This window comes from Uloborus diversus, chromosome 4 (genome assembly GCF_026930045.1).
Source record: "Uloborus diversus isolate 005 chromosome 4, Udiv.v.3.1, whole genome shotgun sequence".
Classification (NCBI taxonomy): domain Eukaryota; kingdom Metazoa; phylum Arthropoda; class Arachnida; order Araneae; family Uloboridae; genus Uloborus; species Uloborus diversus.
In genome coordinates this window covers 121,733,078-121,805,166 of record NC_072734.1, presented here as the reverse complement: position 1 = coordinate 121,805,166, position 72,089 = coordinate 121,733,078, and the positions used below count along the sequence as shown (strand labels likewise).

General features: G+C 33.5%; 2 protein-coding genes across 2 annotated transcripts; one reads left to right on the top strand and one right to left on the bottom strand.

Moving 5' to 3' along the window:
- Positions 1 to 39,995: 39,995 nt before the first annotated feature.
- LOC129220067 (ribosome quality control complex subunit NEMF-like) lies at positions 39,996 to 43,429 on the bottom strand. The gene has a single exon (XM_054854406.1). It carries the CDS (start codon positions 43,374 to 43,376, stop codon positions 40,209 to 40,211), a length of 3,168 nt encoding a protein of 1,055 aa, XP_054710381.1. The 5' UTR covers positions 43,377 to 43,429; the 3' UTR covers positions 39,996 to 40,208.
- Positions 43,430 to 43,694: 265 nt separating this feature from the next.
- On the top strand, positions 43,695 to 63,724 carry LOC129220351 (uncharacterized). Its single transcript, XM_054854756.1, has 10 exons — positions 43,695 to 43,949; positions 44,029 to 44,074; positions 47,048 to 47,123; positions 48,572 to 48,710; positions 51,222 to 51,266; positions 51,344 to 51,410; positions 52,634 to 52,765; positions 54,642 to 54,674; positions 56,990 to 57,291; positions 58,447 to 63,724. Exons 1-10 carry the CDS (start codon positions 43,845 to 43,847, stop codon positions 58,759 to 58,761), a joined length of 1,260 nt encoding a protein of 419 aa, XP_054710731.1. The 5' UTR covers positions 43,695 to 43,844; the 3' UTR covers positions 58,762 to 63,724.
- Positions 63,725 to 72,089: the final 8,365 nt, after the last annotated feature.

Genomic DNA, 72,089 nt, shown 5'->3' with positions numbered 1-72,089 from the left:
GGGGCCGCCAAAGTTTAAGGCCCCCATTTCGTCTCAAAGTTACATCATATGCAATAGAATTTGCATTTATGAATTGTTCTTTAAATGTAAAAATGAAAAAAGCAAAATTGTGAAAATGTTTTTTGTTTATTTAATTTTTTTATTACTCGTAGCTTAAATTAAACACCATTCAGTATTTTTGCATAGGAAATTATATACATATAGTGTTATATTAAAATTGTTTTGCAATTTGTATAAATAGAGAATTAATATTACATTTAAACAAGAAACACTTTTTTTGGGGCACTTTTAGTTGTATTCATATGTCATGCCACTACCTAATCTTTAAGTTTAGTATTTAAAGGGAAATCTGCTTTAGAGATTTCTGTTAGTTTCTTAAGGAGTTAGGTTGTTTAAATGATATCAGTGTCATGTTGCCAATTACCGTTGGAGTTATTCCTTATAATTTTTAAGTTTTTCTTTTCTTTTTTTTTTTTGTGAATTTTCAAAAAATTGACTAAGTAAGCTTTTGACTTTGCCATTTCGTTTTTAACTTGATTGACTTGATAGAAAGGATTTATTTACTAGGAGAGTGCTTTGAATTTCCGGAATTTATTTCCAAAACACTGCAGCTTCCGATAAAAGTGCAATTTTGTTATCAGGACGGCATCAATAACACTTGAGACTTTATTTTTGCCTCCCCGACCCCCTTCTTTCACATACATCTTGAGGAGTCGAAATTGCAGCAAATAATAAAAAAAGTATACTTTCTTTCAAAGTAAAAGGAATAACTTTAAAAGAAGCCAATGGAATAATGGGGTTGTTTCCTTCAGTCAAAAGTACTTACTTTTAGCCACAGAAAATGATAGAATAAGCAAAAAATAAATAAATAACATGGACCCAGAAAATACTTTCATTTTCACAACAGTTATTTTTTAATCAATTTTTTATAATGTCCGATTTTTCAAACAAGGCGTGGTCTTTATAACGTCACAAATGATGCATTTGCCGCATCTTTCTTCCGCGATTCCAAGTTATGATAATCAAGAAGCGAATTAAAATTGAGCTCTACGTTTGCTATCAACCATATCGTTCCCAGTACACGTGAGTAAAGATGCGAATTAAATATTGTGCTCTTCTGAATGGCAACAGTGAATGGCATTTCATCATTTGTGATGTCATCGATAGAAGCGTAAACAATGAAAGCTCATCGATTAAAGTTTTTTTTTTTTAATATTAAACATAGTCAAATCATTTAAAAAATGGTCAGATCCTATGTTTTTAAGCATGGTCTTTCAGAAAAAAATACTTTTAAAATTTTGGAAACAACCCCTTTTAAAAAATGTAATAAAATGGAAGGAGTTATTTAAAAAAAAAAAAAACAATAACGGATGGAATAATTCTTAAAAAGCGGTACCATGTTTTTATCGAAATTTCATTGAAATCATTTTTATAAAGCAATAACATAAATAAAATTGAAAAATACAAAAAATAAAATCAAACCTGCGTTTTTTACTTCAACTTTGTGAAAGATTAAATACGATTTTTCGTTTCAAATAGCAGGCATAAAGCAGCCAATTTAATAAAATCAATAGCAATACTTACAATTTTTTTGCCGATGATTAATTCCTTTTTTGTTATTCACAAGTTTCAAGCGTTGATTTTCACATTAGTGAACTATTTTTATTTCTCTCTAAAACACGAAACGCTGCGCGGTAAAGAGTAGAGACGATCCGTTAGCTCTCCTTTCTCAAACGTATTATTTCAATTTCTCAAACGTATATATTCAAACTTTTCTCAAACGTAAAAACAATCATTATCGGAATAAAATCGCTAGGAAGTTATGATCTTTTGAAGGTTTTACAAATAATCTTGATCTTTTATTTCTTTCAACATTGGACCTTAGATCTCGAAAGATATGAAAAGAGATTTGTCATTGTAAGGTTTGTAAATAGTGCTGCGTCAATTTTTTGTGCTCAACTCGATCTTATAATTTACCACGACATAACAAAACTAAAAAAAAAAAAAAAAAATCTAGAAATTTACTTAACTGTCATATGGATTTGTCGCATTTTGAAAAGTCTCATAATATTTTGTGCGACGTAATAACAAACTTCTCTATTTTTATTCGCTTTAACGTCGTATACATTGTTTCTCTTTTCTTTTTGGATGCATTGTTCAACTCTAGTTGTTTTTTATCAAAGAAATACGCAGAGCACAATTAAAATTAATTATACTTCCCTAAAATGTATTTTTAACTGAATTGTATATACGAAAAACGCAAAGCCTACAATTTAAAAAGGTGACCACCAAAATGGTTAGGTTTTGCGAAAAAGAAAATAAATAAATAAACAATAAGAATTACTATAAAAAGACTTGAATTTTTAAAATTTCATTTTGTCAGTATTAATTATTCTGAAATAATCTATTGAATAATGACCTTGGATGAATTTTCAGAATGTTTACTTCGAATTCTGATACATTGCTGCTCATTCAACTCAGAATAATAAGAGAAATGATGAGCACTGAGTTAAAGCATCTCCTCCTTAAACCTGGGAAATCGCGGACAGGGGTGCCCCATGGAAGGTCACGGGAGGTCACCGTAACTTTACAAAAAATTCCCTTTTCGACAAATTCTGAATGACGATTTGGCAAATTTGGAGAAAAAATGCAATATTGAAATTTCTGAATTCCCGAAAGTCACTTTTCATTTGGTGTACATTTCCGTAATTTATCATTTGGCAAAATTTGAAGTTCCCTTCTGTAAATTTAAGAATTCTCGCTCTCCGCAAAAATACGTTCTGTGCTCCCTAATCGTGGACTTTGATCCTCATAGAGTAGTGAAAGTTGGTTAGGTCTTCATCGGTCCCTTCATGTTTACATATGTCGCATTTAACACGTATACCAATGCCAACGCTTTACTGTTCAACTACCGAAATGTTGGTTTGTATAGATGGGGAATTCCAGCGGTAACGGAAGGACAGTTTCTACAAAAAAAGAAATTGCTGCATTTCTGTCTGTGAGCATATCAGAATACATATTTTTAAAAAAACTGATGCACATACTTTTATGCACATTATAGTTAGTTGCTAAAAAAGCCAAAGACAAGAATTTCGTTAGTAACTTTTTTTAAAATCAAATTTAAAAAACGGTAATGGATGGACATTTTTGCAACATGATTTTCAAGCTGTCGTGTTCTCGCCAAACGTTCAGATAAACTATAAAAGGAAAAATTCTTTAAAAATTAGAGTACATACGGTAGTGTTCAATCATTGAAATTTCACCTCCAATTTTAAATTGTAATTATTTTAAGCATATAAATTATGCATCTGTTAAGGGTAACGGAAGAACAGTAACGGAAGAAAAGTCCAAAATAATTAAATTTAGTAAATTTCAATTTGTATACATTTCTTCAGCTAATACAGCAGTCTGAAATAATGATATCTAATGCATGAGCCATGTGTAACAATTCTGAATTCTTTTAATACTCAATAATTTTATCATAATCCGTGGAACATTTATCTTCTTTCTCAGAAAACACAAAGATCATTCCCACATTATTATGCATTCTCAAACAAGCTATTTCTATTTCTTCTTCTTCTATATAAAGTACTTGTCCAACATTGCTCTTTCTTAATTGCTTTCACTCCCATCCAACTAACAAAACTTGTACAAACGTTAATGAATCCTTTAGCATATTCTTATGATTTGATGTGTTATTGATTCAGCTGTATCTTTATTTTTAACATTATTTATAACTGTCCTCAGTCTGTTGACTTTTAAATGTAATGTCCTTCGATTTTAAGTACTTACCGAGTTGAGGTACTTACTATATTCAAAAACATAACTTGTTACATGGTTCAAATAGTGCATATTTTGTGTGTCAAGATGAAAATGGATATTACTCCATCTTTTTGAAAGTTAATCTTTCAATTTACAGATATCTTCGTAGTACGTTTAACAGTTAAACCAATGCTCTCTACAATCCTATCCTGTGACTTGTGGCAACAAATCTGAAAGTAGTTTCAAAAAATATTGTATTGTTTCAATTTAAATTTCAAGATTTCAAGCAAATGTTTCTGCTTGAATTGGCTTGTCATATCACAAAAATGTCATACCAAAATGATTTTCACATACTTAACAGTATTTAAGAATAGTTTTCATGATTTTCATCACATACAATAGAAGAAATAAAACCACAAAGCATTTAAAAAAATAAATAAATAAAAGTTCATTTTTTAAATGAAAACACAGATAATTCTTGTACAAATATTACTTATATAAGTTTTAAATGTGACTACAAACTTTAGACGATAGTTTGTTTTTTATTAGCATGCTAAAATTTTACCTTGTATCAACTTGTAGGTAAATGTCCTTCCGTTACCGTATTCTTTTTCCTTCCGTTACCATTAAAAATCATAAATATTAAACATCCATTAAAATTATAACTATGCCTTCTTGACAAGGGACATAATTTTGATTTGCAAAAAAAAAAAAAAAAAAAACATTAGTTTATGTACCCAATAGGTTATTGGTGAACTAACTGAGATGTAGTATTTTTGGTAACGGAAGGACATCAAATTGCCACTTTAGTAATGGACCATTTCTTAGTTGAAAAAAAAAGAAAGAAATTTTAATTTACTTACCAAAACGTTTAACTAGACATTCAAAAGATAAAAGTTAACCAAAGTATTATATGCTAATAACAAGTTTATTAAAATACAGTATGTAACAAAAAAGATATTTTTTGCTCTGTAAAAACATAAAGAGACTTGATTTAGCACTTGATTTTCTGAAAGTCAAATTATTTGGGAAAAACAGGTTAAGATTCAAGAAATTCATTTATTTCTGAACAGAATGGTATATGGCAAGTGACAGAATATTAATTTTTAAAATTCAAGTGGTCGATTTTTTCCTGGACTTCAACAGATGTCAATTCGAAGCAGAGACATTTCGAAACATGCGAAATACTCGCCTCAAAATGTTCCTTTCCCTTGATAGACTCCTTCAGATGAAATCGTTTGAACGGTATTTTATTGTATTACATTGCATTATTTGTCCTTTTCATAAATACTCCAAGTTTAAGTGTAGAAAGATCATTGGGAGCAATATCAAAACAAACAAACAAGCAAAAAAGAATCACTTAAGGGTTACAGCCGTACTTTAGTTTCAAAAATTTTTCTTTGTGAAAATGAAAATAGTAATAATAATAAATAATTAAAATGAAGAACTCGCTCTTCTATCAAATTTATTTGTGAATTGAAGAAAATGAAAGCTATTCCTGGAGTAAAAACACTGGTACTTTTCTCTTTTAATTTGCAATGAACTTAAAGCAATTACCTGTCATATTTTAATCAAGTATTTTTTTTTAAATGCGTACTTTTAGAAAAGACTTAGAAAAGAATCCCCAAAATATTCCAAGATCTGTACCTCGCTTGTTCTTTATAAGGTCCTTACTTTAGATACCCCTACTGTACTGTACTAAGCCGGGACCACCGCGAAACTTAGAGAATCACCCTCCATTCTAAGATTCGCTGAGGTCCCGACTAAGCTCACGGGAAAGGGGGCGGGGGCGGGTATCGTAAACTTGGAACCATTGAACTGCGATAAAATGACCTTTTCGCTCTTTGTCTTCACCAGTAGACATGTCTGCGATTCGAAACAAAACCACTTTTATTATCAAAACTAAACGATATCTCTTCAATTCAGCAACAATATACATAAAGCCACTCTCTTCATTCGACAGCTCTTCTCATCCACCCCTTTACTGATGCATAAGAAAGTTGTTCATCATTTTCCCCCTTGTTGCAAATTATCCCTGCGTGACCGAACTAAAAAATAAAAAAAAACTCTTCACGCTCCTTGGCATCACTTCCGTCCGATTCAACGAACATTTCGAGGATCTTTCTCGTCTTTTGTGCACCCCTCTGCAGCCGATTTCAACATCCTCGAATGCGTCCTTTTCACGAAGTATAGTGGACTGCCGTCTCCTGTTTCTGCCGAGCAATTCTCAGGGCGGATGTCTTTTATACGAAGCGGGAAATTAGAATTGTATTTTTGTCCAATTAAAGTGATGCATGAAGATTGGGAAACCTGCTACCTCGAGCATTGTGTTTTGTTGGGTAGACAAATCTTGTTACTTCTCTTCGTTTGAACATCGTTTTACCAGTTCATGGAAGAGTTTTAAAGAATCATAAAATTTGCTAAGAACGCGCAGAAGAAATGGAAATTTTGTCATTTTTTAATGCCACAAAGGTTGATTTTAGTTTTATCTTTACTAATAATAAAGCTGAAAGTCCTTCTGTCTGTCGGGATCTCTGTCTGTCAGGATCTCTGTGCAGTGTTGCCAGATGGTCAAATCTAGATTTCCCCAATTTCCATCCAACTTTTCCCCAAAAAGCGATGTTTTTTATCAAAATTCCCCAAATTCAAAAATTATTTTTCCACTAATATTTTCTTAAAATGAATGAAATATTTTTGTCTCTTGAAACATTTTTTTCCCCCAATTAGCCAAATTTTCTTATAAAATTAACCAACTTTTTTTTCCCCCATTTTCGCTTTTTTTCTTTATCTTTATCTTTCTTTATCTTTATCTTTATCTTTACTAATAATAAAGCTGAAAGTCTCTCTGTCTGAATATCTCTCTGTCTGTCAGGATCTCTGTGATGCGCATAGTGCCTAGACCGTTCCGCCGATTCTCATGAAATTCGGCACAAAATTAGTTTGTAGCATAGGGGTGCGCACATCGAAGCGATTTTTCGAAAATTCGATTTTGTTCTTTTTCTGTTTCAATTTTAAGAACATTTTCCCGAGCAAAACTATCATACGATGGACGAGTAAATTATCAAGCTATCATAACGTAGAACCGTAATGTGGGCAAGCCAATTGGCGAGAAATTCATCATACATTATTTGTAAATATACAAGGGAACCAAATCACCTTTTAATCTTCTACTGCGGGTGAAAGCCGTGCGGGTACCGCTATTCATAAATACAAGCGCCTGACTGAAAGATAAGAAATAACCAAATGTTTATTTTTCTACTTGTATTTACTACTATGCTTCTGTATGTACATTTAAACTATGATTTTTGTATATATTTATCCAAGAACATTCTTCATCACACTTATTTGTACCTGTTTCACGTATCAACTAGTTACTCACGCAGATCATTAATGCGAATTCCGTAGCATAATATTCCACATAATGCAAAATGCGAATTCCATAAAGTTAAGCAAGGCTAAACCAACGATATTTGATACAATGTAACTACTACTTCTTGTCGTGAATCTAAACACGAAATAAATTCTGTTTTCCCCGAGGTTTTTTCTTTCCCCAGGTTTCCCCCCCCCCCCCCAAAAAAAAAATCCCCAAAGAATTCCCTTCAAAACTCATTTCCTCAAAATTTCCCCAGAGAGCACCAGATTTCCCCAAAATGGAAAAATTTTCCCCAATCTGGCAACACTGTCTCTGTGACGCGCATAGCGCCTAGACCGTTCGGCCGATTTTCATGAAATTTGGCGCGAAGTTAGTTTGTAGCATGGGGGTGTGCATCTCGAAGCGAATTTTTCGAAAAAGCGATCTGGTTTTTTTTCTATTCCAATTTTAAGAACAAAATTATCTTAAGATGGACGAGTAAATTACGAAATTATCATAACGTGGAACCGTAACATGGGCACAAGCCAATTGGCGAGAAAATTCTCCATACATTATTTGTAAATATACAGGCGAACCAAAAGACCTTTTAATTTTCTATTACGGGCAAAGCCGTGCGGGTACCACTAGTTTCAAATAAAACTACTAAAGGGGCCGTCCGACATAAATCAAACGCTTCTTTTTCGACAAATTTCACATCACTGTTCCCCTTTGTTATAAAGTGTTACATTTCACCTCCACGCCCCCCTTGTCACATGTCGTGCTATTTTTTTTCTTAAGCATATTGTTATTAAAAAAATGTGTGATATCACATTTCTTGCTACCACCTTCTCCGTCTTGTCACAATTTCAGTAAATCCCGTCCCCCCTCAAAGCATGACGTCATTTGTGGATGACACCTAAAGGAAAATAAAAAGTTTTTTTTTTAAATCTAGAATTTACTTTTATTAATAATGTTGCATCTAACTACTTTCTAACCATACGCCATGGCGATTTCCACCCCCTCCCCTTCTGTATTGGTCAAACTTCAAAAAAAAATTTTTTTTTAGTAAATATTTTATGTACAATTCAGCATTATTTAAAAAGTGGGAAACAGAGTTTACATCCTTTTCATTACACCTACGACTAATTTTTATTATATCAAACAACACTAAAAAATGTAGATTTTATACCAAGCTGTCCCACTAGTCTTTATTTCGTCTTTCTTGTTTGTTCTTTCGAATAGAAACATTCATTTGCTAAATGAAGTGATAGTGACAAATTCATCTGGCACTACCTTACAACAAATAGTAATGCAACTTTCCCCTCAATACTTAACATTGGTTGACCATTCGACATTGAATTTTTATTTCAGCATTTTTCAAACGTTATTTCATTAAGCTTCGAAAGGTTATGGGAGTCTTATAATTCTCGAAACTATTGAAGGTGGGGGAAAATTAACGATGCATTAACTCTAAAATTTAACTTAAAGTACATTTTAAGAAATTAATTTAACTACTTATTTTTTCAATGGGAGGGATTTCGCCCCTTAAACCATCCCTTAGATTTTAATATTTGCATCCATTTTAACACTTGCCTTGATTGACTTGACGTTACACCAGGCCCGCGGACAACGCAGTGCAGGGGGAGGTGCGGTCCACGTACTAAAAGGGCCCAATGGCCCAAGAAATTGAAGAAAAAAAAATAGCACTAAGACTTATACAACTTTGCAAATATACACTGCTGGTCTCTGGGGAGGGGCCCTACAGATTTTGCACGGGGGGGGGGGGGGCCTGAGCAAAATTTATAGACCCCGACCTGCTTTACACAATCCTTTCTACGCGAAAACAGTATCCAGAACACAACATCCAGCACATAACATCCATCCTCTAGCATTGATTTGAATTTTGAAGTCTTGAGTTCAAATAAGTAGTAGGAACAAAAAACCAAACGATTAGGATGCTGTCACAATTCGTGATTGCAAAAAACATGCTCTGAATTCAAGAAGTCAAAATTCACTTATTCTTTTTTAATTTGTATTCATTCCAAATCAAACATGGCGCAGCATAGCCTATCAAGGCTCTTGCGCTAAAAAAAACCCTAATAGAACCAGCCACACCAAAAACATTCACTAGTTCACAATCAAAAAATATTTTAATAACTATTTAATAACGGATTTAAAAAAAAAAAATTAATAACTAATTTATTTTGTTTTTAAACACTGAAACATTTAGCAGCGAGTTACCGCCCCTAAGCCAGGGCTAAGACAGAACTAGGAGCGCTTACCAACTAGCTCGCTTACAGTCTACAGCTACTGCAGTTTCGTGCTTATTAGCGAACATCAGTTTGGAATAGCCATAACCAAGCGAAAAGTAGTATATTTTACTCCCATTAAAGCTTAGTAAAGTTAATGTAATAGTTTTGATAATAAGCTGTAAATTGTCGTATCAAACCGTGTTTCAAGTAGAGCTACCACAGTGATGATCGATAATAAGGTGGAAATTACAGTATCTGATTGCCGTAAGGGAGTTTCTTGCTTGTAGTTCTACTCTAGCAACGGCTTGGGACGCTAACTTATAGCTTATTTTCAAAAACTATTTAAGTCTGTAAATTTATGTGGAATATTTTGATGCGTAACTTCATGTGTCACCTTTGTGATAAAATCTTCTGTTATCTTTAAAACCTAATAAATGAGCTTAACTACACAACATATATTTTTGGTTTCGCGAAAAATTATTCGTATAAAAATAAATGCTGAAATTACTCAATGCTGCTGATAAATTTTTAAAAAGTGTAAAGGAATTCGTAATTGAAAAAGTAGATATGCATGATTATGTTGAAGCGCCAAAAATGAGTAAGTACCAAAATATTTTTTATGCTTCTTTTTACGTTAGAAAAGAAACAATTAATTCTAGTATTTAAATAATGTAAATAGCAAACAGTAGGTACGTATAGTTTTTCTGAGAAGGCTAATTAATATTTTACATACAATTTCTTTATCATTGTTTAGGTGTTCCTGCACAATCGTTGTCAAGCATTAGGTAACGGCCTAACCTGAAGTGAAGAAACACACCAACAAATAGAAAATTTTTGAATTCGTATTTTGGTTGAACAGTTTGTATCAGTGCAGCAGGTTTATTGTACTTGATTTTTTTTTTTTTTTTTTTTTTTTTTTTTTGTAGACACGACACTACAAAAACAAGATTGGTTCTAAGTCAATTAAGAATGTGCCTTCATTTTGCCAAGTACTTGTTATAGTTGGGGCAAATCTAACCTGGCAGCTAGGTCCGAATCTGCACACAAGCAGACCCTGCAGTGCGGGGGGAGGCATGTCCTTAGGGGGACCAACGGCCCAAGAAATTGAAAAAAAAGAAAAAAAAGCACTAATTGTAAGATTTTTAACGTTACAAAAATACACTGCTATCCTCTGAGGAGGGCCCTAGAGAGTTTTTGCAGGGAAGTCCAAGATTTATAGATCCGGACCTGCTGGCAGCGTCGTAATGCTGTAATTAAGATGGTGCGTAGCTTTCTCAATGCTGCCAGGTTAGGTTTGCCCTGACTGCAGTTGTCAGCGTAGAGCAGATATCGACGTATTTTTGTTTCACAGTCACATGACAAACCACCGTGTAGGCGGATTTCAATTAAGTTTAAATGCTATTTATTACTTTGTTGATGAAAAATTCCTTGCACAACTGAAGTTAACGATAACAAATTGATCGTCAATAAGTTATGGCACAAAGAGAGATGTGTCCCGTGACAAGTGAATGAAGCCTGGCGGACTTTCTCGAATAGTTAGTCTCCCAACTCTGGTACACTTCCCCTCTTTTCTGTACTCTGTATATAGAACTCGTTTCATCAACAAAATATCATGGAAGAAATGAAGTAGCATAGTATATTGAAACACATCTCCTCTCTGAAGACCGTCTTTGAAACCTTCACATTTGTTTGATTTCGGTACTTTAAAATGTAACATTTGTTTAGTACTGAAAGTTAAATGTTAAGTTTTGAGAACAAAAGTTAAGTTTTAAGCCGTAAATCGGTGCGTTAGTCAAGATTGGTATTGTATTATGTGGAACTTCGTATTGCTGGTTTATTATCAAATTTAATGAATTGGTGATAAATAAATAATAATAATTCTATTTTTACCAGAAAAATATTGTTACAAAACTGAGGCAATAATATTTTTTATTTCTCTTTTTATGAAATGAAACCACTAAAGCTTTCCAATCACTATTTTTACCTTTTTTCACACTATAATTCGGCTACACTGCCCTTTCTATTTTTAGCGCCCTCATCAGAAATAGAGTTGATAAAAAGTTACACAGAACTAGACATTGTAACGCGACTAAAACTTGAATTTTAGTGTCGCCATCTCTTAACATTTTCTGTAAATAGAAATGTACTCCAGTTTTCTTACGGTCCCAATAACATGAATTCAGCATTACACTGTAGAGCAGCTGAAATCCTGTACAGTACAGCAACAAAATGGTTCGAGTTCTATCTCAAGATAAATTTCCCTATCGTTCTATAGTTTCGGGAACAAAGGACGTCAATACCCAGGTGTCGGGAGGCCCGTCCCCTCTCCCTCCAGCATTTTGACGAAAGTATTATTAAACGGATGAAAGTCTCATATTTAACTTCTATTCATTTTATTTTCTAGTAAGTATTTAAGCACAAGGCTCTTAAGACTGTGAGAGTTCTTTTACGGCACCAGACATTCTTTCTGTTTGGTGAATTATCTTTATTTTAAAAATACGTTTCTACGAGCAAATCAGAAGAATCTGGGAGAAAGTGAAATTTCTCATTTATCGCCATCAGTTTCCCAAAAAGTGTCCTGTTCCATTTTTTGCATTTAGAAGTGACGACCAAAATCACTGACGACAAGAACAGCGAGCAAGACCACTTGACAAAATGGACGATGTCGTACGGTTCAAGTGCAGCGATGTAGAGATTCTGTTGGATCATCTGCAAGACAGCCAGGCTGTAACTCAACTGTTCTTTTGTGAAAGTTTCAACATTCGTTAGCCATTTGCGTTCGAAGTACAAAATGGAAAATGCAACGCTGATCCACATCTTCCCAACAATCCAAAGTAGCATTGTTACCTAAAAAACAGAATATTCTTTTAAAACTACAGGGTAGTCACAATTAAAGTTAACCCGCTTGAACCTTAATAGCAGGGCCACCGAGAGCGAAGTTGGGGCCCTTGTCTGTTTGGTCACCGGGCCCTCTCCCCTCATGCCCCTCCCCCCTTTTTGAAAATATATACCACACCAATTACTATAGGACTCGACCGATGCGTCGGCGCGGATGGTTCAAAAGTTTAGCCATCGGCATTGAAAAACATCTAAATACCGATGAACCGCCGATGTTTTTCGGAAAAAAAAAGCTTACTTTTTTTTAAATCTATTTTTTACTGCATAATTAAAAGTAAGTACAGCATAAGGCTCGAAATCGGACAGAAACGGAATCAACATCAATTTTGGGCTTCGGAAATATGCCCAGTTTTGAATCACTATCGAAATTTTCACAACTTATCAAACACTCACTTTGATTATAGTTTTAAGAATTTTCTGCTTTTAAATTGAAATAATTACAGTACGTATTAGCATGTTAGTCGAACAATTTAGAGCAAAAAACGAGGTTCAAATTTGGGAGATCAACCAATGTCGCGGGACAAATTTTTCGAATTTTTTTCTTCCCGAATAGAAAATCAAAAACCTCGATATTTTCCTGATTTTAGCATACCCCTTCAAACTTAACACTAAACAAATAAATACTCGCATATTCTAACATACTGGCCCTTGATTGCATATTAAACTGCAGCAAAAGCTCAATAGGGCGGGAAAGGCCGATTTCAGGATCTGTATGGTGGTTAAGATCACTAAAAAGACATTTTTCTTTCTCGCTTTTAAGGTCAAAAAGGACAATTTTTTTTCACTGAAATCCTTATTTATAATTTTACGGCATGTCACCTTAGAAAAATGGTTGCATGCTGTAATTTTACTTTCACACGGTAGGTTTTTTTTTTTTTAATTTTTTTAGAACAAGAAATGAAAAAAATTAAAATAAAAAACAAAGTTTTTTTAATTCTACATTTAACTCCCCCCCCCCCGATTATATTGCGATGAAGTGATTAAAAAAATCATTTCTCCGCAGCTATTAAGGTGAGCGGCTACAGAAGGCGAAATCAAGAAATTTAATTTAAGGAATCCTAATATTGTAAAATTTTCAGAAAATACATAAATGCTTTAATTATTTCAAACCAATTATGTCTTTCAGGTAACTCTCACTCATTTAATCAAAAGATAATTATCCGCTATTAATGATCTTTATTAAATTTTCGCATACTCAGTTTATTCACGTTCAGTATACTTCAAAAAAAGCTCTGCACTTCTGTTATAGCTGTAGTGTTATAGGGTGTTATATAGAACTGGTTTTTGAGGGGTACTGTAATGAATATTAGTTATAGAGATATTCATAAGTGAAAGTTCTATTTGAACTTTTGATTTATTACTATTATTTTAATATAATACCCAGTTTGTCTTTAAAACACGACTGCAAACATCTTCGGAAGCGTTAAGGGGAAGGGATAGGATTTAGCTACTCTTCTGTGGCAATTTCCCGATATAGACCAAAAGCTGGATACACAAAAAAGTACTCATAAGGTACATTAAAAATTTCTGTATGGAATGAAAGTACATACATAGACTAGCATTTATCACTTGGTCTGCCAGGGCGGGTAAGGAACCGGGCGGATTGGCGGGGGATCAAAGATCACCAATTTTCAGCAGGAAAAATGCAGATTTCTGCATGAAAACTGCAATTTTTCTGAAAGTAAAGCCTTAAATCTTTAAAATATCTGCAGAATTCTTCAAAATTTCTGCAGGTGAACTTCTGCAGATTTTGTGAGGAAAACGCAGCACATTTGGCTATTCCCGTTTAAAATTAGGCATTCAGAAAAAACTGCAGTTTTCATGGAGAAATCTGCAGTTTTCCTGCTAAAAATTGGTGATCGTTGATCCCCGCCTACCCGCCCGGTCCTTTACCCGCCCTGGCAGAAAAAGCGAAAAATGCTCGGCTATGTATGTACTTTCATTCCATTACAGAAATTTTTAATGTATACCTTATGAGTAGGTACTTTTTTTGTGTAGCCAGCTCTTGGTCTAATAATAAACTTCCAAATATGCAATTTTAGGCGATTGTTGATGATATTCAACAATCGACAATGATATTAGCTATCAATCGATAGCTATCGATATTAGCTATCAATCGATAATGATATTAGGGGGAAGGGATTAAGGGACCCTTCAACAGAAATTTTAGATAAATTGAAGTCCTAAAAAAGTTAAGAAGACCTTTAGAGATGTTGGTGACGGGAGAAGTTCATGGGATGCTCCTCTCCCGAAAATCCTTCAGGATTTAGGTCTTAAAAATATGATTGTAGGTTCCAGCTTTGGCAGCAAAAGCAGAGAGGTGGAGTTCAGGGACTCGTCTGGAGCAATTTCTAAAAACTGAAATCCTAAAAACAATTTTAGAGGATCTTCGATGATATTAATATGGCTCACCTTTTATAGGAAGTTCTTTTTCAAAATAGAAGTTTTAAAACGCGATTGTAAACTATCTTGCCAACGTTGAAGGAAGGGATTGGTTTCAATATGATTCTCGCGTAGCAATCATATAGAATAGTTTCAAAATTGAAGCCTCAAAATCAGTGGTTGGAAGTAGCGCGCTACAAGTAGCGACGCTACTGTAGTAGCTACATTTTTCAGTAGTTTGTAGTGTAGCACACTACTTTTAAAAAAGAGTAGTGTAGTGAGTAGTTCGCTCCAAAAAAATAGTAGTTTGTAGCGATTTCGGAAAACTACTTTTTAATAAAGATTTTTTTTTTTTTTTTTTAAGAAACAATTCGGTTCAATCGAATTTGACTCGTGCAAATCTTACGCGAGTACATCAACGGATGCAATGAGAAATAAGACTTATAAAAATACGAGATGACCTCATATCATTTTGATGCCATAAGTTCTATCTGTTTGACGCCATTAGTTCGTTTGCAATTGTAATTTTTTATGTTTCGCGAAAATTTGTATTGAATAGAGCTTGACTTAAAAAAAAGAAAAGTATATATGAATTAGCGATAACCGCCAATTTAGTAACTCCTTTATTTTTTCTGACTGTCGGGAATGTCCCGTGGATGAACGTTTTAAACTTCAAAGAGATCCAACATTGTAAAAACATTTATTTTCGTGAAAATGAAGATATCAATGATTTTGCGAATTGAAAATTTCGTTAATTTTATATGAACAAACCTAAAGTTGAAAAGAAAAATATATATAATATATATATTTCGTGAAGCTTAAATTTTCAAGCTACTGTAAATGTTATAGATGAGGATGATATTGAATTGCCCTTGCCGGCTTACAATGAATACGAGAATTACAGTGTTATATAAGGGAAGAATAACGGACATTTTGGGGGGGGAAAATAAATAAAGATAATTCTTAGTAATATTCCATGTTCAAATGAGCTAATTTGTCAATCTAAACCTTTTTTCGTTCAATCCTCTTACCGTGTGTGTTTGCATTAGGGTGTCTGCCAAAAATCGAAAATTGATTTTTCAAGTCGCACACCCTTTAATATTTTCCCTCTTATATCAAAACAATTATAAAAAAGTTTCATATAATTTGAACAACTGCAACCAGTGCCAAATTAAAAAAAAAAATAGGAACTCGAAATTTCTGTTGATAAAACGTTGCCCCCCCTATACCCTGCATGCACCACAAAATTATTTATTCAAATTATAAAACATTAAGGTATCCCCTACACTTGGCCTAAAATTATAACTTTCTTCAAAAAATTGTTTTTTTTTTTCGATACATATTTTTTAAAATTTATGGTAAATTTTACGAAATTACTAAGCTGAAAAATATCAACAGTAAAGTAGGTAATAGACCAAGAGCTGACCCCCCAAAACACGATTTATCTCTTTTATGGCTTGTGACCGGTTAAAATAATAAAAAAATGCAATTTAAAACTTTGGCTCGAATCCCCCCCCACTAATTTTGGGTCACACGGCTGCGTGGGGGGATGAAAGGTCAAAAAAATGAAAAATATCAAAGTGATGAGTTAAATGGCTAAAAACTATATAATAGCATTAAATTAATAAGAAAAAACCCGTAGCTAATTTCCCCCCCCAGCTATGTTGGGGCGAACGTGGTGCCCCCCAGGGGTAAAGTATCGATTATTAAACTTAAAAAAAAATGATCACTTTCGTGGGGGGGAATTTTACAGGGTATAAGTTTCATTATTTTGATTGCCAAAAAAAAATTCCCCCCCAGTAACTATGGGTCAATTTGTCAAAAAAAATTTTTTTTGTTCCTCTTTATTTGGTTCAAGTCGAGTATTATTCGAACTTACGCATGACTGTTTAAGTTGCAAAAAAAACCCCCAAAGTTTGAACGTTTTTTCATTAAAAAAAACTCGTAGCAATCCCCCCCCCCCACACCTATGGAGGGGGTTGCTACGCGGTGCGCAGTTTTACAACGTGGTGCCCCCCCCCCCCAGGGGTGAATTGTCGATTGATTAAATTAAAAATAAATGATCACTTTCGTGGAGGGAATTTTACAGAGTATACATTTAATTGCAAAACAAAATATCTCCTCCCCAGCAATTATAAGTCTACTAGCTGCATTGTCAGGCGTTGCACGGTCTACCTCAAAAATGTACGTGTTTTCGGCGTTCCAAGCATTTTATACAATTATATAAATTTTCTCGCTTTCATTACATTTCTTATTGCTGCTCCACTCTTATTAGTCAAAGCGCAATGTTATATAGCCTATAGCCTTCTCAATAAATGGACTATTCAACACAAAATGAATTTTTCAGTTCGAACCCGTCGTCCCTGTAGACCAAGAGCTGAGCCCCCAAAACACGGTTTATCTGTTTTATGGCGGGTGGCCGGTTAAAATAATAAAAAAATGTGATTAAAAATTTTGGCTCTAATCCCCCCCCCCCTCCGCCCACTATTTTCGGGTCACACGCTGCATGAGTGGATGAAAAGTCAAAATAAAAGAAAAATATTAACATAAGTGAAATGGCTAAAAATTACATAATAACATTAAATTAATTAAAAAAAACCACGTAGCAAATCTCCCCTCCAGCTATGTTGGGGCGAATGTGGGAGCCCCCCCCCCTCCAGAAGTGAATATCGATTGTTAAAATTAAAAAAAAAATCACTTTCGTGGGGTTGGGGATGGGGAACTTTACAGGGTATTTGTTTCATTATTTTGATTTCCAAAAGATCTCCCCCCCCCAGTAACTATGGGTAAATTTGTCAAAAAAAAAGTTTTTTGTTTCTCTTTATTTGGTTCGAGTCCAGTACTATTCGAATTTTCCCATGACCTCTTAAATTGTAAAAAAACAATTGCAATTATTTATTCGGTAAAAAAAACACGTAGAAAATCCCCCCCCAGCTATGTTAGGGCGAACTTGTTGCCCCCCAGGAGTGAATTATCGATTGATTAAATAAAAAAAAAAAAAGATTACTTTCGTAGAGAGGAGGGATTTTCTCAGAGTTTACATTTGATTGTAGCAGGAAAAAAAATCCCCCCCTCCAAAAAAATGTTTTTAATTTAAATTAGAAATTTTGAAATATTTTTCAAAATGAAAGGAAGCAATACAGCGTCCGTACATCTGCTTCTACCATTGTGTGCTCAGCATGAAAAGAATGAAGGGGAAAGTATACGCCTGTGATGATTTCTTCTTGCTGTTTCGAGGGCAGTTTCGTCAGTGATCAACTGTAGCCAACACAGTGAAGTCGTTATAGCTGTTGGTTTTTCTTTTCGGAGCACGCTGTACCGAATCCTTAAACTGAAAACGTAAAAAAATCCTTTTTTCAAAAATATATTTTGATGTTTTTATATTATGAGTGTTTTAAAGGGTAATTTTAAGTGTAGCCAGCCACCAGATAAAAGATAATTTAGTATATTATCTCCAGAGTATACATTTAATTGTTTTAATTGCAAAAAAAAAAAAAAAAAATCTCCCCCTACCCCAGTAATTATGAGTTTATTTCACAAACAAAAGTGATTTTATGTTAAAATTGCAATAACGACGTTTTTACTTGTAAATGTTAATGCGTTAATCCGATGCGTTAAATGAATTTTTAAAATAATAATTTGGAAATTCATATAGATTTATTTACCTTCAGCATATTGGTTGTGATAGTGTCTATCTAGTTTGATAAAAATGTTCTTGCAATCTCGATGATATAAATCTGCTTCTGTTAAGAACTCGGAAAAATCTAAATCACGGAATTTCAGTTTTCAGTGTTTTCGAATCTTTGAAACTTTTATTCCTTCAAATAAAGTTTCTGTCAAAACATTATCTATTATCTGGTGGCTGGCTACACTTAAAATTACCCTTTAAAACACTCATAATATAAAAACATCAAAATATATTTTTGAAAAAAGGATTTTTTTACGTTTTCAGTTTAAGGATGCGGTACAGCGTGCTCCGAAAAGAAAAACCAACAGCTATAACGACTTCACTGTGTTGGCTACAGTTGATCACTGACGAAACTGCCCTCGAAACAGCAAGAAGAAATCATCACAGGCGTATACTTTCCCCTTCATTCTTTTCATGCTGAGCACACAGTGGTAGAAGCAGATGTACGGACGCTGAATTGCTTCCTTTCATTTTGAAAAATATTTCAAAATTTCTAATTTAAATTAAAAACATTTTTTTTTTTTGGGGGGGGGAGATATTTTTTCCTGCTACAATCAAATGTAAACTCTGAGAAAATCCCTCCTCTCTACGAAAGTAATCTTTTTTTTTTATTTAATCAATCGATAATTCACTCCTGGGGGGCAACAAGTTCGCCCTAACATAGCTGGGGGGGGGGATTTTCTACGTGTTTTTTTTTACCGAATAAATAATTGAAATTGTTTTTTTACAATTTAAGAGGTCATGGGAAAGTTCAAATAGTACTGGACTCGGACCAAATAAAGAGAAACAAAAACTTTTTTTTTGACAAATTTACCCATACTTACTGGGGGGGGGGGAGATTTTTTGGAAATCAAAATAATGAAACAAATACCCTGTAAAGTTCCCCATCCCCAACCCCACGAAAGTGATTTTTTTTTTAATTTTAACAATCGATATTCACTTCTGGGGGGGGGCTCCCACATTCGCCCCAACATAGCTGGAGGGGAGATTTGCTACGTGGTTTTTTTTAATTAATTTAATGTTATTATATAATTTTTAGCCATTTCACTTATGTTAATATTTTTCTTTTATTTTGACCTTTCATCCACCCATGCAGCGTGTGACCCGAAAATAGTGGGCGGAGGGGGGGGGGGATTAGAGCCAAAATTTTTAATCACATTTTTTTATTATTTTAACCGGCCACCCGCCATAAAACAGATAAACCGTGTTTTGGGGGCTCAGCTCTTGGTCTACAGGGACGACGGGTTCGAACTGAAAAATTCATTTTATGTTGAATAGTCCATTTATTGAGAAGGCTATAGGCTATATAACATTGCGCTTTGACTAATAAGAGTGGAGCAGCAATAAGAAATGTAATGAAAGCGAGAAAATTTATATAATTGTATAAAATGCTTGGAACGCCGAATATACGTACATTTTTGAGGTAGACCGTGCAACGCCTGGCAATGCAGCTAGTAGACTTATAATTGCTGGGGAGGAGATATTTTGTTTTGCAATTAAATGTATACTCTGTAAAATTTCCTCCACGAAAGTGATCATTTATTTTTAATTTAATCAATCGACAATTCACCCCTGGGGGGGGGGGGGCACCACGTTGTAAAACTGCGCACCGCGTAGCAACCCCCTCCATAGGTGTGGGGGGGGATTGCTACGAGTTTTTTTTAATGAAAAAACGTTCAAACTTTGGGGGTTTTTTTTTTGCAACTTAAACAGTCATGCGTAAGTTCGAATAATACTCGACTTGAACCAAATAAAGAGGAACAAAAAAAATTTTTTTTGACAAATTGACCCATAGTTACTGGGGGGAATTTTTTTTGGCAATCAAAATAATGAAACTAATACCCTGTAAAATTCCCCCCCACGAAAGTGATCATTTTTTTTTTAAGTTTAATAATCGATACTTTACCCCTGGGGGGCACCACGTTCGCCCCAACATAGCTGGGGGGGAAATTAGCTACGGGTTTTTTTCTTATTAATTTAATGCTATTATATAGTTTTTAGCCATTTAACTCATCACTTTGATATTTTTCATTTTTTTGACCTTTCATCCCCCCACGCAGCCGTGTGACCCAAAATTAGTGGGGGGGATTCGAGCCAAAGTTTTAAATTGCATTTTTTTATTATTTTAACCGGCCACAAGCCATAAAAGAGATAAATCGTGTTTTGGGGGGTCAGCTCTTGGTCTATAATTAGCGTTACATAGAAATTTTTGCTCTCCTGCAATATCGAAGTCTTTCACATAGTACTCAAAGATATGGATTTTTTCAAGGTTAAGTTGAATTTTTCATTTTAAATGTATTATTTTTTTGTTACTCATTTGAAAATGTTGATCCGAAAATGAGCTCGCTAATAATTTTTGAACTTGATTTTTTATTTAAATTCATGTGTAAATTTTTAAAAGATAAATAGGAAAAAAATCAATTATTTGAAGAAAATTATAATTTTTAGGCCAAGTGTGGGGTATCCAAATGATTTTTAATTTGAATAAATATTTTTTGTGGTACATGTGAGGAGTAGGGTTTAGGGGCAACGTTTTATCAACAGGAATTTCGAATTTTTAAAAAGTTTTTTTTTTTGGAGGGGGGGGGGGGAGGAGCTAGCATACAAGTGCTGGTTTACACTTTCAGACGCAAGTCGGCACGGGTTGCCGTTATTCAACAAATTATATGAAACATTTTTTCAAATTGTTTTGACATAACTGGAAAAATATAAGAGGGTATGACTTGAAAAATCGACTCATTTTTTGTGGGACACACTAAACCCACTTATTTTATTTTATTTATTTATTTATTTTATTTTTTTTTTGTTTATTTACTTATTTTTTGAAAAGTAGCGAAGTAGCGACTACATTTCAAAAGTAATTTGTAGTTGCTACTTTTTTTTAAAAAGTAGTTGTAGTTGTAGTTAACTACATTTGTAAGAAAGTAGCTGTAGTTGTAGTTCGCTACCAAAAAAATGTAGTTTTTTCCAACCACTGCTCAAAATACATTGTTTCAAAAATGTAATTTTAGGTTACGATTGGAGCCACCAGTGATGTTCCCATTATTTTTTTCTGAGGGTATACTCCCAGTAATCCACTTTGCACAATATGTGTATGCGATCATATACATAATATGCCTAAAAAATAATTCAGAGTATACGGCGTATATGGAGTATATATTGGATATATGCTGTTGGAGCATCCCTGCTCTAGGGGCCACTAAGGACAGGACTGAGTTCAAGAACCGCTTCCCTGGGCCTTTCTTGGCAGCGATCCTATTTTTATTTATTTTTGATAGTTTGTGAAAATTGCAACACCACGAAAGACTTACGCGAGTGAGCAGAAAATTGCAGGAAATGTAAAGTAGGGCATGATATGCAAATGATTAGAATTGCAGATCGGTAGCGTATGCGTATTTTGAGCAGCGTCCTCTGAACGGCGGATCGAACCGAATATAAATAGACGGCTGTAGCGAAGCGTGTATGATTATCGGTGGTTATATGCTACAGTAAACGTTAACTGAATCTTTACTATGCTTCTTCGACTAAAGAATGCGAAATTTGAGCAAATTTCGGAGTTTGAACGGGGCAGAATCGTCGGTCTTCGTGAAGCTGGATTGTCTTATCGTGCAGTAGCCGCTCGTGTGCAGCGTAACAGCAGCAGAATCATGCGTGTTTGGAAGCAGTGGACGGACGAGGGTCGGACAGCTTGGAAATCCGGGAGTGGACCCCGAAATGTGACGTCAGCTCGTAATGACAGACACCTGGTGCGTATGGTGCTGACGGACCGCACAGTTTGTTCTAGACAATTGGCAGCACAGTGGTCAACAGCTACAGGTGTTCCATTGTGTGCTTCATCAAATCGGAGACGTCTGCTGCAGCATGGGCTGCGCGCAAGGATTCCTTTATACAGGATTCCTCTCACGCAAAACCATCGCCGCATGCGGCTACAATGGGCCGATTTGCATAGGAGCTGGCGTGCTTATTGGCAGCAGATCGTCTTTTCTGACGAATCCCGCTTCAATTTGTGGCACCATGATGACCGAATTCGTGTCAGGCGCTATGCCGGTGAACGGCAAATTCCGAAGTGCATTATCGAACGCCACAGTGGACGAACACCCGGAGTTATGGTCTGGGGTGCCATAGCATATCATGGACGATCACAATTGCTACGAACTGTGGGCAATTTGAACGGTATCCGATACATAAACGAAGTTTTACAGCCCCAAGCTATTCCTTTCCTGCAAGGATTGTCAGGGGCTGTATTCCAGTAGGATAATGCCCGTTCACATTCGCCAGGACTGTCAAATCCTACCTTGATTCGCAGCAGGTACAGCTTCTTCCTTGGTCTGCATATTCCCCCGATATGTCACCGATTGAACATGTGTGGGATTTCGTCGGGCGGCGTCTCGCTCGTGATCCTCGTCCTGTTGCTTCGACAGGCGAACTTTGGTTGCGCATACAAAAAAACATGGAATACTCTTCTGCAGGCAGATATTCAAACTTTGTTTCACTCCATGCCGAATTGTGTAGCAGCTCTTATTGCGGCGCGTGGTGGCCACACAAAATACTAATTTCTGTCTCTTTTTATTGTTTGTTTGGTTTGAAAATGTAATCATTTATTTATACCATTACCACTCAACTGTGTATTAAATTTCATTCAACTATGATGCTTCCTTCATGGTGTTGCAATTTTCACAAACAGGAGTGTAAAAACATTTGAAAGGTTCTTTTTTCGATAGTAATATTTTAGTTTTCCATCCTTATTTTTTTATTCATTGAAATACATTAAATGTCCAGTTTAAAATTTTTTTTACTCCCATTTTAACCTTTTGAGCTTTTAACTACCAGTGTAATTGCGTGACAGTTACTCTTTATTACAATCCCTTAAATCCCACTCTTTCTCTTTTATCTTTTCTTCTGTTAGAAAAATCTCAGCAAAAAAGAAGAAACCCTGCTGTAAAAATTTTCCCGCCATGAGAACCTTTAACTCCTCCCCACAAAAAAGAAAGCCTTCATCCTAAACCCAAAAACCCATAGCCTTAAAAAGTCATGATATCTACTTTTCCCGCCAAGTATCTACCAAACTATCATCCTCCCTGTTCTCCTCTTTCATCACACCTATTTCCGTTAGAACCTCCTTCTACCTTCAACTTCTCAGAAATATGGATAGATCCTTTAAATTGTTTATCTTGTTTGGCGGGAAGCTTTTCTAAGTGAGGTGGTTGCTTGGTGAGCAAAAAGCTTCCCGCCAAATAATTTATGCATAAAAGAAAAAAAAAATCATTATGCTCTTTCGATTGCAGCCCATTCATTTTTTTTCTCCCCTATTGCACAATTCGAGCAATATTGTGCTGGGCAGTAGTCAATTCAATAAAATCATTCGTTATCATGATTTTGGAGAAGGAAGATCAAGTTTTACTGGTATAGTTCTTTTAACAAGATTCTCCCTCGAGTTTACCTCGACCAAATATCTGATTAATTTACAGTGCTCAAATTTTTCACGGAAGAAACATATGAGAAGAAACAGCTTAATTTATTCAAATAAATCTTTTATGGCCTGGTAATAAATTATTATTATTCCTGACCATCAAAAATCAAACCTTGCTCAGTTTTTGAAACTGAGTTTCTTACTTCCTTATACAAAGAAGAATTGTAATCACAATTTTTTTACTCTAACTTAAGATTCAAAATCTATTTCACTCTCCCGAGAAAGAGCTTTTTTGACACTTGATTATTGACACGCCTTGTTTGACCTTACATACACACACACACGCCTACACACATTAACGTCTACACACACACACACACACAGGCCAACATACAGGAGTAGAAATAGTCCTATATATCCTATATTTAAAAAAAAAAAAAACATCAAAGGGTCTTATATTTCCTATATTTTTAGCAATTATCTTATATTTCCTACATTTCCATAGATTGTTTATATATTTTTAGAAAATGACCTTAGAAAAACCTTTAGGTCATTTGATTCACTTTCTTTCAAAGCTTGACAAAAATAATTCAAGACTGTTTATAAACGAGATACTTGTTTGTAAAAAAAAAAAAAAAAAGAAATGTTTGGCGGCACCTATCTGTTTTAATTTTGTTATTGGTGTCGAGTATTTTTGACAATGTTTAAAATTGTTTTAAGAGCTTTTAATTGTTTTAAGCTTCAATGATCCATATTTTATAACAAGCTCTCCTAACTTTGATGAAGTACTTTGTCAATGAATCGGCACTAACACCAAAATGTGGGGGAGATTCATCCGATATATACGTACAAAAAAAAAAAAAGGCCAATTTTAAATGCTTAAATGTAGGTAACTATACAAAAAAAAAAAAAAAAAAAAAATAAATAAATAAAAAAAAATAAAAAATAAAAACTTCCCCTAGATTTAAAATTTGAATTTCTTGAATAAGTTAGTTTTACATTATTGTGACACTATACTTTTAGCGTAATTTGTTATTGAAAAATAGGCTTTTCAGAAAAAAAAAAAAAAAGTTGCATCCTCTAATTAGAAAGGAATCTTCCAAAGCTACGTCACCATCTGAAAAGTATCGTGGCAATATTTTGCCCTAAGTACTAACAAAAAATTCTCTAGGCAACCTAACAGATAGAGTTAAATCTTTACATAAATTATGTTAAAATTTTTGAGGAATGGAGATTTGATGGTACTTGGAAATCAATTAATTCATTGTGGAAAAATGTTTTTGAATGATAAATATTCATTTTTCTAAATACAAATTAGGAAATGTCATTTTAGTCATTTTGACTTTTTCTCAGTTTGTATCGCAGTAGTTTTTCTCAGTTCAAAAGGTTTTTCTCGTAAACAAAAAGATACTGACACAAGAAAGGTCCTCTTAACAGCTATAATGATATTTTTAAGGTTAATTAAGATGCTGTGATAGATGCGTCCATTACCAAGGAAATAATTCCGTTTTATCACAATTTATTCTCTAAATACGAACTTCAAAAAGTAATGGAAAAATCTTATAAAAGACGCATAAGAGTCAGAGACAAAAGAAAAATGTTGGTGTACCTTCAAAAAAAGAAAAAATAGAGAAACTTAAAGAAAAAATTGATTCTGCCCAGTCTGATTCATATAGCAGTCAATAAATGAAAAATGACTTTGAACATTACATACATACATACATACATATATATATATATATATATATATATATATATATATATATATATATATATATATATATATAATATAAGCTTCGCGTATTCTTCCACTTCTACCCGTGCATACACACACACGCCAACATACACATATACGCACACACGCACAGAGCCTGATTACCGCAGGGGCATGCAGGGCACAGGCCCCTCCTCTTAGATTCAGGGGGGTGGCCAAAATCCCCTCAATTTTCCATGCTAATTAAAAGAATAATGATTTCACTCAAAATTTAGAGTATAATGATATCATTGACAGTTTTCCAAATGCCAAGACAAGAAAAAAAATCCTAAAAAATAAAAATTCCTCTTCAAAATTTGATTTCTGTACAAACCTCAAAACCACTCCAAGTTTAGTCTGTATTTACTATTAAATCATAGATAACTTTGATATTTACAGAACTGGAACGGACAAAGTTTAACCACATCTTATAGAATTATCGTACACTACATCTCTTCTACTTTTAAATGTTGTGATATGAGGTACCAGCAAATTTAGCATGGTTGTGTGAATACGCATGTCGAAAAATATCGAAAAAATCGAAATATTTTACAGCTTCAGAATAAGCAGGATTGGTGGAGGGGGCACAAAAGAAATTTCATGCCCAGTGTCTTCAAAAATCTTAGTCGGGTTCTAAGGGGAGCCCTGAAATAGAAATGTGCCCCATGTCCAATATCAGAATGATCGGGCTCTGCACACGCATACGCTAAGCATACACTCGTGATTGTGAAAAACATAAACGAAAATCACTTGGTGTAACTTTGAATTTGGTTAATTAATTTGAATGGTTATTTTTTATGTTGTGTATACAATAAAATTCTGTATTCTTGAAATCCTCGTAATTTTTACTTTTACACTCAAGAACCCAATGAAAAAAATATTTGACTCGAGAAAGAAACAAAGACGCAGTACCAATACTTGAAATTAAATCACCCTAATGCAATACCGACCTCTTGAATCTTCGCAAAACATAAAAATTTAGCACAATGAGTAATAGAAAAAATAACGACAAGCTTGATATACGTTGAAATAATTTAAGCTATAACGTAATTGTTGAAGTAACACTTCTTAATTTTTTATATAACTTCAAAAATTTTGACTGATTTTTGAACACGTACCGTTGGAAATCAAATCATTCGCTTCATAACATAAGAATTGTTAAGAGCAACGATTAAGTCACGGTTATTAGCTTTAGTTCTAAAAAGATCAGTATAAAAACCAAAACTATTGATACATCGGCTGACTGAATTTGCAAAACCTATTTTAGAAAGCCCTGAATTAAAATCCTCATTAGAAGGAATAAAGCTTCGGACTAATCCGTTTCGAGAAAACGTTTGGGCACAAAATTTAAATATTTTATTCGAAAACAATTGTTGGAAAAGAAATTTGTACTCACCCCAACCCACAGCTTAATTGTCATTTTCTTTCAATACCGTAACTTACTTACAATTTGATGAGCATTAGAAAAGCCATTTTAAAAGCGCGGCTGACTACGGGGTAATCACGCGCGAATTCTAAGATCAATCATTTTTACGCAAGTTCTGGAGGGTTAAGGAATACATAAACCAATATAAAATCGGATTGAATTTACATTTCTTGAAAATACTTTTAAAAAAATAAAAAGAATACATTCATTCAAGCAAGATGTAAAATATTCAACATTTAAAAACTACTCGTTTCGATACAAAAATGCACCGATTCAAACTAGATCGATTACTTAAAAAATCATGCATTGATAGAAGTTGCACAACATTTAAAAAAAACCACAGATTTTAGATAGAATGACAAACATTTAAAAAGATTACTTGCACTGTTTAAAAGGGCGTAGCTTAGCACTTATCCTAAATTATTGCACGCCTAAACAAATAAGAATTATAAACTTTAAAAAATGAATCTAAGTTATTGTAGTTTACGTAAAATACTACGTAAGTACTTTTTCCCCCCCCAATTTAGTTAACCAAGTTAATTTTCGAAACTTTTTTCGGTTAAGCATTTCATTTTTATTTAAAAATTAATCTTTAGTATGACGCTTTTTTTTTCTTTTTTGTCAAAAACTTCTTTGCTCAACACACATGATAGTTTTCATTTAATTTTATTATTTGTTTTCTTTGATTTCTAAGAAAATTAAAAAATCTGAAAAGCAGTTAGTCAGTCCATTTCTAAAGCAATAAAAGGTTGACAAAAAATGGGAGTTCAATGTCCCAAGCGCAGTTGTTTTCCTACAATAAACTTAAATTTTACATTTTTTTCCAGTATCGGAATTTTATAACAGTTACGTTAAAAAATAATAAAGGGAATACTTCTGTTTTACGTTATGCAAACCTTTATCTCTCTTATTTATTAAAAGAACGAATTATAAAAAATAAAATTTTCAAACAAGTACCTATTTTAGTATGCTCTTCTGTAAATGACCTTATCTTTTACTAAATCTTTACTATACTGACTAATCAGTTCTTTTACTACTAGTTTATAAAGTTTCAGTTATGTTCAATCAGCTGTAGAAACAACAAGTTTATCAATCAAAATTTAGAAAAGCATATTTGACTCAAATACGAAGTTTCTGCGTCTAAATGTAAAATATATTCTATAAACATACCAGGGAAGACATTTTTCAGACTCGACGCTCAAAAAAAAATTCTGACCAAATAAATCTAGTGTATGACTTAGGCATTTAGGTTCAACTAGTTGATTCCACCATTGGAAATTTTACTTAGACTGCTCGCTGCTGCATGCGTGCTTTAAGAAGTAAATGTTAACCCATAAGTTTGTCCCAACAAAAAAAGTGAGAATGCAACATAAATAGCCGCCAAAACGCCAAACGTCCAACTATCTTGTTTATTTGTGTTCGATTTCGATCTAATTCGATTAGATATTTGAGTACCTACCTCATAGGATTCGTATGCATTTCCTTATAGTTTCACAATTTTTCTGAACTGTTTAAAAACTGACTGAAAAATTATTCAGATTGCAAAACTAAACATGGGAATGATTTTGACCGAGCTATTCCAAACAAAACGATTTCTTGGGATCGAATTGTTCCTTCAAATGTTATTTGAAGCGATAGGGAGGCGGTGTGCTACTCTGATTCCTTTCCGGACCCACCCAAGGGCCAGGACCCTAGATTCTGATTAGGCTGCTATGGCCTCTCGTCAGCCCTGCTGATGTGCTTTCTTGCTTTGCAAAATCAAAGGACCATCGCGTGCACCTTTAAAAGTTTGTCTTTCATTCAACCCATAGAACGCTCGTACGTGCGAGGAGGGGGGGGGGGAGGGACAAGAAGGCGACTGTCCGACTGCCCCCTCACTTTCAAAAGCAAAGGGGCTTTGCCTTTCTATTTTCACACAAGCCCAAAATCATCGATAAATCTTAAAATACTGATATTGATTAACTCACGTGTTTAAATAAAGAGAATTGACTTAATAAGTGTAAGTTTTATATTCTTCTCACAATAATATTACTATCATAAAAATCAAAATGGAACTTTAAACTGGGGGTGGGGGGAGATGTGAATCTATTGCGGGTATCCGTCCCGATTTTTGAGGCGGCGTCTCAAATTTTTTTGAAGATCATTTGCTCAATAATTACGTTAAAATCCAATAAAATGGCCTAATTTTCCAAAAAAAGGGGGGTCTACTTTAAAGGCACCTCCCTCCTAATTTTCGCCCCCCCACCCCCATCTGGCGCCTTCTCTGACCCCCCACTTTTGGGTGCACCAGCCGGCTATGATTCAACGTTAAAACCATTTTTTTAGATTTTACAATTAACGAAAGCATGAAAATGAAAAAAAAAAAAAACATTAATGTACCTTTTCCAATAACATTTTAATTTTGTCTTTTTTGGAATCAGATCAGTTTAAAAAACCTGAAAAAATTTATTTCTTGTGGAGTCGTCATTACATTCAAAAGCGTATGCAATTATTATTAGGGAAGGTTGTGGTAAATGGGTCACTGGAGTAAGTGGGTCATCTCCCTAAAACTGAAATATTGTTAAGTTTTCAAAAATTTTCACACTGATCATGTTAAATTTCATCACAGTGATTGGTTTTGCATATATTAGGGTTTCGTGGAATTTTTTTCCAGGTCATAACATTTAGTCAAAAAACGTTCTGAAAAATATTTTGTTGCGAGTTCAGGCAATATTTTTCATCAAAGATATGTGTTTCCAAGTTAGTTTTTATTATTTTTTTATGATTATTAATATTTCATGTATAGATTAACTTAAAGGTCACACTGCAACAAGAACTTTTGTATAAATATTATCAATACACATATGTGCCCCTATGTGAACTTGTGCCCATTGGTTTTTGGCGCGAATTCCTCCAAGAGGGGCGGAGCAATGGGATGTTTTTTGAGTTAAGCGTGCTTGATATTCCTCAGGAAGTAACTGGCGGAATCAAACAAAATTTGGTCCATATGTTGCCATTAACAGGAACAGGTGCTGATTAAATTTTGGTGTCAATAACTCAAACGGGGGTTGAGCTATAGAACGTTTTTCGTCGTCAATTGTAACTGCTGTATCTCAAGAAATAATGAACGTAATCAAACAAAAATTTATCGACAGGTAGCCTTTATAGAGGGTATAAGAGATGATTCTATTTTGGCGTCAGACGCTGAAAAGGGGGTGGCGCAATCGAACGTTCTTTTTTTCCTATTTTGAGTGCCGCATTTCAAGAAGTAATGCTACGTTCTGGATGAAATTTGGAATCCATATGTAAACAGGTTTTGGTTCAATTTTGACGCCAATAGCTCCAAGAGGTGTTGACTTTTTTTGCGAATAAAAATAGCTTTATTAATGCAACAATAAGAAAGATAAATCGTAATAGATTGTCGTCTGCGTATTTCTCGTGATTTTAATTGCATGGAAATGATCGGAAATTAGTATTATCTCAATGATTTAAAATCTTGAAGGCCGTGGTAGCCTGATCGGTAGGGCATTGGACTCGGGGCCGGAGGGGCTCGGGTTCGATCCCCGCTGGTCGAAGACCCACCGTCGTCATTAAAGGGGACTGGGCGACGTTAAATATGCTCGTGGTCTCAATGTCCTCCAAGTGAAACGATACCTCTGGGGGTGCTAGTACCAGGTAGCTATTAGCTCTTGGACTAGTTCTAAATTCTCATTAACTGTTCGATCCGGTGATGGTGCTGCCATCTATCGGTATACAAAATAATGGAGGCAAGGCACATAGTATGCAGATCCCTCGACATAATACAGTTGTAGTCAGAATTTAAAATCTTTAACTGTTGCCATTTTATGTTTGTTAACAAATAAAATATTTGTAATTAATTCAAGCAAGGCTTTTAAAATAACTTTCAATTTTCGCTCTTTGCTTTGCTTTTGCAATAATTCAGACATTGGGATGGTCGTCAAGTTTTTGCATGTGTAATTTTGTTTTTGTTGGGAATATTGCTTCCTCGTCAAGCATGGGAAGGGATCAGAAAAGAAAAAGAAAATAATAGAAGAAAGTTTCGGGATAACCACAACATACTAGTTTGTAAAAGGAAGTAAAAAGTATTATTCATCGATTTTTTTCGAAAAGGTCTATAAGCCTTACCGGCACTATACCAGAACTACCTAGGCAAACTAAAAATTTTAACGAAATCGGCGAGGTATTTTACGAGTTTACCTCGGACACATTAATCTGGAGTGTTTTAATACTTCCTTTTACAAAAAAGGAAGTATTGTATTCGCGAAAAAAATTTCACTCAAAAATCGGCCTTAATTTCCATTTTGCTCATCCCCAAATGAATGTTGAATTTTTTTTTTCGACCCGACCACACGTACATAGTTATCTAAGAACGTATAGACGCAAGAAATATCCATTTTGAAGTTTCACGAGTTAATTACAATGGGTTTTCTCGTGACGTCTGCATGTACGTATGTATGTGCGTATGTGTGTATGTATGTCGCATAACTCAAGAACAGTATGTCCTAGAAAGTTGAAATTTGGTACGTAGACTCCTAGTGGAGTCTAGTTGTGCACCTTCTTTTTTGGTTGCATTCGGGTGTTTCTAAAGGGGTCTTTTTCCCCTTTTTTTGGGGGGGGGAATTAATTGTTAATTCCGATGCAAACTCAAGTGTTATTATAATTTGGCGGACACCTGGCGATATATCGTCAGTCTTTTGGTCGCCAAGTTTTGTCGCCAACTGGCGATTTTTTTTTTTTATAATTTGGTTTCAATTTGGCCATTGTTGGTGATAATTAGAGAGTAAACAATTGAATCACATTTAAATTTCCAATAATGGGGAAATGACATTAAATTGGAGTAAAAGGAAGTCATGTGATGCACACATCAGCTCGTTTTAAAATATTTTAGGGAGGAGAACCATCTTGAGGGTTTCTCCTTGCCACAAATGTTCATGTTTTTAAACTTTTCTTTTCTCTATGCCGTCTCCCACCTCAAATAAAAACGAGCTGATGTGTGCATCACATGACTTCCTTTTACTCCAATTTAAGGATGCCTCGGAGTAAGCAAAGAAACACGTTAAATGTTTTCACCCCAAGTTTGATGCTGCGAATCGAATCAAGGAAAACGTTTTATACAGATAAATTTTCTCAATATTGGCAGTTTTAATGTGATTCAACTGTTAACTCTCCAAAAAAAGCCAAATAGAAACCAGATTTTAAAAAAATTAAAAAAATTAATTTGAATTCTTAAATTTTGAATTCAAATTATGTTTTTCGCAATCACGAGTTGCGACAGGACCCTACTCATTGGTTACTACTCTACTCACTTGTTTCTAGACACGGCCCCTGTCCCTCCAAGTCTACCCTCCTGTTGAACGGAGACGTGTGTATTAGTTGTGTATGTGTAGGCTTTTGTGTGTGCGTAGACCTGTGTGTATGCGCGTTGGCGTGTGTGTATGTGTGTGAGTGCGTATGTGCATGAGCGTGCGTGTGTCTAGGACATGGACGCCACCGACCAGGAGCGGCTACCGGAGGACGGAGCCGCGCCTGCAGGTGGCGGTGGTTGAAAAAGGCACGGAACATCAAAGACAGTCAAATGAGAACAATAAGCAATCGTGATTGCTCAAAAAAAAAAACGACAATCCAAGTTGGTGACACAACTTGACGACCAAAAGCTTGGCGATATATCGCCAAGAGTTTGCAAAATTATAACAGCACTCGAGTTTGCATTGAAATAAGCATTGATTTTACCACAAAAAGGTGTAAAAGACCCCCTTTGGAACATCAGAATGCAACCAAATGGGAAAGTGCACAACTAGACGCCACTAGGAGTCTACGTACCAAATGTGAGATACATAGGCACATACACACATACGCACATACGAACGTCACGAGAAAACTCGTTGTAATTAACTCGACAAACGGGGGATCGACAAAATGGATAATTCGGTAGGATACGTTCTTAGGCATATATTCACGTGTGGTCGGGTCGAAAAAAAACTCACTATTCATTTGGGGGCTATCAAAATGGAAATTAAGGCTGATTTTTGAGTGAATTTTTTTATCCCATAGATACAATGACTCCTTTTTTGTAAAAGGAAGTACAGTAAAACCTGTAAAGTTGACCACCCTTGTAAGTTGACCACCTGTCTAAGTTGACTGCTATTTTCAGGCACAGAATTGGATCTTATCATGTAATTTAACCTCTATAAGTTGACCACCTGTTTCAGTTGACCACTAAAGTATTGCATCGCAAGTGGTCAACTTACACAGGTTTCACTGTAATAACGGTTTTAAAGCAGTCAAAGAGAGAAAAAATTGGGAGGGGGGGGGGAGTGGCACTATCTCCAAAACTCTAAAATGGGATGGGTAGGGGGAAACGATGGTCATATTTGCGGATTCAGGGAGTCATGTTATATAACGACTTTTTATAATAACATTTTACATATAATTGACATTGTTAGTGTTGTTAAAGATTTTTCGTTGGTGAAAAGTAGAAAATTAATAGTTTAGGTTAAGTTTTTTTTTTCCAAGTATAAATATATGTATCTATTAGGTAATTCATAATAATATTTTTGCTTCTTTTTCTTTCCAATAAAGGGTTAAAAATTGCTACCAGTAAATACAGTTTTTGATCACGTTTTAAATGTTTTGATTTAAGGAAAATATTATCGCTCATAATGCAATCAAGTTTTGAAAAATATTTAGATCAACAATATTTCCTGTTAAATTAAAATGTAAAACATATTTGGATAATGAAATCCTGTTTTCGTTCAGTAAAATATTAAAAATGTCGTTTTTTTTTGGGGGGGGGGGCATTTTGCAGGAGAATGTAAGAGGGGCAGCAAATTTGGTGCCTGCCCCGGGCGGCAGAAACCTATGCTACGCCGCTGGCTAAAGCTGGTGATTATGTACCATTTGAAACTTACATCAAAGTAAACCATTAAGTAATATATGTAGGTCTAATGAAGGACGTTGATGATTCGATTCCGAGTCACAATTGACTACAACTGTATTTATGTCGAGGACTGCATACTAAGTGCCTTGCCTCCATTATTTGTTATACCGATAGCTGGCAGCACCATCACCGGATCGTACAGTTAATGAGAATTTAGAACTAGACCAGGAGCTAATAGCTGCCTGATGCTAGCACCCCCAGAGGTATCGTTTCACTTGGAGGACATTGAGACCACGAGCATATTTAACGTCGCCCAGTCCCCTTTAATGATGACGGTGGGTCTTCGACCATCGAGGTTTGAACTCAGGACCCTCCGGCCCCGAATCCGACACTCTACGACGTTGATGATACAAATAAAAAAAAAAATGTTGCAACAACGAATAGAAATTGTGAGTTTTTATCGGCCTTGTGCACAGGATGTTGGAATTATAATTAAGGATGAAGTCTAGTACGATGAAAGTTCTTCCCTTGCACAATTTAAACAGATGCAGCCATTTGGTGTTTCCAATTTCTTTTTCAGCGTATAGTTTTGGTTAGTTTACCAAAATCGACCTTAATCAACTGTATTACGTTTATTCAACACACCTTTATATATTAAAAATAGAACATGTACCTACAGGCTTTCAATAATTTCACAGATGTAATTGTTTTGTTTTTTTTAAAATCTTATCGCTAATGATATTCAAAGCATTTTTTTAAGGAAAAAAATGATGTACTTTTATCCATTAATAATGTCTAAGATGAAATAGTCAATAAGTTCAAACTTTTTTGTTTCAAAACTTTCATATAAGGTTTCAAAAACGAACTGTTCTCGAAAGGGATCTCACATCAACCAACCCTATATTAAAGCGCATATAATGCTACAATGAGCAAAATGTTTTTAAAAATTGTCTAGGAAAACAATCAACTTTATAACATATGAAGCAGATAATTTTTTTAGTAAAAGTAATAACAAAACAGAACATAAGTTTTAAAACGCAAGGTTTAGGGTTAACTTTTTCGGGGATGTTCTGCCGGAAAATGTTTGAAAATGAAATCCTAAAAACTAAATTGTAGATCAGTTTCAATGACGTTAATAGGAAGGAATTTGGTTCAGGGCTCTCCGGAAATTTTTCAGAATTGAAGCTCTAAATACCCAAATGTATAGATCAGTGGTGCACAACCTTTTTTAACCGGAAAGCAGTATCTCATATTAAGATCAATTTCGTGGGCCAGAACACATATAAAATTTAAATGTACATTATTATTATATTTTTTTTCTAGATAGCATGAGAAACGCTTTTTCGCATTTTCCGAAGAATTGTTGCTATTATTACCGAAAGCTTTCATTAATACAAAGTTTCTACCTGGTATAAAAGTAGCTAATTTTTGACTGTTTGGCACCAGTATTACCGAGTGAAGAAGATTGGTTGTTTTAAAAGCTTACAGGGGCCGTGGTAGTCCGATCGGTAGAGTGTCGGATTCAGGGCCGGAGGGTCCTGAGTTCGAACCTCGATGGTCGAAGATCCACCGTCGTCATTAAAGGGGACTGGGCGACGTTAAATATGCTCGTGGTCTCAATGTCCTCCAAGTGAAACGATACCTCTGGGGGTGCTAGCATCAGGTAGCTATTAGCTCCTGGACTAGTTCTAAATTCTAATTAACTGTTCGATCCGGTGATGGTGCTGCCATCTATCGGTATAAAAAAATAATGGAGGCAAGGCACTTAGTATGCAGTCCTCGACATAAATACAGTTGTAGTCAGTTGTGACTCGGAATCGGAAAAGCTTACAGCAGATAAGTTTTCAATTTGTCACATTGAACATAATAACGAGTCACATTGATCAGTTTCAGGTCCTTACATGACCCGCGGGGCGTTGGCTGGACACCACTGGTACAGATTATCCTTGATGACTTTAGGAAAGCGAAAAGGGTTTCGGCAACAGCTCCTCGAAAACTGCTTCAAATTGAATTTTCGAAAATGTCATTGTAGGCGATCGTCGAAGGGTCTTAATGAGCGCCCATAAGGGGGGGGGGATGGGGTGCTCGAGATCCCTTACCTTAGCCATTGATACTGTCTTTTTTTTTTTTTTAATTTTAAGTTTGAGAATCAATATCATTTAAACATACGCCATTAAAGAATGACCGTCATTAAAACCTTTATTCAAACATTGTTCTGGTTTTAACTTGCACTGATTTTGCTTTTAGAATTGTACTGCCATGGAAAGGTAAAGAGCAGTGCCTGCAGAAATGAGTTTTGAGACAGTTGAAGAAAAGCATTTTGGAATCCCTATTTTTACAATGGTGAAAAGTTGGAATTTAACGTTTTTTTCACGAGCTTTATTTTCAGCGTAAACCAAGCAGGCATCTAAAGCACAAGAGGTGACAATAAAGAAAAAAATAATTTTAAAAAAAAGAGGGAAAAAGAGAATAAGCTGCAGATACTGTCCTTTACCTTTTCACGGCTGAATAAACTGTATTTTAGCTTTTTAGTTAACAAATTTCCACCCATCTTCTAAAGAAAACAAAAATAGAAATCCCCTCGAAATATGTTTAAAAGTTCGTTGAAATTTTAGTCACCTATTATTGATTTGGAGAGTGTATTATTTCTCTTTTTTGGTTTTCCCAGGCATTCTACAAAAAAAGGAAACTAAATTCTCTGTTTACCACTTGAAAAGATGTTCCCAGTTAAGTAATTTCGTCGGTAGGAATGGGTCAGCGCAACATTCATGCCGAAACTAAGTTCGAAAAATTATTTCTAGCATATCCAGTGGATGTAGAAGCTTTAGACTCTCAATTGATTCTAAACTGCTGCATCTACTGGAAAAATAAGAAAAAATTTGTCCCATTGATACAGCGCTGTCCCATTCCTACCGACTCTCCCCTACTTTTACTTGAACTTCTTTTACGAATAAATCATATCCTTGATGTTTTTGCTTGAAATGGATTTTTTAAGGAAGTTGCATTTTATCCCCCCTTTTTTTTGCTATAGGGTCCCCGTACCTACCACTATTTATTGTTTATAACCAGTTGGATTTGGGCCCTGAAGACAGCTCTGATTTTTTGATAAACACCAGAAACCACGCAATCCCTGGTCCAGCACACCCAGAGGTATCGTTTCACTCGGAGGATTTTGTGACTACGAGCATATTTAACGTCCCCCAGTTTCGATTATTGAAGACAGTGAATCTTCAACTGGCTAGGATCGAACCCTTTACCTTTACAGGAATACCTTCGGTCACAAATTTTACACTTGTACAGGGATTGGCTAAATAAGTTGAGGTCTGTATCCGTAATCATGGATCACAGGAATGATCCGTTTCCGTGGATTTACATTTTTAAAGATCCGGCACATCACCATTTGATAGCCATTATTCTTATTTGGAGGGGAAGGAACATTATAATAAACCATTATTACTCTTTTGTAGAGGGAGAGTGTTTCTCTTACGTGTTTCGAGTGTTGCGAGAAAGCATTGAGTTGCTTAAGAGGGTTTTCATTTTTTTAAACGTCCAACACAAGGAAATGGGCTATAAGTTTAACATATCTGATGTGTATCATCATGAGTCTGCGTCTGTAGCACCGTAACCAAAGTGGTAATAAAATTCGAGAAATCAATGAGCTCAAAAAATTTCTCTGACTTTCACAACAGATATGAAGGATAACAACATAAATATAGCACAAATTTGGAAAAGTTTTTGCAGACTGGTTTCTGGATCACAAAGAACTTTTTTAACAATATAAAAAGTAGGAAGTAGTGGATAAAAAACATTCCACTAACAAGCAACGTTTGAATAGCCTTTTTCCTTAACTCTCTTCACACATAAATGGGGTAAATCCTTGTAACACTGAAAAAAGTGCGAATAATTTGTATTTTTTAACTTTTTGCAAGTTTTGTACTGCATTTTAATGATTTTTCATCCCATAATTAAGTGTCAATCTTTCTAAATTTGTAATTGGTTTCTCCAACAAAAGCTGTAGCCGGGTTTCTATGTTAAAACTGCCCTTGCGGCTTTTTCGACTTGCACCTGGGGGATTGTTTTGATGTTGAGAGAAAATAATTCAGCCAAATTTTCAGCTCTTTATCTCAAACCACGCTCGAGTTTTTAAAAAAAAACCTGTTTTTTCGATTTTAGTTTTTTTTTTATACTAAAATTCAGGATTAATGAATGGTAATTTTGTCCCTTATTCTTAGGAAAAAAATACATAAAAATTCTTATAGTCATAATTTTTAAATGAAAAGCCGATTTTTGGCGACAGAAATAAATTTTTTTTTCAATGCTTTTCTGAAAAGTCACTTACCAAATTTTTTCAGAAAATTTCTTTTATACTCCTCTACACTCAGGAATTTTTTTTTCGATTCTTTTGAAGTGGTGGAACAATACGAAAAATTTAAAAAGTGATTTTTTTTTCATAATTTTGCATTTAAACAAGTTTAAATGTTTTTTATTGCCAAAAACAAATTATTTGAATAAGTCAGTAAAAAATCGTCTGCTCAGTGAAAAAGAAAATGAAAAGATTTTTTTTTTTTCGAAAATACTATCTTACCAAAGAAAAAACATAAAGAAAAACCACAAAAAAAAAAAAAAAACTAAGACGGTTCCTTCTTGAAGTTATTAGGATTGTAAAAAAAATTTTTAGAAAGCTTTTAAATAAATATTAATCAATGAGATAAAATGTATATAAGACGGTTATACAGGGTGTCCCAAAAGTCCTTGACACATTAAAAAAATTCATAGAAACCAACAAATTGTCGTTATGAATTTGCGGTTTGCACCATAATACTTCACAAGTTCAAGAGTTTTTATGACATTGAAAAAAAAAAAAAAATGAAAAGGAAAAAAAAAGAAGAAAAAAGGCATTTCGCAGTCAAGGTGTCAGTATATGCTATGCTTGTAATTCTTCATTTAGTAATTTTCATTCCTTTTTGAGTTTTCCAATGTCAACCAAAACGATTTAAAAGCTACTTTTAAATGTTTTTTCCCCCTTTTCATTTTTTTCCCCGATGTCATAAAAACTCATGAACCTGTGAAGTATTATGGTGCAAACCGCAAATTCATACAATTTCTTGGTTTTCTATGAATTTTTTAAATGTGTCAAGGACTTTTCGGACACCCTGTATAATTTGTCCATGCTATTGGGAATAATTCTTCGGTCTTGATCCAGTAAGGGCGAAAATTCGGAGCATTAAAGTAACTTCATTTTAATTTAGACCCCGTTCAATGTAATTATGTCAAAAAACTGACAGTTGATATAATAATTTATGATGATTTTTTAAGAGCAAGGTTAGTCTTCATCACTGTCTTCATTCACAACGACATTGACTTTTTCTTCAATGAACAGACGACTCAATATTTCCGCAGGCTTTCCTATTTTTGCCAAATATCGGACATGAGACAGAAATTATAGGATTGCAGCAATGTGTGACCAATATACGACAGTGCGCCTACCATTAGCAGTCACAACAATGTGGAGTAATCCCAGTGAGATCATTCTTATCTGACTGATGATCAAGAAAGTAATGATATGTTTTTGACTTAATATGTCACAACCTCACTTCAAGTTTTATAATATTAGTGTGAGTTTGACATAATGGAGTTTAATCATTCCATTTTCATTCATCATTTCAGCTAAATATGGTACAGCTTGAGACATTTGATTTTGATTGTAAAGTAAATTTGCAAATAAAGATTTTTTAATCAATTAGCATTAGTATTTTGTATTCATTTAATTTTTTTTTGGTAGTGTCCCAAGGTACCCCACCTAGTGGGGCAGGTTGGGACGTTATATATGAGTTTTTAATTTTTATTATGAAAATTTAATTTGATAAAATAATGGAGTAAAATAAAATTTAATTGAAGCACATATTTCTAAATTACATGTTCAGCTAAGTTTGTTGAAAATTGTTTTGAAAATTAAATTTCTAAAAATTATTATTTAAAAAGTGTTACAAGGTGCCACCTTCCCCTACTGTTGTCTATACATGTAGGCGTGATAGTCGATATTCCCCCTTAATGGGAATTACATTTTAAATTTATTAACTTACTGAAAATAGTGGACAAAATACTATTTTGTTCATTCAGGATAGTTTTTCCCATGGTAGAAAAAGTAGGACACCCTGCTTCAAAATTAATTTAGTGATAACAGTTACCTATACAGAAAATTTTTTTAATTCTTTTTTTCTAAAACAACAGCTATTTTAAAAGTAAATTAAAATTTTAAATAGATTTGCTTCTGTAACAATCAACATTTTTCAACAAGCATAATCAAAATTGAATTCGAAATCCTTCCTTATTTTTCAGCAGTGATGACACAACCTGAATTTATCACAAGGCAGTTCATTCAAACTTTTAATCTGAGATACATCCTCATCACTTGCCTCTTTTTATATTTCCAGCAGATATTTTAATTTTCCCCGGCAAGTTTCTAGAAATGTCTTGATCTTTAACACATTTTAACAGATCCTTTTCCCGAGAAGTTGCCGTTTTATCACACAAAAACACATTTAAGGCTGTTTTTGCAGCTTTACCTCTTCTGTGACTGCCAGGTATAATTTTCACTTTATATTTATAGTTTAACATGCAGGTATATGGCGCACAAACAGGAACTGAAAACAATAATATGTCATCGGCATGTGGACACCCAGTTAAAGAGTTCAATAACTTCAATTCATCTGAAACTTGTGTATCGTCCTCCGCTTCTTCATCTGAAGCATCATTCATTTTATCACCAGATTTCTGTACAGGAACACTGTTCTTTTCCAGCAATGCATCAGGAGGTGATACTTGACTCTCTGAAGGAGCTTTCTCTTCAGCTAAGATTGGAATTTCTTCTTTTAATGCTTCATTGAAATTAACTTTGTTAACGTTTTTGTTCACTTTTGACTGAGAATTAACTGATTTTTTGTCTTCGGATTTTTTATTTTTACTTTTCTTGTCTTCTTTTGTAGTACCAGCCGAGGCCAATATGGACATTCTAAGTTGTCTTTCTTCTTCATCTTGATCTTTGTATTTCTCTTTAATTTTTTTCAGTTTTCCTTTCTGTCCTCTTTTCTGCTGAGAACATTTTTCTTTAGCTACACTGTTTTCTAAATTAAACTGTACATTTTGAGTTTTACGAGCCTTCTTTTTGTGCTCTTGCACCATTACTCCAGTGGAGCTCAGTTTAGGTACCGGCTTTTTCATAAGATCTTGATCCTCATGTAAAACATTAAATTTAACTTCTGTATCTGGAAAAGCAATAATTTCAGGATTTGAATTCTTATTCATCATAGTATTTTCATTATTCATTACATTATTTTCTTCATCTACCTCATCTATGATGTCTTCTTCAGTTTTATCTTCATCAGGCAGACTTTCACACCTTTGAACATCATTTTTATGCACAGAATCTCCATCGTCAGTATCCAAGCAATTTTTACTTGTTTTGACTTCCAAATTCTCAACTTTTGCTGTCACAACATCTACATGCTCAGCACGCGAGTTGGCTACTTCTTCAACTGATTTATCATCATCATCGGAACGGGAGGCATCGCTATTAGTATCTTCATTGTTCATTTCTTCAATATCATCACTCACATTGTCAACATCAACGTTTTCATCTTTTTCCTTTCCATCATCAGCAGTTTTAAAATCATCGCTTTTTTCACATCGTTCATTGGCATGTTTCAGAATGCTCTCCTCATCAAGCTTGAACATGAAACCAAACCCCATGATGAGGTTAGCTGGGGCCAAGTAATTCTTCTTCCCACGAATCATGAAACTACCCGTCGTGAGATATTCTCCACTCGGAGCTGTTTTGGAGACCTGGTGAGAATGTACCCACCATGCACTGGTGACTATCTTGGCATCCCAGCCACTGCTGTAACAAGCGGCCATTGTACCGGCTTCGTTCAGAGTTTTAGGAGGAACCTCCCCTCCCAATGGATTCTTTATAATGACACTACTAGCGCCATGTAAATCGGCATGGACATACAAGTCAGAAGTTTTCATGTATCTTTTCACCAGCAACTCGTTCTGCTGAACATCCCTCCCAGCAATGACTAAATAATTCTCAGAACTAATGAACCACAAAAACTTTTCAAACCACATCACTTTTCGAGCTTTGGTTATGCTCGTAGTTACTGCAACTTCTTTTAGAGTTTGTTTTGTCTTTTTTTCTGCACTTTTAAATGCCTTTTCAGATGATTCCAATGTTTTTTGTTCTTTCTTTGCATGAGCTCTTTTCATGTCGTAATATTTACGAGCGTTGGCATAGGCTGAGCAGCCCAAATCAATATCTACCAATTGTGGTTTTAATTCATCTTCTTCACTGTCCGAGAGAGGTGATGACAGCAGCAGAGTAAAGTGATTGATGTTCAGTTTTAATTTCTTGATTGTTTTAGCAATTGGATCACCTTCAGCTTGGGCCTCTTTGATGAGCTCTTCAATGTCACTCCAACTCATTTGATTGGCAATTGCACTTCTGATGATAGTGATGGCTTTTTCCACCAAAGCCGAGTTCATTTCGATTAATAGTGCTTTTTTCATGTCTTCAGTTTGGCTCTGCTTAAGTTTGGACACACGCTGATCATGATCTTTTTTCACATTTTCTAATTTTTTCAATGCTTCTTTTTCTTTCTGAAGCGCTTTGATGTCAATTTTTTGTCCTTCCAAACTGGAAAAGAAATTATCAACTGCTTTATCAAAAGTATCATAGGTAGTAAATGTCATCTCAGATAACTGATGAAATAAATATGGATGGAATTCAATATTGGTGATAACATCTTGAGAATCCTTATTTTTTTCAACTTTTTGAATAATATAACCTTGTGATTTCATAGAAATATGCTTCAATAATACATCAGCTTCTTCCAGGCATAAAAATAATCTGTTCATATCATTAGGTATTTTAAACTGCTTATTAATAGCACAATTTTTGGGAAATCCATTTTTAATCAAAACATGATCCAAAAGAGCCGGACCAAAAGCAACTTGTGGCAAAAGAAGCTTTTTCAAGGAGTCTCCGTCCTTAGCTTGTTTTAAACTAAAAAACAATGCATCACGGTTAAATGTTTCTGAAGAACACAAAACCTTATCCACTGGATATTTTTCACGTACAACAAATTTTACGTCTTCGCTCTCTGTCGTCCTTGGTCTCAAAATATTCAAGATCGTGTACTCAAAATCTGTAAGTACTATGTTTCCTCTGTCATACAATTCTAATATAATATGATAAGCTGCCTCGTTGATGCCAAATTGCAAGTCAACAATACGGTCCATTCCTAACTGATTCAGCTTTTCTAATCTTTTGTTTTTTAAATGCTTCCTCATTTTCATCGAGAAGCCTGATGGAGAAGGATTTTTCGGCCATTCATATTCTGTGGTGTGTATTCTTACTCCAGACTCGAGGAGAAGAATCGTTTTCTCTTCATATCTCTGCAGACGAATAAGATATGTTTTATTATCAATATCATAAACTTGATTCACACGCATCCCAATGCATTTCTGCAGTTCGTTAATCATAGCTATAATATCCAAGGTACTAAATCTGTTTTTCATGTTGACAGTTAATCAAGATATTATATAATTAACAAGTTTTTAAATTACACAAATTAAATGTAAATACCTCGCAATCGTAGATGAATTGCATTCAATTCACTTCACTTTCGTGATTTTGTCGGCTGGTCTGATGGTTGCAGTTAAAACTATAAACTTGTTTCTATATGTAGTCTATAAATATGTTTCTACTGTTAAAATTGCAGTACTTTTAATTATAATGTTATTCTAAGGGATTTCAGACGTCTTAATCGTTTCTGAGGAGCAAAACACCAAAGTCTTAAATCTATTTTGCTGTTGGCAATCATATGGCTAACAGGTCACGTGTCTATGTTTATGTTGTCTGCTTGAACTCGGAATGTTTGTGAAGAACTAAATAAATGCTATTTTTAAAGTTGATTTTTCACATTTACTGTTAAAACGACGAAAATTCATTGAAAAAATATATAATGTTGTCAAACAGCTGTATTAATGGCTTTCGAATTCCATATGTTCAAATTTTTGTGTTTCCAAAGTTTTGTTATTTCGTTGCTCATGTCTTCAATGAAAGCTGAATGCCCTGCTGAATGCAACGAGGTAAACATATTTTGTAACGCACTGACGTATTTAAAACTTATTTTGTATGTGCGAAAGTAATATGCTATTATTTTCTTAGGGCAACACGAATGACAGCGCATGTGATGATTCTTGGAATCCAGACGGTAATTATATTTTGAAATGATAAGGGGAGGTGGGGCACGTTGGTCCGCCATTTTACTTATCATTTTTTATCTCATCAAGAAATTTAATGAGCAGTTCGATTTTCTACAATAAGTTTCACTAAACACTTCTGAACACCACAGATTTTTTTGGGGAAATGTTGAACTGATAAACCTTTTTTATATTAATTTTTTAACGGAGCCTTGTAACCGCCTGTTGGGTTACGTTGGACCGCATAACTCAAACAGCATTTGTTATAATTTTAGTGATATATACTATCAAACGTTGTCACTACCTTTATTCTCTTTTCTGTATAAAGTGAAAAATATAAAGTTTAAAGATCAAAATGACATATTAAATTGATTTTTATCTGACAAATCATCTTTAATTGAAAACAATTATAAGCATTCACCATTAGTATACATTTTTTTTTAAATCAAAAGAAAAATAAATTATTGAATATTCATGAGACAATATTGAACTTAACTAAAGATATCTTAAATGATATCTGGGAACATAAAAGCGCTACTTCCAGAGCTTTGGAAGTAGCTCTTTTATTGGACTGGGTTACTGAAGGATGAGTCATATGTTACTTTTATGCAAAGTTACATCAATATTCTCTGGAGGGAAAAAGATCTTTTTTTCTTCATTGCATTGCATGAAGCAACTCTAAAAAGAAAAGAATCCTGCTATACTAATACCTTATATTTCAAAGAAAAAGTACAATAAAATTTACAGCTTTAAGTTAGCATATCTTTGTGTTTTAAAATCAAATATAAAAAATAAAAATTGATAATCTTAAGTAAAAGTATACATTTTTGTTCTTTTAATCACTTATTTGTTTTATTTTGTTTCTATGTAGAATGCTTTGTTTAGCAAAAAAAAAAAAAATTGTTTAATACAGGAACTTCATTATAGCATGTACACATGTATTGCATATATACTTTTAGAAAACAATTATCTGGAAAAATTTAGAAGTATATTTGAAAATATAAATTGTAAAAAAAAGCAGAAATGAAATGAATTTTTTGGTAAAATTAATTTAGTATATTTTTTGTTAAATAATTATCTTTGCTTTTTTTCTCTAAGTTTTTGATCATTTCGAAACATGTGTAACATGAAATGAAATGAATGTATAATATACAAGCACTAAGAATATTGTTATAATTATTGAGATTTAAGAGAAAAAAAAGTTTTTATATTATGTGGTGCAGTTTGGTCCAGTCCAACTTGCCCCACAATGAGTGGACCAACCTACACCACCTTCTTGGTCTGAAAAAGTGATTTCATAATTTTTTTATTTTTTACAAAAAAATGAAAAAAAAATGCCTATTATTGTGAACTAAAAGACCTTACTTTAAGAAATGAGTTCAATTTCTTTTCCGCTTACTTTTTATGCAATATGCATTGCATTTATATCCTTTGCCCTGTAAAATGTTGAATTGAACAGCCTAAATGTGTCAAAATTATTAAAATTATCAAAAGAGTGATATGATGCAGTATTAAAATTCTAATATTGTCCTTCCCTAGTCTAGATTAAAGGTTTTAAGTCTTTTTCTTTCTGCTTCGTGAGCTTTAGCTGCTGTGTAGGTTTATCCGACTTTTCACTGACATTTGAAATCCCCCCCCCCCTCTAAATATATCAAAAGGTGAGGTTGAAACTGAAAAACAAGTGAGAAGTAAAAGTCAGGTCGGTGAAAGTACCACTCATATAGATTTGTAACAATCAAAAACAGGTTTTTTTAATTGTTTTAACAATGTCTCATAAATAACTCTTACAATGTCTAAATCAATAATCAAGTATTTAAAGAACTTTCCTACTCTCACCAGCCCTCTCTCTCTCTCCACTGAAACTCTTTCACACTTTCACTTCCTTCCACCTCCTTCTCTTCCAGCTCAAGTATAATTTGTTATTCTCATACTTCTCCTATCTGTAAATTTTCTGTTGGTGGTTTTCAGAATCGGAAATCTTGCCCTTTTCCTTCATTTCTTATCTGAAATTATTATTATATATACATAACTAAACTATTTCTATGGCTTAAAAATTATTCATTTATGTCACCTGCTTCAAAATAATTGATAATTCGTATGGATGTACCAATGACTTTAAAAACGGAAAAATGAGAAAAAATCACAATATATTTACAATTGCCTTTTATTTTAATCTTACGTGCATATACAATCTTCGTGGCTTTTTCTTAAGGTCCTTTAAATCATCCTCTTCAGCCCTTGGATACATTTTAATCTTTATAGATGTACATAAGAACTGGACCATTTGATTGTTTTTGGAGAAATTGAATAATTTATTATTTTTTAAACATGGCACATAAATGAATAACTATAAAGCCATAGAAAGTTTTATTAAAACTGAATAATAGTTTCTCATAACAATGAAGAAAGAAGAAGGCAAGAATTTTCAATTTTGAAAGTCACCCCCCAATTTAGAAAATTTTAATGATGGGGGAAATTTGAGAAATAAAATTATACATGCAGTGCAAGAAATAGAGGTAATGGAAAGAAGGGTGGTAGTAATGGAGGTTGAGTGGAGAGAGGCCAGTGGGAAAGGAGAACCTGTAAGAAAAAATAGTAATTTAAGCCAAACTTTGAAATAAAGTTTTGAGCTTAATCTTTAACAAAGATACTAATTCTAGGTACTCATTTTATTGGAATTTTAGGCTCTACAAGTTAATGTGTATGGACATTGTAAGAGTTATTTTTGAGATATTGGTGTTATAATTTAAAAACATATTTTTGTTTTGATTTTCTCACAAATCTGTATGCCGACTAAGTATGCTCATTCCACACCTACTGAATTGGTTGAAATATTTTCCAACTTTTCTTCAATCACTCTGCAATTAAATTCCACTACTACAGGGATAACACATCAGATAATACTGATACATTTTTCTTAATGCTTTCTAAAATTATTTTAAGGATTTTATATTCATATAATATCTGTCTAAAATCTGTTTTAGATTTGCCTATGGAAAAGAAGAAGTATTGTGAGAAGCATTTGAATATTACTATTTTGGTGCATTTTTATTCATCCAAGTAAGTTATAATTAAAAACTCTTAGCTTCTACTACTTGCATTCTTAGTCAAAAAAATAAGAGCAGTGTTTGGATTTTGTTCAAAAAGGGGGCAGAAAGATTTCCCAGTCAAAAAGATTTCCCAGAAAGGGCACTTTTTGCCATGTCAAACGTGCTTTTGTAACATTGGGATTGGGAGTGTTTGTAACATTTCATTTTTCAATTGTTTTGCAGGGTGCAAAACAGTATTGGTGTTTTGGACATTTCAGTTGGTTTATACCATCAAAAAGTGTCTTAATTAAGTAAATCTAATTATTTGTATTTACAGCTATATTAGTAACTCAAAAATAAAAATATTAATTAGTTGTTCTTTATAATTATTTGTTAATATTTTTCTCAGATATATTTATATTAAAAAATCCTGCTCTGCAAACTTCCATATTAAAACTAAGTTCTAAACTTTTACAAATTTCCTTTTCTTGACTTTTAACTGTACATATATGAAAGATTCACTCATACCTAATTACTGTGCAGCTTTCGGCACACTTTATTATTGTTCAAGGGCACTTTTTCTTTAATTGTCAGAAATTTTCTCTTTTTCTTTCCATCTTCACAAACTTAAGATGAAACAGTATACTTAGGGGCCATTATATTTCATCAATTAGTTTTAGTCATGTGAAAAGTTACTAAAAACATTTATTTATGAATTTCACCCTGTCGGCTATTTTTGATGAGCAATTTATGTGTTTCCATTTACCTCATAAATACTGTACACTGGAGTACACAAAAATAACCAGGTTTTTCATTCTTCCTATTTCTTTGGAAGGTTGAATTTTGATGCAAATTACACTTTTATGTGTGTTTTACATAAATTCAATGCCAAATGTAACTTTTTGTATGATTTTTCTTTTTAAACAATTTCGGGTGACATTTAGAGGATTTAGCAAGTCTCATGCGACCTACGAACCATATGTAGTGCAATTAATTACCAACATCAACCTCATACAGAAATAAATTTGGATGTGTCCATTTAACCATGGTCTCTTGGCTAAAAAAAAAAATGCACACTGGGATAAAAGGTAACATTTCATTCACTGGCAAACAGTCTTAAAGTCAAATTTTTCATACCCAGTTACTTTTAGAGACACAAAGTTTTATCTCTCAATTCATCCAGAAGAAGGAGAAGGATCTAAAGTTGGAACATTAAAATTATGTTTTCCTACTATTTCCCAACAGTCTCTAGTCTAATATCTATTCTGAAAGTAGTAGTGGAGCCACAGTAGCTTCTAATCAAAGCCTTTAGAGATTACGTAAGTAAAGTCCGTTTGATTTTTAACTGAAAAAGTAAGTATGGCTGAAGAAAGTACAGATACTTCCTCTCTATAAATTTTAGAAAAATTATTTGTTTTTACTTTTTGAAGTTTAAGATTTACTGTATTTTATTAATATTAATTATGCTTTTTATTTTAGTTGCACAAATGAAAAATGCCTTGCTGTGAACTTCAATGTATTTGATGGATTTGAAGACTGCTATTCCCATTATTATGTTATGCTCATCCCGTTAAAAGATTGTGTAGCTCTTTGTCATCTAGTTCCAACTAAAAATAAGGTCATTACTTTCTGTTCTTTTCAATAGTTAGTTAGTGCATGTTTATATACATATCCCAAGGCTGTACCCAGACTTTTGTTTCGGGGTGGCTTTTACCGTACACATTTCTCGAGAAATCTGTATGATTAATAAAATTTGATTTCATTTTTATATTCCATTAGTTTTTGTTATAACAGGTTATTTAAGTGAGGAGGACTACTTTACAAGCAGCCTATGTAAAGGATGTCGTATCTATTAAATGAAGAAAAGAAATCTGACAATGTGAAAAAAAAACAAAAAAAAACTGTGGCTGCATAACTTTACCCCAGTTAAATACTAGATGTCTTTTTAATAACTCAGAAGAATAGATACTTTTAAATAAAAGAGTTTGATGTTTTGGTTAGTGTCGTGTATTCTCAAAATCTGAAGAAAACGCTACATTGTTTTGTAAGAAATGATGTATGCAATCAGTAATGAAAATAAATACTGCGGAGTTTTGTACAAGTCTTCCATGATGATAATTATTTTATTTTTAAATGAAAATGAAAAATAAATAAAAAATAAATTAGTAATAAAAATGTTTCAAACAAAAGGTATGTAAATGAAATTTTTTTTTTTTTTGGATTAAATCAGAAATATTTTGAAGGGGATTTGAACCCTAAACTCCTACCCATTAAATACTGCCCTGACATATCTACAGGGGTGATCTTTTAATTCAGAAGTGAGGAATGCTTCATTTAAAAATTTGCATTTTAGCCCCTGAGTAAATGCTTGATTTTTTTTGAGTTCAGGGTTTTTTTTTAAATTTATAAATGCTCCTTAGTTAGGAACATGTTCAATTCATTCAAAAAAGTCAAAACTGGTTCAGGTTCCTGTGTGACCGTGGTCAAGCTTTACTCATATTTAACGTATCAAAACATTTAATTAATTCTTTAAGGAGGAAACCAGTTTAAGAGCCTAAAATTTTGGTGTTTTTCGTTTATTTTTTTAAAAAGGAAAGAAATAATCAGAATTTCTTTAAATTTGGAGTATATTCTATTCATCTTTTGAAGTACACCTTGTAATTTTTTGAAGTCATTTCCACCAGAATTAGTGGAGCTAGAAGCTGCTGTTCATGAGACAGTCTCCATCTGTCCAATTGTTGCTGATGGGCATTACCGAAGCCACAATTTTTGTCTGTAATCATTGCAATTTTTCCTTCTCATAAATATATTTCCTAAGAATATAAACCTAATTGTAATCAAAAAAGTTGAAAATTGTACAACTTTGAGGTGTTTGATTACAATGTTATGTTTTTCTATCATTTTCTTCACATTTCTTGTATTAAAAAAAATATTTTTATTAATAATATCATCAAAGAGTTAGGTTCACATAGAGTATAATTGAATAAAGAATATTCACACAAGTTTTCAGAACAATTGGTCAATAACTGTTATAACTAAAATGCTCACCAGTTAAAAAAAGTCATTTCGAGAAAACATGTTTGAAAAAAAAAATGCTGTGAACGTTTTTGAATCTCTAGTCACTTTAAGTGCTCATAGCATCCAAACTAATTTTTTGATACAAAAAAAAGTGGATTTTTTGACCCGTCTAAACTGGTTTCCTCCTTTAGAGGACTAATTTCAAATGTTTAAGTAATAGGTGCTAGAGTGAGCATCAAAGAACAAAAAAGGTGAAGCATGTCCAAAAGCTCATTTTACCTTAACCACCTTCAATCATCCTCTCCTCATCAACACATGGCTCTAGTGTGGTATTATGAGGTACAGTGAAACCTGTGTAATTTGGCTATGTGCAGTTTAGACACTTTTGACACACAGCGGTTTAGACACGTACTTTTGACACACAGCGGTTTAGACACGTACTTTTGACACACAGCAGTTTAGACACGTACTTTTGACAACTTAGACAGGTGGTCAAAGCACTTATAGAGCAGCAGTCAGCTGCTCTATAAGGTGGATTGTAAAAGTCAAAAACTGAACTGACAAAATTTTTTGAGATTAGAAGTTACACAAATAAATTATTTAAAAATATTTTTACTTTGGCAGCAATATCCTTAAGCACTACTTTAATCTCGTTGTCTAGTATTTTGAAAGTAATAGCGAGATTGATTTAAGTTTTTAATTGATAGTGTCGAATATGAGGGTTTTTTTTTCTTGACCTCAATAAGAATTTTTCAAAAGTATCTGGACCCAGCTAAAATTACTTGCCGACCCCTGTTATAGAGGTTTATATATATATATATATATATATATATATACGATGTAGGCCTAATTCTGTACCTGACAAAAGCTGTCAACTTTGCAGATTTTACTCCATTTTGATCTTTTGTTGAATGTTTCTTTAGTAATGCTGTAGAGTGGGAGGGGAACTTTTCTTTAAACTCTAAGTGTAAACTATTCTTTTATTTATCATTAGAGTATTATAGTTCAGTGAAGTAAGCTTTGAAAGGGATCACTACCTTTCCAGATTCTGATTCCCCCCCCCCCTTTTTTTTTTAAATTTGTGTTTCTAATTTTCAAATTTTTTCTCTAGTCTGCATATTTTATGGATTTGGAAGTAGGACAATATAAATTACAGGTAAGTGTTATAATGTGTATATTCTTACTACTTCAGTGCCATTATGTAGCTATTTAATTGCTGTTTCTATTATGCAGGTTGAACCAAAGGCTCACTCTCTCCTACGCAAACAATTTTGTTTGGGATATCTCATCAATGTCACTAGTAAGTACCTAAATAGTAATGTAAAATACCTGGGTATTTATTTTTAGGGGTAAATACCCAGGGTATATACCTGGGTATTTATTTCAAAAATTTATATTCAGCTAAAATACTTTTCTGTATGTATTCCACGATGTATAACAACCATATACAAAACAATAAATTTTTGCCCAAAAATTATATTTTGATCACATTTTTAAAGAATTATTGTGTGAAACAACTTAGCAATCTAATATGATATTCACATTTAATGTGTTGGATGTGCATAATCAATATTGATAGCCAAATTTCAGATATAAAAAGCCATTCTACAAAAAGTAAAAAGCTTAACTGGTTACAAAAAAAAAAAAGCAAACATCATTTTTTTAAGGGCCTAGTCTTTTATAACCCAGTAATATGTTCCTACATGACATCAAAATGTGACTAAGTGTCAATAAAAATAGTTTGAATAAATTTTCATCATGAAGTACCGGGGAGTAAATGCAAATGAACAAGGCAACAGAAAACAATATTTTGATTTTTTTTTGCTTATTAATGTGAAAACTTTTTATATTTGCCACGTTATCACTTAAACAGCAATAAAATAAATAACTAAAATCTTAGTCCTAATAACCTCTCAGTTTATTCTTCCAAACATCCCTCATGCTTCCTTTTTTTTTTTTTTTCTTTTTGGATATGACTAACCTAGATTGTGATTTTTAAATCCTGAAGTTCATCATTGAATTGCTTATACTTCTCCAATTATGACATTGAAAAGAAAGATTCTTTGGTTCACAATATGTTTCTTTCATAATTTCATCAAGTATTTCACTAAAAAATATTATAAACTGTAATACATATGTATGTATCAATTTTAGCAGTTATATCATATTTAGATTTTTTAAAAAAATCCCATTCACTTTTTGCATTTTTTGTAAAATACCCAGTTTTTGGGTATTTACCCAGGCCTTGGGTAAATACCCAAAAAATATTTACCTACCCACTGGGTATTTACCTGATCCACATCACTATACCTAAACATTTTTTTTTTCTTGTGTCCCACTAACAAATATTATACGAATTTTTTTCTAAAGGTCTAGAAGTCTAATTTTCAAACTTATCCTTGGAAGGGGGGGGGGGGATATCAATTACTTCAACTAGTTGCTTGATTTTTCAATTATTTTGTTAAGAAAAAACAAAGCAATGTATGAAAATATCCAATTTTCAATATGTTTTTTATATTATAGATGATATAGAAGACACAGCAGAGACTGTTTTTGTAAAAAAATTATCATTTGTTTCTACTGAAATCATTGTGTTATCAGTTGTTGGTATACTTTTGATTGCTACTGGAATTTTCATAGTCTACAAGAGATCAGGTTAGTTACTACTTTTATTTAAAAAAATTACTAAACTGAATATAGATTAGGATTGTGCGCTATGTGTATAATTTTTAGTCTATGTATAATTTTATGAAACTACAAAATTTTCAAAGAAAGTGTTGTACATACAATATTTTAACCTTTTATCCCAGTTAGGAGTGTTAGAGACACAAATAAAGACCACATGCTAATAAAGCATTAAGTTTGAACGATTTTTTTTAAATATTACAAATAAAATCATTTTTCAACTTGAAAAAAATGTTGATGAAAAAATAAATAAATCATCTTTTAATTTAATTAATCAGCTTTTATTAAATAGCGTCATTTAGAAAATATTTAAATTTGAAAGAAAAAAGAGGTATTAATGCATTGGGTCTAATATTTAAATTCATAGAAATATTAGTCAATGTACTTTATAAATGTATATTATTCTTGACAATGTCTTGAATTTAAATAGCAGGGAAAGTTTTGAGCATGTTTAAAGCAGTTGTTTTTTGCAGTTGCTGCCCCATAAAGTACCATTTCATAAAAATCAGCTCACCTAGATTATAAACAGCTTTGATCAAAATTTGTTGCAGTTATAAAAAAAAAACAAAAAAACTTCATTGCAATAAATAATATGTAACTGAAGATAAAGAGTAAAAGAGACATAAAACTTTTTAATTACTTCCCTAATTCTCTTCTTTTTTTCTCCTCCTTAATCTGTTGGTAATCTAACCAACAGGCTGTGATTGCTTTAGTTTTTGACATTTTACATGTTCTTTATTACTCAAAGAAACAGAGTAGTTGTAAGGGAAAATCATTCTAAATGGAGTGATTTTTGAGTGGGGTTCCTCAGGGATCAGTTTTAGGGTGTCTTTTGTTTATTATTTTTATGAATGACATTCATGAAAATATTTTTGGAAACATGAATTGTTTTGCTGATGACGAGAAGATATGAGGATTGTAAAAAATGAGGAACAAGTAAATCAGCCTCAAGAGGATTTAGATCATATTACTAAGTAGGCAGATAAATGGGGTATGGTTGTAAATGTTTGGAAATGCCAAGTGCTGCATTTAGATTATGGAAATAAGCATTGAAGTTATTATTTACAGGATTTAGTCTTGAATCAGACAAAGTGTTCTTGATCTGGGTGCTTCAATAAATCAGGACTTTAAGTTTACTCAACAGTGCAGCATTGCAAGTAACAAAGGCAACAGAATGCTTGAGTTTATCAATCACTCAATCTGTGTGAAACAAATCTAATAAAGTTCTTCTGTCTTTATATAAAAGTTTGATACGACCTCATTTGAAGTATGCTGTTTAGTTTAGGCCTTCTTATCTCAGGAAAGATATATTTCTTTATTGGGAAGGGTTCAAAGAAGAGCTATTAGACTAGTAAGAGGACTTTCAGATTTAGATTATGCTACTAGACTTAATAGGCTTAATATTCATAGCTTGGAGCAGAGAAGAGTTTGAGGAAACATGATTCTATTGTTTAAACTTATCAAAAGAAAGATGCTAATGGGTTAAATTTTTGCAGGGAAAGCAGGACAAACAGTTGTTTTAAGCTATTCAAGTCTCAGGCTAACCTTGAAATTAAGAAAAATTATTACTTTAGTAGGGTTTTATGTGTGGAAGGGGGGGGGAGGGGGCAGGCACTTGGAACAGCTTACCAGAAGAGGTTCTATTGAGTAAGGGGGTAGACAGCTTTAAGACACCATATATCTTCATTGGAGACTCATAAACTGACTAGAACACGCCTAGCTGGGACCAGAGCCTGTTGCTGGTCATCACATTTGTATTTGTAATTGTATAATGTTTTATTGTACACTAAATAAGTGAATCATTCAAGACTATAATGCACTATATTTTGTTTTCCTATCGTTTTAGGTGTTGTTAGAAGAAGTAACTCAGTGGTTCCAGGTAAGTTTTCCATAAAAAAAACAATTTTGCGAGATTGTTTACCAGACTCATAATTAAGCTTTGCTTTAAAGTTTTTCTTAGTGGATTTCATTTGCAGCAAATAATAGCCTTTATGAATCCCATTTAAATAATATTTACTAAGCATTGTTACAAGACACAAATATTATAACTGGGCTGTTGGTATATTCTAAAAATCAAATTATTATTTTTTTATTATAATATAATTCATGCTTTTTGTTTACTTTTGTAGTTTTTAGGCAGCTTTTGTTTGCATGAGGATTCTGCTTATGAATCATTTTTCCATTATTTAGTATCACAACAAAACTATAAACTCCCTCTCCTATTGATATGTTCATATAAACGTAAGTAATGCAATCAGACTTTAAAATAATAGACTAATTAAAGGTATACCAAAAAGTAGTCATGAAATTGTTCCCACAGCTAGGGTGACCTTATGGTGTGCTATCGTATACAAAGCAAGATCACCCCTAATATTTTTTCATAGTGTCATGCAGTGTTGCCAGATTGGGGGAAATTTCCCCATTTTGGGGAAATCTGGTGCTCTCTGGGGAAATTATCAGGAAATGGGTTTTGAGGGGAATTTTTTGGGGAAAAATTTATTCCTTGAGGAAAATCTGGGGAAAAAACACTTTTTTTCGTATTTAAATTCGCGTCTTGACATCTGGTAGTTACATTGTTTGTATCAAACAGCGTTGGTTTAGCTTTGCTCAACTTTATGGAATTTGCATTTCGCATTATGCGGAATATTATGCTACGGAATTCGCATCAATAGTTCTGCGTGAGTAACTAGTTGATACGTGAAACAGGCAAAAATAAGTGTGATAAAGAATGTTCTTAGATAAATATATACAAAAATCATAGTTTAAATGTACATACAGAAGCAGAGTAAGAAAATGCGAGTAGAAAAAAAAAATATTTGGTTATTTCTTATGTCTTGGTCAAGCGCTTATATTTATGACTAGTGGCACCAACACGGCTTTGCTCGTAGTAGAAAATTAAAATGTATTTTGGTTCCCCTATATATTTATATATAATGCATAATGAATTTCTCTCCAATTATTTTGCCCACGTCACGGTTCCACATTTGGTAATTTAGTCGTCCATCTTTTGATAATTTTGCTCGGGAAAATGTTCTTAAAATTAGAATAGAAAAAGAACAAAATCGAATTTTCAAAAATCGCTTAAAGGTGCACACCCCTGTGCTACAAACTAATTCTTTGCCAAATTTCATGAAAATCGGTTGAACGGTCTAGGTGATATGCGCGTCACAGAGATCCTGACAGAGAGAGAGAGATCCGGACAGAGAGACTTTCTGCTTCATTATTAGTAAAAATAAAAAAAGATAAAGATAAAGAAGACAAAAAAAAAAAAGCGAAAATGGGAAGAAAAAAAAAGTTGGGGAATTTTATAAGAAAATTTGGAAATATGGGGAAAAAATGTTTTTTCACCATACAAAAATATCAGAGGAAGTCAACTCATTTTATGAAAATATTAGTGGAAAAATAATTTTTGAATTTGGAGAATTTTGATAGAAAACATCAATTTTGGGAGAAAAGTTGGAAGGGAATTGGGGAAATCTGGGTTTGACCATCTGGCAACACTGGTGCCATGACAGCTTAATGGTACATTTGTTACATGCTTTAGGCACATGTGTTGGAACTCGTGGTGGGGCTTTCAGGAGCCATTTTTTAGCAAGACTGTGCTCATTCACACACAGAAAGGGTGTCTCGGAACTTAAGGTGCTCCATTACCACCATTTCTGGCCAGCTCGATCCCCTAATTTGTCCCAGATTGAGCATATCTGGGATCAATTAAGACACCCTACAAATTTGATCAAAGTAGCTGTGCCTTTACACAGGGGTCCCCACCTGGGGGGGGGGGAGGTCATAGCGCAGACTGCGGCATTGAAAATTTTAGGCTTTGATGTTTTGAGGGGTATTTTTCACTTTTTGGAGATTTTTGCTATGTTTAGGGGGGGGATGCGCCCTTGCTCTTAGGGGGGTGGTAACTCCTGCTTTGCAGTAAATGTGGAAAGAGATTACATAGGACATTGTACGATTTTTTTTTTTTTTTTTTGACAAAAGGTGGGTTATGGTTCCCTCCAATTTCTACTGATGCTGTTTGCAATAAATTTTTGTGAATGTTAAAAGTAATGATAGTTTAAACAACTGGTGCAAAAAGGGCTAATTGAAGAGAAGGTAAAAGTTAAAACTTTAATACATTTTTGTTTGCTATTTACAATTTTATTTATTTATTTATTTTATTTTATTTATGGGTTTTTTTTTTTTTTCCAGTTTTAACAAAAGTTAATTCATTGAGCTCTTTCACAAAAACCATAAAAGTTTACATTCTGCATTCTCATGATGATGAAACAACACAGAAAGTGAAGGTTTTGAAAGATTTTTTGTCACTGTTCTTTGAAAGCATTCTTATTGAAGATGAGCTGCCAAAGATTCTTGTCAGCAGACGAAAGTGGTTGACGGATTTGCTGGAATATCAACGACTTGATGGAAAAGAAGAATATACTTCTGATAAGCGTATAGTTATTGTAGAGTCTGGAAAATTTATTAAAAACAGAGATTTCAGAGCTGAAGAGGTGAGTAAAAAGGCCACATTAATTTCATGAATGAAAAAGGTTTTTAAAAGTTGAACATATCAATAATGTTATAGTTATAATATTTTTTAAATCCCTAGAAAATATCTTGTTTCTTTATCTCTGTTAGTATTAAATATTAATTTATTACCTTTCTCTTTTCTTCTTCCAACTTTTGTGAAATTTTTATTGTGTTCAAAAGTTGTTTTTTTATATTTGGCTCTTTTTTTTTCCTTTAAGTTACACAATTATTTTGACTACACTTTATTTTTTCATTTAAAAAGCAAAAAAAAAAAAAAAAACACACATTTTTGTTTATTGTTTTTCTGCTTAGCTTTTTGACTGTGCATGCCATATAAAATGTTGAATGTCCTATGTTGGAAAACGTTTAAAACAACATTAAGAAGTTAAAAAGATAGGCAACTTGCACACAAGTTAGCAAAAAAAATGTACTTATTAATTTCCCAATACTCAAAATTTTAAAAAACAACGAATCACTCTGATTTTAACATTTTAAAAACTTTTTTTGCTTCCATTTGAAAATAAATTACAATTTATCTCAGAAATTTTTCAAGAATCAGCTATTCAGAAGCAAAATCTTCATAAAATTCAGTTAATTCAACTTTTCTCTTAAGAAGTCAAAAGGGTGGATTGTACACAAATATATACTGTACTAACTAGTGTTTTTTTTTAATATAACTTCAGTTCATCTTTTAGGCAGAATAGATTGAATATTATAGAATCTAATAATGAGGTATTTTTCAAGTAAGTGGAATTAATGAATAAAATTTCATTTATTTTTATTTTGCTATTTGAAAAATAACTGTATTGATTAACTTAAATAGCTATCATTTTTCCTATATAATATTTTTAATTCATTTTATTTTTTAAATAACACTGACTGTGCTTAATCCTGAAGTATTTATTTAACTATTGGTGTTAGCTGAGGTTTTAACACTATTACTGCACTATAATAAATGCCTTTTTCTGTAATAGAGATTAATAGGATGTAAACATATATTTGCTTTGTACAAATTTAAAGTAATTCTTATTTTTAGTATTAAAAAAATATTAAACTTTGAAAAAAGTCTATAATAGGTGACAATTTAACAAAATAATTACTGCCCTTAGTTATTCATTTGTACTTATATATTGCAGGATGTCATTGAAGATAGCATATTCTATGAAACTATCATCTCATTAGATTCAGATCGCCTTAGAACGCTTTTAGATTACCACAATATTTTTGTTGTTCGGTTCGATGACTCTGGACCAGAGAGAAACAGGCTCGAACACATTGTACCTGGGGAGAGGTACAAAATTCCTGAGCATGTGATAGACCTGTGCCTTAACATGAGCCTTTGCAAAGATCCCAAATCTCAACAACTTCTCAGAAGTAGATTCCTGGCCCTATTTAATAATCACCAAGTTAAAGATCTAAGTAGTTCTATTCATCAAGTTGTGCATATATGATTCAAACAAAGCAGTCATTTTTTCTCTTTCTATTGGCTTTTATTCTCAGTCAATATGAATCTCATTTATATTGTGATTTAAAATATTTACTTATGAGCACTGCCATGCTAAGCTCAAATGAGGTAGTGTGAAGCAAAGGGATGCAAGTGGACATTTTTAAGTTTTGAGTTAAATGCATTTAAAGATAAGATTGTATGTGGGTTTTCATTGAAACTTTTTTTTCCAAATCTTGCTGCATAACAGCACCTATCAGGGCTACTACTACCACTTCTTGCCCCAAGTCAGAGAGGCGAGGTTCACCTACCATGTGTACTGGTTACGTCCAAAATTTTAATTTGCCACTTACATTTCCTTGCTTCTCACTTCCTGAAATGTTGTCTCTGCACTTTTTATAAAAACAGAGTTATTGTCTCGAGATAGTTCTTTATAATATATTTTACCTACATACAATGTTTTAAAGTCATTTGTGAATGAAATAATTAATTTTTTTTTTTTTTTTGAAAAAGTAAAATTTGCATCAAATATATGTAGGCATCAAACATTAAAATGCTGTTTCTCATTTTGAGCTCAGCTGCAAATAAGACTTTGCTTAGCACAGCAGTATAAATAGTGTAGTAAAAGTTATTTTGTCTTCAAACACATCTTGTATTGCTCAGCATTTAAGTATTTTTCCCATCGTGTTCAGGGATTAAAAAGTTATTAAGGCAGATAACAGGCAAGTTTTAAGGAACCTGTAATAAGCTGACTTTTTGGACAATGTGAAAAAGCTCATATATGTAAATGTTTGAAAAAAGCACATTACTTTGTGGTGCCATTTAATTTAACTTAAACATGTGTTTGCTGTTATAAAAACATTGCTTTATTTAGGAAAATAACATGAGACATATGGACACTACAAGTGGTCTCTTAGCATCCCTAGCAGCAAAATTTTGGCGGCATGTGAAGACCATCATTAGAAATTATTAGAGATATGGGGAAAAGTCAGAATTAAAGTTGCTTGCTCATTTTAGTAGAAAATTGCAATTTATGTGCATGAATAACCCAAGAGAAAAGTAGATAACAGTTTCTAGAAGTCGATGATAGTTCCCTTCTGCTGTTGTTTCGGTTTTTCTCTCAAAACTTTCTCTCTTAAGACCTTGAGACCCCCACAAAACCTGAGGGCTCTCGTGTGCCCTCTTAAAAATCTGGTGTAGGCAGTCAGGTGTGATCTACGTCTGAGTTTGAAGGATTCACCCAGACATTTTGCAAAGTGCCATTTTCTATTAAACTCAATTTTTGCCTTGGTGGAAATCTCACAAAAGGTATTTCACCAGGAGGACTCACACCCTCCTCAGCAGCAGACCTAGCCAGGGAGTCTGCTCGTTCATTGCCTTCAACACCGACATGTGAAGTAATCCACTGGAAATGAATGCTGTGTCTGGGCGAAAGTTTTTGAAGAAGATTCAAGACGTCCAAACTAGTCTGATCACCAACCAAATCCCAATTATAGAGATGCTGAATCAAGGCACGACTATCAGTCAAAACCCAGATATCCTGGTACCTATCCTCCATCTGAGCAGCACAATGCAAGCCTTTCCTGATAACAACAAGCTCCGATCTTAACACTGAGCAAAAATCTGGGTTTTAATTTTGAGTTCCGAAGCTCCAGTAGGAATAGAAATGTACATTCCACTCCTGAAATTGCCCCATCACCCCTGCTACCATCTGTATAAATCTTCAAAGAAGAATGGAATTTCATGGATGGTCTCCAGAGCCAATTGTTTAACAAGTGCCGGAATCTGTTTTTCGTCACACTGGTCATGAGTTTATCATGGAAAGGAATTCCATCGAGTTCTAAACTAGCTCCTGGGGAACTCAAGAAGTGGGGTTCCGCAGCGGAAGAAGGTAGGTTCAGTGTTTTTGCAAAGAAAAACGGGCTGTGTTTCTTCAAGCGCTGATTATCAATCCATGCATGAAGGTAAGTGGAAGTCCTATGTTGAGCATTGTAACTATATAACTTGTTGAAGTATTTTGTGAGGCAGTAAATTCTTCTCCATGAAAGAGACTGCAAGTTACTCTCGAAGAGCACAAATTTTTCAAACTGAAAGATGTTAATGGGTTAAATTTTTGCATGGAAAGCAGGAAGAGGGGTCATTGCTGTTCAAATCTTAAGCTAACCTGGAAATTAGGAAAAAATTTTATTTTTCAGTAGGGGCACAGCTCACCGGAAGAAGGGGTAATGGGTAAGGGGGTGGATAGCTTTAAAAGGGTCATTGATCTTCATTGGGTACTAATAAACTGACTAGGACCAGCATAGCTGGACCCAGAGCCTGTTGCTGGTTGTGACATTTGTATTTGTAACTATATTTATAGTCAATGTGAACAATCTTTGGAGTGTACTACTTAATCAACAATATTGAGGAATTTTCTTATTAACTTTTTTCTCCTATCTCTAATCGCTTCTTTGAGATAAAATTATCAAGCTGCATATTTTGCTGCTAGAAATACCGTGAGGAATCTCAATGTGTTAAGTTGCATACTTAGTGTGAGTAATGGAAAAAATATATATATTTTTAAAATGTGTCAGCAATTTTACCTATTCTTACTGTGGCAATTTCTGCCTTTTTTTATATTTTTAAAATATCTTTTGAATTTCTGTCTTTATTTGTGTGATTGCTCAAGAAGTCATGTGAGTCTCATTTATATCATTCCTTTTTTATATTATTATTTTTTATTTTTAGAATAGATTTCCATTGTGACAAATCATCCAGAAGCATTGTTCATTGGGAGTATATTACTGATTGGGTACATTTACATATTTAAGTCAGGACTGTAATCTTCAAAGTTACACAACTCTACCATTACTGTGGAATCAAAGTTGGATTCCCACTGATTTATGGGGTAAAGGAGTCGGAGGCTGTAAAATTTCCAGAGTCAGTCAGTCATTTTCCCTCCAGGAGTGAAAGTTTTCAGTCTTTTGATGGCTTTGAGGTCTGTTTAAAAAAAAAAATGAAACAGAGACGGAACAAAATAAAAATTAAGAAGTAAAATATCTAAATAATCTAAATGAGTTAAATGTGGAGAAAATTTAGACAACTGAGTTTTTTCATGTAATTTGTATGATTTAAATAAAGACCTAATGATACAAAATAAGTTATTCTTGATCTAAGTGAGAAAATTAGTTATATCTTCATTTCTTAAGCAATCATAATAGTTCTTCAGTATAATTATTTATACCTTCTATTTTAGAACACTTTTTGTGGAAAATTCGTTTTTATGAAGCTCTGTATTCAATCCTTTTATTTACTTAATAGTTAAATTTGGGGCACACCCTCTTTTTTATTTTGAAAATTTCTGTCTTAGGAATTTCCCCAACTTTTACCAGTTTCCCTCCGTTTTGCCAGCCCTTTTTAAAAGATGAATTCTCTTTCAAAATGAAATGATGGTCTGGCTCTAAGCGCACAAGTCACTGATCTCAATTTATGTTGACCCCCCCCCCCCCTTTAATGTAAACATCAAGGAGGTACAATTCATATGATCTTTTCTTGTTATTCAAAAGTTGCACTTAAGTACCAGAATGTTTGAATAACATTTTTATATTGCTGTTCATACTTTGCATTGTTTTGTATTGTTTGTTTTCTTGAATATTATTTTTAATTTTCAGTATCATATTTTCATCTTCCTTTTCAAAACTTATATTTTTAGCATCTGGTTTGCCATAGTAAATTATTCATGAATTATGGAATTTAACTGTACCATGTAGGTAATAAAAAATTTGACTATTGTGCATATGTAATGTGAGTGCCAAAAGAAAAAAGGAAGCAATCGGATAGTGCAATATGTACAGCTAGATAGCAATATATTTTCATAATTTTGTGTCAAATTGTGTTACTAGTATTATTTCTGACTGATTGAAGACAAACATTGTAGAGTATACTTAGTTGTCATACTGATGAGATCTCAGATTTTGTTCATACAACATTCCCTGAATATTTCTCTAGCAAAAAGTGCTATTGAGATGTCCATAAATGATATCACCTTTTTTTTTCTCGAAAATTTGACTCACCTCTCCACCTTGTGTCACACTTTGCCTTATTCCCCCCCCCCTTTATCACCTATTACGCTATTTTTCAAATCATATTGTTATTAAAAAATGTGTGATGTCACACTTCTTGTCTCTCCATCTTGTCACAAACTCATAATTTTACAACCACCCCCCCCTCCCCCTGGGCATCCTGTGGGACATCATTTGTGGACTGTATCTAAGATGTTTGAAAAACAAGAAAACTGATACTTAATTAAAAACTAAGAAATAAGGTCCGGTAGGAAAAAATGTGGTTGATTTTTTTTTAACTCTATTGAAAAAAAAAAATTGAAGGAGCCTGTGGCACACTCTGGCAAGAGGGTCATTAGCTATAATTCTAAGACCATGGCATTAGCTGTAATTCTAACATAACTACAGTAAGTTCTAGAGAACTCAAAGTCCCAAGGGACCGGCTAAAATGTTCGAGCTATTGGTAGTTCGAGTTATGGGAAGTTTCCACAACAGTCTCAAGAGTTTGGGACTGGATAAAAACTTCGAGATAAAGGAATGTTCGAGTTATCAAGGTCCGACTGTATATATTTTTAAAATATTTTTAGAAAAAGAAATGTTAGAAAAAGATGCTTAAATCATCAAAGTATTTTAATACTCTTGTAACTTATTAATCTCATTAGTGTTTTATGAATTACGGAGTCTTTTTAGATGCTGCAAAGCCTTAATAGTAATTTTTTTCAAATTAAAACTATACATGGCTGAGATGCAATAAAAATTTTGATCTGTATAGAATTCAGACTCTTCTTGTAAAAGAAATGATATTTTCTTGCAGTTGTTGAGTTGTGAAGGTTTTGCTACTATTCTATGTTTATGTGTAATTTTTAAATTTTATATGAAGAGGTTTTTTTTTAAATAATGTTAAGAAATACTGTACTAACAAATCATATCATGAAAAAATATGTGTACTTTTGATGATTTTTTATAGAAATAAATATTTTATAATTTGTTATAGAAACCATAGCCTCTCCATTTCGCTCTCATTATTATTTAACACAAAATCTACAATTCAAGAAATTCACCACATAAAAATATAAAGTTAATAAAGCAGTAGTGGGCCTACAACCTCTCTTTGAGGGAAATAATTTCTCTCAGATGGTTGCTAAAGTCGTAAAGCCGTCACCCCCCCCGCCTTTCATGGTGCCGTTAAACTTTGTAGTAGTGAATAACCCAGTTTCCTTAACATATTACTAATTCATACAAATAAGCATAGCTCTGTGTAAGGCTGCGGCCATAGACTTGAAGCTATGGGAATTATTCCGTAACATTGGGACTTCGTGAGATTAAACCATCTCCATTATTTTTCACACTCATATTAGACGTAAAACATAATTATATGTGCTTAAAGCATTATGACTATTCAAAAATGCAGAAATAGCTATATGCGCATTTTTGCATCATTATAATTGTTTTTCACTTTTCATATAAGCATTTTTAATTGTATGATAATATAAGATGTCTTTTCTAAGACTTCTTATGTGTTAGTAAGCTGTTTGAGTAAAATTGAATCAAGTCTAAAATATATCCATCGCATAAGGCTTTTTTTTTTTTAAGAATTCAATTTTTTTTGTTGATGTCCAGTAAAATGTAGTTACAACGAACTTCAAAGGGGTGAAATTTTGCTTGTTGCTACGTAAATTTCATTATGATGGAATTCAAGCAGTATGATGGCAATTAAATTGGATGTAAAAATTTATTTTGTTGGAATAGATGTTTCGTTGTATTGACATTTGTTCTAACGGGATTTCACCGTATAAGCAATCTGCTTATACACAAGCGAAGACTAGCCTGCCTTGCAACCGATTATTTAGCGGCTTCTCCTATAAAAAAATTTTAAATTAATGCACCTTACAAAAAAATGTATCATCTTTATTATTATTGTTTGCTGATTTTCGTTTATAATTCAGCACGAGGAAAAACTTTCCACAATGCGTATCTCAACTGTATTTTTATGAAGTGAATAAAATCACCCACACACATCCATGCTTTTGCACACTAAAAACTCTTAATGTAACCCTTTTATTTATGAACAATTGAGCAGCAACGCCTCTGCAGTTAAAGTAGAAGTTTTTAACGAAAATGAAAATGAATGGTAAAACTTTCATCAAACATTTTTTTAACTGATAATTTTTTTCCCCTTCATTCCTGCTCAAAAATTTGTAAGTACAGAAGGAAATATGGTTGGAAGCATATTTCAGTCAATTGCTAGAAACAGGAATCATCTTGACGACTCCAGTCACCTTTCAAAATGAGATCTTTATCCGAGTCATTGTCACTGCTCCGACATAGAAGATTTGAGGAAGGACATAACACTATCGATAATCTGATTCTGATAACCCCAGGGATCTTTAGGTCCTACCTCAGCTTCTGAACATGGTATTTTGACATGATGTCGGGGTAATTTTCACTGAAATTCTTTTTATTGTTTATCTTCATAAATGATATCGCCCCTCCATTTTATCTATACACAGTTTAAAAGCACATAGAAATTGCTCGACGTTTATTTAACAGGGCACAGCGTCCTGTTGCCCGTTCTAATTCCAAAGAGCTCTTCTGCTTTTTTTTAAAGCACCCTTATTACAATTCGTGTTAGTAACCACATTAAAGTCTGAGAAGAAAAATTTGGTGCAGGAAAATTTAGCTGAATCCAGTTAAGTCCTGTTACCAATGTTCGAAATTAAGTTTGCCTTCATGACGCAATTTGTAAAAGAAAGTGGGTGCTTTCGTGGATTGTCAGAAGCGAAAATAAAGGAAGTTTTTTGCTGATCCAGGTATTAGGAACCTTTTTAAAGACGAAATGTTTAAAAGTAAACCTTATAAGTGACAAAGAAGTGGAGAAAGCTTCCAAGGAAATCGTCACAAAATCTCGCGAGAACTTAAAAACCACAACTTTAAATCGATCGGGATTTAACATTGTTAATGGGAAAGTTAAAAATTTGTGTAGTGAATGAGTTGGGAAATGCATATTTTAAATTGCACTTGGGCTGATTCCCCAAAATCTTGAAGTGAGTTTGTGATGGGTAGTGGTGGGAATCCCCATCTGGTCTAGTGAAACTAGACCAGATCCATGAGTCCAAAGATGTGCAAGAAGTCCAAGAAGAGCAGTGGATTGGCCCCAGCCTCTTCTCTAGAAAAAGCTTGGCATTGGCGGATGTGATGGGGAGAAAAGGGGGCGTCGTTGCATTTGGGACAAGTAGGGTAATTCTTTACGCCATTCTCAAAAACCAAACATCTAAGGTGGCCCGTGGAAAATCATGATAAAGTCGTCTGTTGCACTCTGGATCCCTTGACTGTTAATGCGGCTCCTGGGTGTCTCTGTAAGTACCATGAGGGAGAAGGAGTGAATTTGTATAGAACACTAGAGTTCACGAAGATATCAGAGAGATGGAGCGTATATGCCTAGGTAAGCGAAAGGCCAATATGATGGCGCGAACTACAGTAAACTCCGGATTATGCGCGGAATTGGGTGGCACAGTTGCCGCGGATAAACCACAAAAAGACTGAAATGAGGGACAAATAAGGTTGAAAATTGTCCTTCCTCTAAAACTCGGCTGCACTGATGCATAATACTTTTTACAAAGAGTTGAAATATATATAGTGCAGTAAAAATATTTTGTATTTTTGCACAGCGGAACTTTCCGTCAATAACAAACAAGTGTATGCACAATGAAGAAAGCCCCCCCTCCCCCCCCCAAAAAATATGTAAATAACAAAATAAATAAAACAAAAACAGCTGAGTTTAAATTTACAAGTTTTCGGGGGAAAAAAAACATTTGTATTTGCTTTTTGTTGCGAAAATACATGTTCCTGATTGTTGATTGACTCGCGGATAATCCACCCCGCGGATAATCGGGAGTGTACTGTACTGCTCGATGTTGACGTAGAAGACTCGCTCGTGCTGCAGGGTGCATTAAATAATTATCATTGTTGTAATTGATTTAATTTCTCATTAATGTGAATTTAATATATGTTTAGCAAGCTATTTCCAAATGTGTGGTATATCAATTGGTTTGTAAATAAACTTGTAAACCTCCTTACAAATATTTTGAAATGACCGTCTTCTCCTAGAATATTTAAAATAGGCTTTTTCGCCCATATATTGAAACTCATTTTGCAAAAACTATTTGATAGAGAAATTGAAATCAGGGCGGCACCGTACAATTTAAAGTTCAGCTCTATTACTTCAAAGACTTTTTCATGACCTAAATTTTGTAGGCCTGTGTTATAGTCAGATTTAATTTTGAAGTGGCCAGTGTGAAATAGAAATGTATATCGTCGGTTCAGTACTACAACGCAAACTTGGAAAAGATAGAATGTTTCACTTTTGTTGAAAATGTTTGTTTGAAAGAAGACATAAATACTTATTGTTAAATAAAATTCAGAAATGGTAGTTTAATAAGATTTAAATCAAATCTTCACATTCGTCAAAAATCATGAAAAAACGTTGATTTCTTGAGTTTTCCTTGAAGTGTGAAAATTAATGGATTGTAGTTAAGCATTCTGCCCACGATCCCGAAGGGAAAAAAAAAGTTAGAGTGCAAATTTGTTCCTTTCTTTGGGTTGACACATGACATTAAAAACCCGTGTATCAAGTGCCGTTCATTTCGAGTTTCGACTCGTTTTAAAATAAACTTCGCTTTTAACTCATTCATTGATGATGATGTGAGATTCCGGGCTGTTCGTTTAAACAAAGGGGAGAGCTAGCTCTTCTTACATAAATATTGGCAACACTTCGAAATCTGCATCAATTGCTAGGAAGATGCTTTCGACTACGTAAACACTGAAGATGACTGCCGCAGATGCGGTCGAAACGTTTGGGGTAACAACACTCAGACCACGGCACAACAGCCGGGAATCTCACAACATCATTGACACCGGCCGTAAAAGCCTTCATTCTTACATCATTCATTGATATTTACAATATCTATTTACATCCGAAAATGCTGGGATGCCCACCTGGACGGAGCGGTGGGGGGGGGGGGGGGCGGATCATGGCGCAGGACTGCACCATTGAAATTTTTAGGGGGGTGTTTTGTGAGATATTTTTTGCTTTTGAAGGGGGAACTTGTGCTTGGGGAGGGGGAGCACCCTTGGAAAATGCGTCATTTGTAACTCGGAATTTTAAATTGATCTATTTGCTACGCGTGTTCCAAATGTTTGACTTTGATTTTGCTTCTGATTTAAATTTGAGTTTACGTTTACTTCGAGGAAAATCAATAATCCAGCTCTTTATGAGTAATATGTGTTTACTTTTGCTTCTTTTTTTTTTTTCAATTACTGGAATTTGTTGCTACAATTCATAGAGCGAAGTCCTGTGTGATTGCTCAAAGTGTAACTGATACACTTGATTTGAGAAGTTGCAACATCTGTAGAATTTCTACTTTGCAAAAAAATTGAAACATTTTCTATATTCCATGCATTTACTTTTAACTGTCCGGAAGCTTCTTTTTTTTTACCTTCATATTGAAACTGTGACAAGTTCATTTAAAAGATTGTTTACGTTTATTTTAATGTCAATAACGCTGCTTCCGTGTGATGGAAAAATGAAAAAATAAAAATAAAAGTATGCTGCTTACGAAAGCTTCCGTGTATGAAGTAGAAAAGGTAATGTACTCACGAAAAAAAATTCTCTTCATTTTGGCCTAAATTCCCTTTTTATTCATCCTCAAATGAATGTTGATTAGTTTTTTCGGCCTTACACTATAACACTAAGAATTCATCTTTTTTTAAAAAAAAAAACTAATTTTATCGATAGTTACTTCGATTATCATCGAGATTGACTATGATATTTAACTAGAAAGCCAGGAATCAGATGGGATTTAAAAAAATAGTGATTGCACAAGCCGTGAATTTGAAGGAATAAACTGAAAGTCATTTAAGACACAAGTCTGCCAACAAAATCTATTAATTTTAATATACGTCAACGGTAGAAAACAATACATTAACATCTCCTACAAATGTATTTAATACATGTATATTTATTTTGGCTACAAATCCCTCAAGAGCTCTTTTCTGAAGTTTGTCCTTAGTCTGTCAGTTGCAAATGAAAATAAGACTTTCTTGCACGGCGTGGAATCTTCAATTGACTTAATTATAAGAGGAAGCTATTTCAAAGTGAGGATAATTTTATGAAGGAGGAAATGTTGTCGGGAATTATGATATACATTGCCTTTTAGTACGCAATTCTAAATGAATTTACAACTTCCATTAGTAATCCATTATAGAATTTAATAGCTTTCCAGCATATTCAGCAAGCACGATTAGTACGCGAAACTCTCAAAACAAAACGAATCCTAAAAATGTCCACCTTCATTGTTGATTTGCCAGTCAAATTAACTTCTTTCTTCGCCACAAAATTGATTCCACTTGCTTATCATCCCTCGACTCAAAAGCGAGGGGGTTATTATTTTAACGCGAGAGTCTGTATCTGTCTGCAACATCGTAGTTCCTAATGGATGAACTATTTTGCTTTTCATTTATTTTTATTTATTTTTTCATTTATTTAATTATTTTATTTATTTATTTTTTAGTTCAAAATTGCAATGTGAACGAGAGTTCTTAGTTAGAATTCAATTGCGTCGGCGGTTTCATGACGTTTTATTTTATTTTTTTTTAGTTCTTGCATAAGCAGCTGGTACATCGTAATAGAGGAGGTTCAAAGGATGTGCGGGGGGGGGGGGGTTAGTGTTTGGTAGATGGTGCCCCTAAAGCTGACCGTTTTTTAAACAAATGGACACCAGAATTGATCTTGATTAAATGACCTACTCTAGAAATTCGGGACATATCTCAAAAATCGTTGATAGACAGCCACAGTTTCCCCCCTCCTTCCAATTCGAAGCTCCATTTTAACTTCAATGAAATAATGTGAGAAAAAATATAAAACACACACTTGGTTAAATCAATTCTTCTTTCTTTTAACATGTGCTTTTTTTCGATTGATCGTCAATTTTGAGCTTAGAAAAGTGGAAGCGCCAAGCCCCTTTATTTTGGAAAATGAGGGGCAGTTCCTCTCCCGCCCTCCCTCTAACGAGCCACCTATGAGTTCTTGTTAGAATGTTATTAAACTGTCAAAAATGCTTAATTTATGTATGTATACGTGTGATATTATTTATGTACTCGTAAATCGAAAGCTGCTTCTAATTCTTATTCTAAACTGAAGAATAAATTTGTAAATTGAACTGTTAAAAAATTGTCGGCCATCCGGTGATAAAGATGGCAGAAATAATTTTTACACTAATATCTAATACTAACAAAAAATAATAAGGAATCAAGTCTTATTTTTAAAAAGTTTGAATGAAAAGCTTGCCCAAACCTAAATTATCTGGATTTCATAACAAAATTCTTATCTTCCTCTCCGATATCAAATAAAGGAAATAAGAAGTGAAAAGAACGAAGTGAGAAGAAAAAACTTCGCTGCGTCAAAATGCGGATTCGAATTTCACTTCGCTCAAAATATATGGATGATTCGTGTTGTGAATTGTTTGTCATGGTCACAGAAAGACGTAGATTTAACCCTTTCAGTGAGTTACGGATTTTTTTTTTTTTACATCCTACTACAGCGATGCTGACGAACATTGTAAAGTAAACGCATGAAGGGAAACAATTCCATTTCATAAAAATTTTTAGTCTTTTTCTTTGACCGTATTTGCATAACAATTTGTTAGCAAACTCTGTTCTTTACAAGCGGTATCCGCACGGCTTTGCCCGTAGTAGAAAATTAAAAGTTCATTTGGTTCGCCTGTATTTTCACAAATAATGGATGATGAATCTCTCGCCAATATGCTATGTTAATTTGCTCGATCATGTTATTGTAATTTACTCGTCCATGTTGTGGTAATTCGCTCGGTGCGGAGGAATTAAATCCACCAATGGTAGTAAAAATAAAATCATAGAAAAAAAATCGAATTTTCGAAAAATCGCTTCGAGATGCACAACCCCGTGATACAAACTAATTTTGCGAGAGACTTCCAGCTTTATTATAAGAAGAGAAAGACAATGCAATCACCGATCCCATAGGATTTAGCAAAAAGTCGCTAACGACGAGCTTTAGATTGTAGAATATTTTCATTCAGTATTATTAGATTTCATCATAATGTGTCTTCAATATTCCTTCAGTTTCACAGTAGTGTTGAAACTAATGTTAAAATTTTAAAAGAAGTAAAAACAAAAATATATCCGCCAAAAGGTTTAGAAATCAAGTTTTACGACCAATTTTTTTTAGAGATTATTACTTATTATTTTTCTGAAACGTTTCTTTTTTCTCTTTTTAGTGTTCTATGTTTTCTAGTTGATTACTCCGCATTTCTAAAAGCAAAAATTTCAGTCTGTCTTTATTGATTTGAAAAAACACTAATGAATCGTAACTGAAAGTTAATTCATAATACATGAAGCAGTTATTAAAAAATAACTTATCTATCATCATGCCATAAATCATAAGAAATATGCGTAATTGTAATCTTTACAAAGAATAAAGCTGAAAGTCTGGATCTCTGTGACGTGCAAAGCGCCTAGACCAATCGACCAATTTTCATAAAATTTATCACAAAATTAGATTTGTAGCATAGAAGTGTGCACCTCGAAGTGATTTTTCGAAAATTCGATTAGTTCTTCTTTTATTCCAGTTTTAAACCAATTTTTCACAAAAGTTTATAAAATGGAGAAGAAATATTTCATTTACATTTTAAAGTTTTAAATCATTCGAAAGCATGGAATTTTCTGGGGGGGGGGGAACTCAAGCACTGTTGAATTATCCGTTCGATCATTGGGGAAATTTTAAAAAGCTCTTACTGTTTGTAAAAACACGAGAGCCCCAACTTTACATAAGCTTGAGTTTTTCTTTCATTAATGCTGATCGATTATTTTAACGGTTTCAATTAACTTACTATTGGTATGTGCACCTGATTACTAACACAATTTTCGATACATTTTAGCTCTAATCACTAATCACTCAGAAAATTCTGGCAATGTTCACTGCTATCGTCTTAGAAACTTATCAATTTGGCATTGGGAAGCGCTTAAGTCCTACCATGTAGCATTAAATTCTCATTTTTTGTTTAGCGACGGATCATAAATCTTTCATAAGTAACCATAAACTAAAAGGTTAGGTTAAAGTAGATAACTCTAAAAGTTTTAAAAAAAAACTATAAATTATGGGGGAGGACATAAAAAGTGCTAATAGAAAAAATAAAAACAGTAATTTTAACTAAACAACTCGTACTCAAGATAATAAATATTTTTGTAAAAGCAATGTGGACCC

What these genes read in the sequence shown, in the direction of transcription:
- LOC129220351 (XM_054854756.1), top strand. Translation starts at nt 43,845, where the DNA reads ATGGCTTTCGAATTCCATATGTTCAAATTTTTGTGTTTCCAAAGTTTT. An exon ending in TGATTCTTGGAATCCAGACG is followed by an intron (nt 44,075 to 47,047) that starts GTAATTATATTT and finishes AATCTGTTTTAG; the next exon opens with ATTTGCCTATGGAAAAGAAG. An exon ending in GTGCATTTTTATTCATCCAA is followed by an intron (nt 47,124 to 48,571) that starts GTAAGTTATAAT and finishes TTTTTATTTTAG; the next exon opens with TTGCACAAATGAAAAATGCC.
- LOC129220067 (XM_054854406.1), bottom strand. Translation starts at nt 43,376, where the DNA reads ATGAAAAACAGATTTAGTACCTTGGATATTATAGCTATGATTAACGAA.